Genomic DNA, 70,052 nt, shown 5'->3' with positions numbered 1-70,052 from the left:
GGCTCAAAAGTTTTGAAACTTTTCACTTTGGCCCTCCACACTCAAAAGTACACTTGCTGTGGCGATGGATTATATCGTCGCGAATGCACTGATTTTTTCACGTACAGCACCACTTGCGATCGCTGTGGCGATGGGTTTATCGACATGGCGAGCGCTAATTTACGTCAGCATGTACCTTAGACTACATTGTCGTAGCGATGAGTTATATCGCTACATCGAGCGCTGATATTCAATTAGCGATCACGCTAAGGACATTGCCGTGGGGATGGGTTATATCGCCGTGCCGAGCATTGTTTTTCAATCAGCAAGTACTCCACAATGATCGTCAGGACGATGGTTATATCACCGCAGCGAGCGTGCACAGTCTATAACATCGTTCAACCAAACAAACAAAACTGCTTTTGCAATCAATCTAATCATCAGATCTCAACAAAAATCCAGATCTCAATATACCAATCTTGCAGATCATTAGCAAATTAAATTAATCAAGATATTGATTACCAGAATGTGCTCTCAAGGCAGATTTTTACAGATTTAACAAAGCACATTATCTATCAATACATGTTATCAACCATACATTAAATTGTAAAATCTGGTGCCCTAGACTCTGATACCACTGTTAGGAAACAATATAACTAGGCAGCGGAAAACAAAACTTTTAAAGATAGATCGTTCCCATTAAAACAAGATCGGGGCACAAATTATACAGTTTTATGTTAATAAAAAATCTATAGTAATATGAACGATTAGATTAAAGTTTAGAGTTTATAGGCCATTTGGAGGCTCCTTCAAAATTGTCTCTGAATCTTTCTCTACCTCCAAGAACATGATCGAACCAGCAATCCACACGAAGATAACCAAGAGTTGAGAGATTTGCTAGATCCTCTTTAGCTTCAAGAATCAAAGAAACTTTGATTCAATAAAGCAAGGGTGGCATGATTTGGGAGAAGGCTATGTTTTTCTTTCAATGAAGAATGTTGAATACTTTTTGTATTTCTCTCTTCCATTACTTTTGAAAATCACAAAAACCTTGCACTTATATAGTGCACATGAAACCCTATTCCATAAGGAATAGCCTTCGCTCCAACCCAAATAGCCCCTATATCCAACACTCCCAATCATGATATTTTTATTTATATTATTATTTTTCCAATTAAACTCAATTAAATATTTACAATAATATATTAACATTTATATAATAATAATCCATTTAATATATGTGTACATATATTTATATAATCTCACTATTTAATTTAATATATCAAATTAAATATAGGCACAATCTCAACAAATTTAATTGACTGTGAGATTACCAAAATACCCTTTTGCCCTAAAGATGAAAATTCCCCTTGCACAACTGATTCTTAAATTATCTTCTATGTGTGTGACTCATAGGCTCCTCATCATACCGGCAGTGTGTAGTATTGATTAACACAATTAATTATCTCACTACACATAGACCAAGATTGCCCCTAGCAAGGCATCATGGTCACCCGATAAATTTGGATTCAGTGAAGCAGCCCTCAATATATGGTTACCATGCAATCAAATCCTTATCATCATCTATTATATCATCGAGACTGAGTACAGAAATTGTTTCAACCTAATTACTCTTGATAATATGTATTCAGTTATTAGACCAATGACCGTAACAATAAATTAGATTGAGCAACAACTCAATCCCACTGTGGCCACAGTTTTAGTGTCATTGTCATTTACTGAGTTGCGCCGTGAGATAACTTCTCCGTACCTAGAGTGATGAATCCTTTGTCGATCCACCATAGTCTTGATACACTCCTTGATGCAACCAATCGCTACCCGTATTGACGGCTCTAAATAGAACAGTCTAAGGATCACATGCACCACCATTCGTTAGAGGATTTATTCCACAAATATTGGGGTTACCATATATATCGAATCCTCTGGTGGGTCAGTCCAATGAACTTGCCTACAGCAAGCACCCATGTGTTGCACTAGGTTGTCAGCCAACAACCTTGACAAGTGAAATCTGTCATTGCCTTTCGACAGGATCGTTTAATACTATGATAGTCTTACCGTATTATCTGTGCCCTTGGTCAGAATAATACTGAGGCTATGAATGTTTCTAGAATGGCCACCATATGTGCTCATAGGGTTCTCACTATCAAGATTTGAAATACTTGATACCCTCGTCACAGTTCTACCATTCTAAGGACATATATTAATACATATAGATATGATTGACATGATATAGAATAAATTGTTTTTTATTAATCAATGAACATTATTACAGAGAGTCAATTCTACAATAATTGATTGGCTCTAAGGAACCTACTTTAACATATGTGGCTTCATATCAATTTGACCATGCAGCAACTGCATTTATGATTCCATCAAGGACACTTATCTTTTCTGGTTTCAAGACATGATCTTCTATCATTTTCAAAAGTAGGCAATTGAAGCACTGAATTGAAATCCTAATAGTATTAAAACATTAATTGAAATCCTAATACTGTACTACTAAAACATGAATTATGAAGAAATTATGTTACCACACCTCTATTAAGTTATAACCTCCTCATAGTAATAAAATTAATTGATCCCACCATTATGACTATATAAAGGTTTTACTGTATATTTATTTATTTATTTAGTCGGGTCGGGTCGGGTCGGGGACATGACCACCTTCGTCCTCAAGTCCAAGGAATGCCATTGGCTCGAGCTTGTCTTGACCCCTGATTGATTCGAGGAATCTCTGCCTGTTCTAGCCGGGGCGGGGCGGGGCGGGTCCCCATGGGGTAGGGAAAATGTCCATCCCTAATTAGGGGATACTATTTTGAAAATCAATACTATCAATGTATCATCTCACATCGCCTATGGAACAAATTTGGGATTTAATTTATAAGATTTGGATTCTATCCATGTCACATCTCACATCGCTGAACATAAATCTAGAATTTAGTCTATAAAATCCAGAATTCAATTTATGAAAAAGTGAAAGTCACTTATGTGAAAATGCATATTCGTATTAAGTTCATTATGTGTTTGCATTATTGACTTTGCTTTAAATCAATGCGGGAGCTAATTTGGTATTGGTAGCAAGTAAAATCAACCTTTTGATTATTTCATTATAATAATTATAGCAATATCCTTGACTAGAATTTCACATCCTTTTATTGATGTTCCTGCTTAATTAAGTTAATCATCATTCAAACCATTTTCAAGAGGGCAACTAAAAATGGTCAAAATGTTCTCTAGTTTCAGTGCTTTAAATGAGTACAAAACAAATATTAGAGGTTACTTTATGTGATGCAATTTCTTTTAAATTATACATTTTGTTCTCAAGACTTGAAGGGAAAGTATTCATAATTGTTCAACAATATAAGCATAGCCACAGCTCAGCAGAGCATTTATACTAAACAACTTAACGTTTTCACCAGAGAAAATCATGGTGGAAGGTCAATTATAAGGTAAGAAAAGTCAAAACTCTCAATAGCATGTTACAAGTGGTTTTATGTATTTATGTCATAAATGATGAGAAGAGTTCATAATATTGTTGGATTCAAAAGGGCTTCAAAATGTGTAATTGGCCAAATTTGTTCGAAACCATATCATTCAGCCAATTACATATTGTAATATATATCGGGATTTGACTGAATCCAATGGATTCAACCATATTCGACCAACAAAGGTTTTGTGCAAACGGCTGAATGGTATGGTATCGAACATATTTGGCCAATTCTATTATTTGAAACTAAAATGGCCGAATCTATCTGAAACCATGCCATTCGGCCATTTGGACAAAACCTTTCCTTGTCGAGTACGGTTGAACCCAAATTTGTGTCATTTTATAAAATTTCTCATGTAAATATTGTTATACATTTTTGTTAACCAAAAAACAAAAAATTCTGATAATTGTTAATTTAATTATACTTACTTATATAAGTTGAAAAGCCTTTTTTTTTTTTTTTTTTTTTTAACCTTATTCACAAATTTTATCTTGACTTTCTACTATTTATTAAATTTCTTTCTAAAATAATCTTCTAAAACACATTAATTTCATATTTTCAATTAATTTGGCATTGTTTTCGAATAAATAAAGAATACAATTGCTTTTTTACATTTTATTATTCCATCTCCAGCATCATCTATTTTCACTTACGGCAATCACAACTTCTCTCAATTATCAATAAAGATGGCACGTAATTTTCGATACAACAATACAAATTATGCGTTTTATTTTAACAATTCATTTTTTTATCTTCCATCTTTTATCTTATGTCAAATTTTTTATTATTATTATTATTTTATAATAAAGATATCCGGACTTGTATATCTATTTATCACACTTTTTGTTTGAAAACAATTCTTTCAAGAAATCCATTTGAATATAAAAATTTAATTAATAATTTTACATCTAGAAAAAATAAGAATTTAATTTTAAGTATAATAGTTTCAAAAAAAGGATTAGTAATCTCTTTTTTGTTTTTGTTTTTTGTTTTTTGAGAAAAAAAATTTTTAAATTCTCTCTTTATGCCTGAAATGTTCTATATATTCTATCTTTGTGAAAGCATTGGGCCTAATTGGGAAAGATTTCAAGAAATGGGCTACGAGATTGGACCCAAATGATTCAGAAAGAAGGCCCGAAATTGATTAAATTTTACTCTATGAAGTCTGGCTGTTGCTTATTTTAAAACAAGCAATTCATGTAATGTATGAAAGTGAGTGTTTATTGTAATAAGGCGTATATCGCCATGATTCGTGACTTTTACTTTTATCATAGATGTGATAAGCCCATAAAAATGAATTAAAGTTTTATGATAATTATACATCAAAGTCAATTCTCTCTTTTATATGATGTGACAAATAATATGTCAAGTGAGAGAATGTAAGTGATATATTAGTTGCCACTTAATTAAAGTGGATGTAACTTGAGGTAACTATCTCGGTAACCACTTGGGATCTTAGGTGGTGATTACAAATTAGGGGTGGGTTTCCCCAATTGAAAGTTTGAAAAAAACATCCAAAAAATTCTAAAGTGAATTGAGTATTTTGAAGTTAATAACTCGAACAATAATGACAAGAATTACACCAGGTCTGAACGGGGGTATGTAAATATGTATTCTGTTTTTTACGGAATAATAGAGGATAATTTGTAAATTTAGTTTTTACTTACATTTGGTATCAGAGATAAAATTATATTTGAAAACTATGCAGATAAAAAGAAATTTTAAATTAGACAAAGTTTGTTATTGTTTTCGTTTTTATTTCTTTATGATTTATACTCTATTTTATTTTAAATAAATGTATAATACTTGTTCACTTATTATTTTTATTTTTTTAGATGCCATTAAATTTTACTAACAGAAAACAATTTTTTTATTTTAAATTATAAAATAAAAAAAAAATCAAATAATGATATTAAATGCCACCTACAAAGGAGAAAAAATTGCCTCCAAAAATGAAGTTACGGCCACGTGTATTGAGGAATAAATTAATAAGGAAAGAATTAAAAAGGCTTAGGGCGGCAAACAACGGCTATAAATTCACCTATTTATTCCACTATAGGTTTATTAGTTGGCAATTTGTTGGTTCAATTCATCGTACCAAACGAAGCTATTTATTTAATTTTCTTTTTGCTGTTTGTAATTATTGTCTACAACGGCGCACCATATATATACTCCAACACATGACAAGTGCATATAAATATAATTAATCAATTTTCGAAAACTAAACTATTGCTTTCATGTAACGTAATGGGATAAGAAACTTAAGTATATGTATTATATTTTTATAATATATGATTATCGTATGGATAATTATATTTAGGGTCTCTAAGATTTAAGCACTGTTGCGTGGAAGTCCAAAGACCCACGGGTTGTTAACTTCTTTATCAGAAGGAGCAATGACGGTATATGAAAATATGCATCAATTTATTTTGTGCTATTAACTACGACATTTGTTGAAGATGCAAGCATTATCCAAAATTATTAGGCTTAAAGCATTAATTTGTATAAGTGGGTTTTAAAGTCTATCATCAAATCCATATATTTATCTTAGATATACGGTGCTATCAAGCTATAATATAATAGTATTAGAGCATTTCAAATAAAGAGTATATTTCATATAAATAAAAAGTATTTTTATTTATTTTTAAATATAAAGAACAAAAATTTTATTTAAATCCAATAGACTCTTTAAATTTTAAGAGAAATAATATGTTTTTTCAAGAAAGAAACTTAATAAAAAAGATAAATCATAAATAAAATGTATAAAAACTTGCAATTTATTATTTAAAATTATGATAGAAAGTGAAATTTGACTTTCTAAATGTGGATAGCCAACCTCACTTTTTAATTTATATTTAAAGAATAAAGAGTTTATTGGACTCTTGTTTCTATGAATAAACTCTTTATAATAAATAGTTTAAATCATATAAAGAATTTTTTGGAGATGCTCTCAGAGGAAACTTTCAATGGAATGATGAAATATATAGAGATAGAGATAATAAAAACACTCTATTAGACAATAATGACAGTAACCGGAAAAAAAAAAAAAAAAAAAGCTGAAGAAACAAATAGAGTTAAACCACTCGTGGATGCCAGAGAGAGGTGATAAAGACTTTTGTGTATATTACTTAAGAGGCATTTAGTTTGATTCCTCTCAATTGTTGATAGGAGTGGTTATTAGAGGATTTACCTGATCGTTAACTTCAGAGTCTAAGGGATTAGTCGAGGTACATGCAAGCAGACCTGAACACCCTTGGTCACCAAAGGAAACAAAACAAAAAAGGCAAATAGAAATAGAATCTCTATAAAACCCATTGATAATAGATTAAGGTCGACCCTTGATCAAAGAAAACTTTTCATAGGTGATGAGGCAAGTGTATATCACACAAACTGACTGAATGACCCATTACAGGAAAGTTTTTATTCTTTTTCTTTTAAAGAGATTAAAGTGTTACATTCTAATTTTAGTGGACTCAAATTTGATCAAACCTACACCTTAGGAACATTGATTAGAATTATCTTGATTAATATAAGTAAAATCATGACACCATATTCTTGAAGCAAGAGTTGAGAGGGAGAGGCATGTGCAGTGGGCATGCATCGAATGAAAAGCCCACTACTTTTGGCAGCTCGGCTACACTTCCCAAGCAAATTAAAGTGAAATAAAACCCATTTCAATAAACCTAAAAGACCGTTAGCCTATCTCTTTTACCACCACTTTCACTTTGTCTTCTTCTGGCTTGAATCATTTGTTTATATGTCTCAAGGAGAGAATGAACCATTTCATTTGGTCATATGCCCATCTTTGTCTCCCCTTTTACCTCCATCTCCATTGGCTCCACTCATTAATTATTCTTCTTCTCTCTTTCTTAGTTTTTAAGTGTTTTGCTCTCATTTAAAGCAAACTTAATTAGATTTATAAAAACACCCATGTGGGTCTTTCATGACTAATAAATAGGGTAAGTAGTCTTGTCAAATTATTATGTGGATATAAACACAAACAATGGATTTAATTCAAGAAATTGGAAGTTGGGTTGAATTAAAGATTAGACAAGTGTCAAACAGAAAGAATTTAGTTGAAATTATAGAGGCAAGATCTAACAACAAAACATGGTAATATATACACATGTACATGCTCTTTCAATTTTAAGTGAAACTGAAGATAATGTTGTGCGCCTGTTAGGAGAAATGGGTTTTCATTTTTCTTTTCTTTTTAGATAATTGCGAATTTTGACTCTTGTTTCAGCCCCGTTTAAGGCGTTGAGTGTATTTAGAATTAAGGCGAAGATAATGTAAGGTTTGACCTAAGGAATAGGAGGTCCAATAAAATTTAAAAATAACACTTAGGTACTTATTAACCAACAAGTGTGTTTTTGTGAAAGTCAAAAATACCTAATTTGTTTTCCAGTATGTTCGATCTCATCGTATCATATTATGTTTTGCCACATTTGAGAATCACCGTAACACCTGCTTAGTGGAAGTCATATGTATTAATACTTATGTCTTCTAATAATTAACATAATCGTTTTAAATATTTAACAGAATTTTCATATAACATCTTTTTCTTTTCAGAATTCTATTGGTTTTTAATATTATTTACATAAGATAAGATTGTGGGTATGTTAGACTCTTACAAAAAAAATTAAAATAGTTGGTAATTAACAAAGACCTAAATATTACTCTCAAATTACACTGGATTTAACATTAGTTACACTAAATATCAGGGATCGAATTGAGTTTAGGTGGCGGATTTAGCATTATGCCTTCCCTGCTAGAAGACAGAGATGCCAACTCCATCATATGTAAATGTGGATGTTAACATCATCACTATCAATCTTTTTAATATCCCCAAATGAAAATGACACTGCCGCTGTTTCTTCATCATTTTATATAAATAATTTTCTGTGTCGGATATTGTCATCAAACACAAACAGAACTCAAATATGAGCGGCAAAGGGCAAACTTTTATATATATACATATATGTGTGTGTGTGTGTGTGTGTGTGTGTGGATGGAAGAGTAATTGGCATTGGTAGTCTTCAAAGTGGTCCAAACTGGTAAGGGTGCTAAACCCCAGAAGCAGAGGAATCAGAATCCCCCATCTCTCTTCTTCATCATTGATTCAGCAATTCCGATATCCGTTTAGCCCAATCACCTCTTTTTCACCTTATAATATTTCTCTTCGCATATGGGTGCCACCATTTCTTTTTTATATTAATTTATCTTCACGATCTTTTTAATATTCATGGCTACTTGCCTTTCATTTCATTTAGGGAGAATGTGAAATGGGGTTTTTTTCTTTTTTTAAGGCTAGGCAATAGAAAATGAAGGAATGTGTGCAGAAGAAGAGGTTCGGTTTGAGAACATGGGAGTTTCAGATTGGAAACTGTGTCACCAAATTCATGTAATCAGGACATGGGAGTTGGGAATTTTGGACCCACTTTGATAAAAATTAAACTTGGCTTATCATAGTCATCCTGATTATCCAAGATCAGAAGGCTGTGAAAAGCTATAGAAGAGGTCAGGAGATCCGAAAGGCATGTGGGTTAAAACTAAAAATAAAAATAAAAGGATAAAGGGGTAATGTAGAATGCACACACAAGAAAAGAAAAGAAAAGATATGGCTAAGGTTAAGTAGGCTCACATGGCGAAACCCAGAAAGCTAAAGACAAACCACATGGGTGGTGGCAGCTTGATGGGGCTGAGGGTGAGGCTGAAGCTGAGCCCCAGTTTTCAAGATTGGAATTGAAACCCCACCTATCATATGACATAACCCCACGTCGTACCATTTGCAATTATACTGCGCGACTCTTAAGCCCGCCCTCTGTTTGGCTGCCAATGCCATCATACTTGTTCCCAATCCGGGTTGTCTTTCCAATCTCTCCTGCAGATTAGTATCTGTCATTATCCTATATATGTATATATTACCTTTCCCTTCATAATTAAGTGAAAAAAAAAAAAAAGTTGTACTGACTTACAAACCCATTAGAATAATCAGGTTTGTAGTTTGTTCCTATCAAATTTTAGTTTTGAGTTCGGTGTGGGCTTCAGTATGACCAAAAATCACTATTTCCCGTTTGTTTGAGTGCGTCAAAGGCCCTTATCCTTATATATAGAATTGCAGCTACAACATGAAAGAAAGAGACAGACTCCGCTAAAGTTATAAGATGAACCTACGGGATGAATTGATATGATAATTTTGAAATATCATAAGGCGAACCTATTAATGTTGTAGTTTTAGATATTGCACAGTAGAGATGATGCATGGCTAGCTAACTAATGGCACATGGCATGCACCCAACGGGCTCAGAAACGAGGGCCACTGCTGCCAAATACGAAAGTCACCATCGAAATTTTAAAGCTCGATCGCTCTGGAATCTCTGGCATTATTGAAAGAAACTAAAAGAAAAAAGTGGAGGGAGCAGCCACAAGTAGAGTCTGTTTCTTACTAGGCAGATTTGTTCTCAATTATTTTAAGTGACACTTGACCTTAAATCAAGTAGTAATTACCATTGGAATGTATAATTAACTTTGCTTCTCCCAACGAACCCATGAAGATTGATTATATACTAATAAAAATACCACTTGGGTCTTCAAATTGAGACTGATAAGCTTCAAATTTCGAGTTCTATTAGGGTTAATTAATTAGATATATGATTTACAAGAACGGAATTTTATGTTATAGGTTGGATTAGGTGTAGTTTTGTTAGATTCATTAATTGTGGAGACCAAGATATAATAGTTTCTTTTGCGTAAACAAGCAAAGGTTACCGTTGCTTCAGCGAATAAAATCCCAATTAAGGAAGCAGAAACCCCAAAAAGATATTGCGCAGGAAAAATGAATTGCATTTTCATAGCTTCAGCTTTGTCCCTGATGAATAAGAAAATTGATTAAATTTCCTTAAAAGGCAAGTTAAGTGTTAAGATCACGCAGCCAAACCTTCTTAATTAACCCCTCCTCCCAGTTTTGCCCACTGTTTGAGGGAGTAAACGATTTTTCTCCTTCCAAATAAAGGTTTAATAATACTTATCGCTCGCGTATTTTTAAAATATCATTTAATTATTTAAATATATATTTCATTTCCGATTTCAACATCGTTACAACCTCACACCACCATCATTCTTTTATCTTATCATCACTCACCAAAACCCTTGTCGGTCCAACTATCATCGACGATCAAGTGATTAGGGTTTACATAATTGTCTCTCTCAGGTTAAATTTTGATCAACCTTAACTATCAAAATCCAATCTTTCACCATTAAAAGATTCCCCTCTCCAGAAACCCTAACACCTAGATAGAGTTTGCTTTCCATTTGTCATCGGAATACAAATTTAAGTAATAAAATGGAAAAGTCGTTAGCTCTTATTTGAGGTAGAACCAATCATAATCTCATTTTCTAATGAGGGGTGATCAATAAAATGAATAAATCTATCCATTTTCTAAAATCTCTTGTCACGATCATCGGATAGATGAAATTTTATTGGATCATTCGAAACCACATCACATCACCAATGTGATGAAATAGGATGAATTGAGTCTTGAATATATTAACTATTGTATTTGTATATGTACATGAATCTTTGAGATGAGTAACTGATTCGATGATTCTTCGTGTATAAATTAACACTGATATTCCAGAGCTTCCACCCTGTAAAAAGATTGAACAGTAATACACAACAGTTCCTTTTCTTTCTTTTTGTGTTTGGTTCATGCGTGAAGGAAATTAACAAAAGAAACAAGATAACAACAGGGATATTGCAACACATTGATTCTCCAAAACTGTCGTCATGTCATGTCATGTCATGGCTGTAACTCTAAACGAACGCTACGTGGGCAAACGGTGGAAGCGGTGGCTGGTTGCTAAGTTCCAATTCCCAAACTTCCGTCGCGTAGTTTAGGTGAGCCGGTGGGTGGGACTTGGGAGAGATGAAGATGAACTCAACTCAGTTTATGGAATGCCAAGTGTCTGCAAAAGCTGAGAAATTTTCCCATACTCACAGGCTNGGTAGAACCAATCATAATCTCTTTTTCTAATGAGTGGTGATTGATAAAATGAATAAATCTATCCATTTTCTAAAATCTCTTGTCACGATCATCGGATAGATGAAATTTTATTGGACCATTCGAAACCACATCACATCACCAATGTGATGAAATAGGATGAATTGAGTCTTGAATATATTAACTATTGTATTTGTATATGTACATGAATCTTTGAGATGAGTAACTGATTCGATGATTCTTCGTGTATAAATTAACACTGATATTCCAGAGCTTCCACCCTGTAAAAAGATTGAACAGTAATACACAACAGTTCCTTTTCTTTCTTTTTGTGTTTGGTTCATGCATGAAGGAAATTAACAAAAGAAACAAGACAACAACAGGGATATTGCAACACATTGATTCTCCAAAACTGTTGTCATGTCATGGCTGTAACTCTAAACGAACGCTACGTGGGCAAACGGTGGAAGCGGTGGCTGGTTGCTAAGTTCCAATTCCCAAACTTCCGTCGCGTAGTTTAGGTGAGCCGGTGGGTGGGACTTGGGAGAGATGAAGATGAACTCAACTCAGTTTATGGAATGCCAAGTGTCTGCAAAAGCTGAGAAATTTTCCCATACTCACAGGCTAAAACTTTTAATTATAAAATAAAATAAAATCACAAACTATATTTATTATTTGCTCGTGATTTGTGTAATTTCAGATCGGCTTTAAATTTTAAATTGGCTCATATTGCACTCAGTGATTGGCCTAAAAGCACACACAGTCGGTGTATATCTGAGATCATAGGCTGTCAACGGTCAAAAAGAGCGTGTGTCATTGATCATCATTGAGCGCACGAGATGGGAAGATGGAGGAGGAGAGGGGTAGTTTAGAGAGAAATGGTCAAACTTGGTCAACATTCAAACTTGCGAAATTCAAGAAAGTCAGTTTTGGACACGTGGATAGCATTGCCTACGGAAGCTCCTTAAAAAAATGAGCCTCATGCAAAATTCTCAAGCCCACTCTTGCAGGAGGACCCAATAGGCCCGACCCGAAACTGATTCAGGACTTTTTTTGGAATTTTGAAAAAAATAAAGGGTAATTCTTGTCTTTTTACCTGGCACCCTTAGCCTTAACTTCGGCTACCCTTTAAAAGATAAGAAAAGCGGGAGTCGCAGGTAGGGGAGAAGTTGCAGAGAGAGTGAGTAATAAAGAGAAAGAGAAAGTGAAAGAAAGGAATGTAGAAATGGAGGTTGAACAGTGAAGAAGAAAGACATATTTTTTAAGAGAAAAAACGAGAGAGAGTTGAGAGAGGAGGTTAAGTGTGATAAATAATCTGAGAAAAAAATGACGACGGGGATTGTTCAAGAGCAAAATCTTGAGAAACAGATTGAGAAGCAAATGGGTTGCATGGCCGGTTTCCTTCAGATCTTTGATCGCCACCAGCTTCTCACCGGCAAACGAATCTACTCCACCAAGCGCCTTCCTCCAACTCCGGTCAGTTTTAGTATTATTTTCCTGTTCTGTATGTTCTGTTTGGTTGTCTTTTTTTTTTTTACTGATTTTTTTTTGGTGGTGGATTGTTTATTTCAGGCCATTGATTCGACGGTTGAATCAGAGAGTACTGTCGAGTCGTCTCCGGCGGTGTCAAGAGAATTGGAGAAGCCACAGAATCAGCATCATCATCAAGGAAGATCAATGCCTTCACCGGACCGGTTCAAGCAATCTCCGGTATCGGAGCTGCGGTCTCCGGCGCCGGAGCCTACGACTCTGGTGGAGATGCAAAGCAAATTGACGCTTCCTCTTCCAGTTTTCGAATTCAAGGAAGGTACAAGGTCGTCATGGAAGTTCTGCAAAGAAGCTCCTCGCCTTTCTCTCGATAGCAGAGCCGTTGTCGACGCTAAAGGAAGTCTCAAACCTAGAGAGATCCGTTCAAACGCGGCGATTTTATCATCAAATCGTTGCGAGAACAATGAAGAAGGAGGTGCCGATGACAGCGAGAAGCAGCGGCGGTCTACAAGTGTAATCGCGAGACTCATGGGACTAGAACCGTTGCCTAATTCGGATCCTGAACCGGCCAAAAAAGCTGAGCTAAGAAGATCCGCTTCAGAATCTAGAGTATCCAAAGACTTCCATCAATACCGGTTCATTGATGGAGTCAATTTTCAGTTAAAACAGTCGCAACCGCAGGCCGTGAGCTCGCAGAGCAACAATTCGAGCAATGGAGTCAGACAAAATGGTAATGTAGGTAGAGAAGAGCGCGCAATGAATGGAAGACAAGTAGATCCAAAGCAGTTCACCGTACGAAATGTAAGAGGCGAGCCAGCCAAAGCACCGCAGAGAGGGGGAGGTATAGGACAAAGAAAGAGTTTCTTTGACTCTGCGGATTTCTTTCCTGAGCCAAAACAGACTGTTTCCATTTATGGGGAGATTGAGAAGAGGCTTAAAATGAGAGGAATCGACGAGCCTTCAAAGGATCTCGAAACGCTAAAACAAATCCTTGAAGCATTGCAACTGAAAGGCCTTTTACACCCCAAGAAACCCTCCACCGCTCAAACGAATCTCAGAAACTTCGTCTACGATGAATCTCCCATCGTCGTCATGAAGCCGGGGGCTAATCAGCAAGGGCGAGTCGGCAAGGACTTGTCTCCTTCGAGTTTTAGATCGAGAACAACCGGACCTCGCCGGAATTTAAATTTTTCTGGCGAGATGTCCCCGGCGGTGAGCCCGCGGCGTGACAGACTGGAGTTTGAACGGAATGTACGGAACCAGAGCCAGAGCCAGAGCAGAGGACGTAATTCGATTTCTCCGACTAGGAGTGAAACTGGAGTCAAAAGTCCCAGCCGGAGAAGACCGTTGAGTGTTGAGACTCAGAGGAAATCCAACAATGAGTCCATGGAGCAGGGAAGAGGTTCTCCGAAGATTAACATGAGGAGGACTGTGTCGGATCAGACCCCTAACCGATCACCCAGAATGGCGAAACCAACGGCGGAGATTCGTCAGAAAGACCATAAAGTTTTTGCTCCAGCTGAGGATGACATATCCACCATTTCCGAGTGCAGTATTAGCACTTCATCTCAAACCGATACGGAGGTAAACCCATTAAAATTACTCTTAATTGAAGTTGATTAACTTTAATTATCCAGTTTTTTGAGTTAGTTTTGATTTTGACTGCCATTGTGATTACAGAGATCGAAAGCCGAGGAATACAAGGAAGGGAGGAGTTTGTTAGAGAGATGTGATAAACTGCTAAACAGCATAGCAGAGATAACGGCGTCTGAGTTGCAACCGAGTCCCGTTTCGGTGCTTGACTCGTCGTTTTACAAGGAGGAGTCGTCTCCTTCCCCCGTCATGAAACGGAGCATTGATTTCAAAGGTACGCTCTGTTTAATTTCTGCTCAGTTTAGATTCTGAATTGCAGATTAATTTATGGTGACGTCTCAATGAGTAATGATCCTTTTGTTAGGCCTGGTTTTAGCCTATAATAGCCATTTAAAAGCTATTAAAATAGCGTGACATTTTCAGGGGAAATAGTGAATTCTTCTGACGACTGGTACTGTGCGTTTGATGTTCTGGAAATTGTAAAATGTCACGTGAAACTGATAATTTATGGTTGGATGAATTGAAGAAGAATGAGGATGGAAAATGTCATGTTATTTTTCAGTCAAAATTAACTGCATTGAACTGCAACTGTGATGGATAAGAGTCTTAAATGGAAAATTGATCTGAACCCTCATTTCACTCTCTCTGCAAAATTTCCTGATGCCAAAAAAATCAAACCCTAGTACTTTGTTTAGTAGCTTAGCTGAAGGAGAATAACTTCGCTGAACCTGACTGGACTGACAGATGCCGTCGTCTGCCAGCCATTACTAGTTAATAGTAGCATTTGGTTTAAAGAGGCCCACCACGTTAACAAATCAGAGAGAGATTACTTTGGCTTTTTTTGATGATAAATTTGCCTTCTGTGTCAGCATATTAGACTTCTTATTCTGCATATGGGCATGTTGTTGTTTTAACTTTCAATCAGTGGTGTTGTTGGGATCTACATTATTGTTTAGTTAATGCTTATTTCTATTCTGACTTATTTTAAATAATAACAGAGTTGCAGATTGAATCGGAGGATGATTTATGGAACCCGGTGATCTCATCTGTTGAATCGAAATCTGAGGACGATTGTGATTTCATTTACATTTCCGATATCCTTTGTGCATCGAATTACCTTCCCGAGGATTCGGTGTTTTTGTTACTCGAGAAGCAGCAACATCTTAAGGGAAAGGACACCTCCAAGGTCTCAACGCTCCAAAGAAAGCTTATTTTTGATACTATCAACGAGATAATCTATAGAAAGAGACAACTACCTCCAAGGAAAGTTATCTCTTATACTAACTCCAATTCTGGGCATTCATTGTTGCAACAAATCTGGTCTGAATTTCAGAAAATCCGAGAGAGGGACTCTTCCGAGGACTTGTTTAATGTCATTTGTGGTGTGCTGAGAAAAGACCTCGCCGGAGATGCAATCAATGGGGATTGCCCGATTGAGATGTCAGAGGCTGTCCTCGATATCGAAAGATTAATCTTTAAAGATTTGATTGGTGAAACCATCAGAGATCTTGCTGCATTTTCCGGGAATTGCAATCCACCACCGGTGCCCCGTAAAAAGTTAATATTCTGAAAGTGAGGGAACAAAAAGAGGCTTAAGCTTTCTGTTCTATTAGTAATATTTTTTTCTTTTTTCCACCTAATTAAGTTTGACACCTTTTTTTTAAGAGATTTGGGAGATATTTGATCTTGATTTACCTGAAATCCAGGCATATCTAACGTTTCACTTTTGGAAGATGTAAAAAGGTGCAAAAAAATGTTGAAGACCACAATTGAAAAATGTTGTCAAAGTAGTGTGAATGTGTGAGCTTTTAAGCATAAAAAGTGACAAAAGGACATTGTTTTTAGCATTAAAGCAAAAGTTAAAACAAGGAATTTGTCTCTAAGTGATGAAAAAAATCTCAGAAAATAACGGTGCTGATTGCTGGAGGATTGAATAATCTTTTTTGCCTAGCTGGTGGTGGGTGGTCATAATTAAGCCATTGTTGACTCTAAATGTGATGGTCCATTTCTGCCGACGTTCAACACATTTAATTAAGTTGCAATTGATTGATTAAAAAAGAAGAGAACTACATTAAAAAAAACATTGGAAAAATTATTTAACTCAATAGTGGTCCATAATATTTCTTCACTAATACATTTTAATGCACTTTCCCTTTGCTTTAATGCTAGAAGCAAGATCTCAAGAGGTAGGCCAAACTAACCCTCCACCAATTATTAAGGGACAGTTGACTTGCTTTTCTTGCCATATCAACATGGCTTCTCTTTAAAACTAGCAATATGCAGAATACACAAAATTGAGGGCGCTTTTTTTTTTTTTTTTTTTTTTTTTTTTGGGTGTGATTGGGGTTTTCAGGGCAGTTTTTGCCCATCTCAACTAATTTTTCTGGATCCTGAAATTGATAGTCAGATAAACTCCCTCCGTGACCACTCTTATTAGTTATCAGGTGGATCTAAATACACTCAAAAGTCTTAATTGACTACTAGGCTAACCAGTGGTGTTTTTTTTTTTTTTTTTTTTCATTTACTTACATTAATATCTTGTTCTTCAAATTATTGTATCATGGTCCCTCATTCATTCATTCGTTGTCTTCTCGGGGAAGTGTTTGGAAGAAAGAGTGCAATATAAACAGTACTAATACTTTTGGAATATTAATTCACTTAAATGTATCCACTATTTTCGTGGGGGCAATTTCCCATTCATTGCCAGAGCTTCTTGTTGCATTGTCAACTGATGTAAGAGCAATTCTCTGAGCTATTCATAACTTAAATGCTCCCCACCACCTACCCATACGCAACAAAACCATCCTAAGATCAATAAAATTCAACTGCTTTTTCTCAATGTAATTTTATTTGGGGAGTTTATGACATTGCCACTCCTAAGGTTTGGCACAAAATCCTTTTCCCCTTGGTCTCCTAATGCTACCATCCTCGAATGCAATGTTTTAAAACCAGACCCAGCGGTTGACCCGGTCAGCCGACCAAATCATGGGTTAACCGGTTTAACCAATGGTTTAACAAGTTTGAAATCTAGAAAATGCACCCTTGATAAATATCATCAGACCCTATAGGTTTGAAATCTAGCAAACACAACCCCTGGTCAAATGAAAATCGGCGATCGACTGGGAGAGCGACGACAACACACCAGGGAGGGTAGACTGGGTGATGGGGAGGACGAATCGGTAGCTGGCAAGTTGAGGCATTGTTGGAAAATGGCAAATCGATGGTGGAAGTCAAATGGTCGCGGTGGCTTTTTTTGGTGAGATGACGGTGGATCTTCGTGAACAGCAGCAAGGGAGCTTGGGAGAAAGTAGATCGGTGGCTAAGGAGGCTGATTGATGTGGGGAAATGGAAGAAAAATTGTTGGACGACAAAACATCATGTGGCGACAGGAGATGAAGCGTCACAGCCCCAAAGAAAGTCAAAAGGTGGTTTCTGACGACAAGGGAAGGTTGAAGGTCACTGCAAAAGGGGAGGTCATTGCTGATTTGCATTTGGCCAGAGGGTGTATTTGCTGGATTTCAAACCTTTAGGGATTGATGCGTATTAATCAAGGGTGTGTTCGCTAGATTTCAAACTTGAAACAGTTGAAAGGGTAACCTGACCCGGAGAAGGCCCCGGGTCCCAGTCCAATTGGTTAAACCGGCTGAGCCGGTCCAAGTTTTAAAACAATGCTCAAATGGCGTTTTTGTTAGTTAAATTTAATAAAACATACGCCTTTTTGGGTCAAATAGTTAGAAGATTTAACAAAACAGTTAACAATTTTGAATAAACGACAAACATATAAATGATCATTTGTTTAACCAAAACTGTCAACCGTTTATTTAAAATATCTTTTCTCCCCTTTGTATCATTATATTTGACTAACAAAATCTTTATTTAAAGGTGTTAACATTAGTTTTCTGAAATTGTAAGGGGAAAATGTTTTTTGCCAAACCTTAGAATGGCAATGTAATTAATTCTATTGTCCAGCTTATGCACCTCCTACAGCTGGTCCGGACACTCCGGTTATCAAAAAAATATTAATACTATTTCTGTGAGTAACATATGTTAACAAGAAGCTGATAGGTTAATATTTTGTCCAGCCAAATTAACTAGTTATAAATTTTTGTTTTACGCCATTTGATGTTAAATATGCCTCGACTGTTGATCATCCCACATCTTCCGGAAGCCATTTGTGAATAGAGGGGGTGGGGTTGTCAAAATTTAAAAGTTCAGAGGTGGGCCTGAGCCTGAAGAATCTCTCCTTTCATTTCACTTTCCCATTATAGGCATTCTGGCCCATTTAACCACATGGTTGGGCCCTCTTTTCACTTCNACCAAAACTGTCAACCGTTTATTTAAAATATCTTTTCTCCCCTTTGTATCATTATATTTGACTAACAAAATCTTTATTTAAAGGTGTTAACATTAGTTTTCTGAAATTGTAAGGGGAAAATGTTTTTTGCCAAACCTTAGAATGGCAATGTAATTAATTCTATTGTCCAGCTTATGCACCTCCTACAGCTGGTCCGGACACTCCGGTTATCAAAAAAATATTAATACTATTTCTGTGAGTAACATATGTTAACAAGAAGCTGATAGTATTAAATTTTGTCCAGCCAAATTAACTAGTTATAAATTTTTGTTTTACGCCATTTGATGTTAAATATGCCTTGACTGTTGATCATCCCACATCTTCCGGAAGCCATTTGTGAATAGTGGGGGTGGGGTTGTCAAAATTTAAAAGTTCAGAGGTGGGCCTGAGCCTGAAGAATCTCTCCTTTCATTTCACTTTCCCATTATAGGCATTCTGGCCCATTTAACCACATGGTTGGGCCCTCTTTTCACTTCCTTTTCCAGCCTCCTTTTTTGAAAGCGCAACTCTCAAATGTTGTCATCCATGTTCATGCAATAAGAAGTTCTCATGACTCCTTTTTTGTGCATTATGCTTCTTGTCATAGGTCATACGCTTTTAAGTGTAACTCTGTAATTTATTATGCAATATATAGAGTTCTTAATGTTTTTTGTTACAGGTCAAAACGCTTCTTTTGAATGCAATATATAAAGTTTTTTATATTTCTTGTTAAGTGTCGAGTGTCATTCAAGAAACGACATCATCAATATATAATCTTAGCCTAAAATTATAGAATTCTTTATGTGTCTTATCACAAGTCGGATGCTTACAAACTATATGCATTGGACTAGTTTGTTAGTTGATGTTATCTACTCACCCTTATAAGCCCCAAAATTTAACCAATATCCAACCCATTCTTATTGCATATGGGATTGTACGAGTGTTAACAAAAATTTTGAAAGAAAGAAATTGATGGGTCCTTTGCTATCTGAGAAGGGCACATGATTATGAATGGATACATGAAAGAGATGGAGATGGAGATAGAGATGGAGCACTGGCATGAGCACATGATGTTGCCGTGGAGTTTTGTTTGAATAAAGAAGAGGTGAAATTATTTGTTGGGGGTATTGAATAGAGAAATTCATGCGATATTAAGAAAGTATTTTCTCCTGTCAAATCCTTGTCTGGGTTAGCTTCTTGTCACCATCATTGGGGCCTTCCGTTTATTAACAATGTTGACTTCCCCTTTCATTGTAATGTGGCTTCTTTCTTTATTTATTTATCAATCAACCATTTTCGGGATAATGCTCCTTCCAAATAAAACTACTTTTATATAACTTTTTTCATACAAGATAACATTTCGTGATTGGTCAGTTTTTATTTGGGTAGACAGAATCCATTATAAACTGATCAATCATAAGTTATCACATCAAGATTATATGAAAAAGTTGTAAACGTAATGCTGATCATGGTCCTTTATGTATTTTTCTTTTGATAATTATGATTTTTTTTTTTTAAATCATGGACAGATAATTTATTGGGCCAGCTGAAGCCTGTTTAACTCAAGATTTTCTCCAATGGAACGAGTCCAAGTCAAAGAGTATTTGGGCTTCTTCTTCTCATCAAATTTTCTTCATTTGCCCAACTGCCTCACTCTCAAAAGTGCAGGTGTTCAACACATTTTCTATCACATCTTACATTGCTGCAGAATTTGAATTTAGTGTATTAATCAAGGTTAGTTCCTCTTAATCAAGTAGAAAAAACTTTACGTGAATGACGCTTGTTTGAAGCCTAGAATCAAATTCCGCAACACAGGCTGTTGCATCTATATGTTAGCCTTTTGTTTTCATTTTCCCAACTGTCCAGGATTGCTGGTGTATACCCGAGCAATGCTATGTTTACAATTGAATCATACAACTACGTTTAGGGTAACTGAGTCATACAAACAGACATAAAACAAAAGATAGAGTAATCATTTTACATAAATTTTATACAGTTTTTGTCTATAGGTGAATGACACTTGCTTGAAACCTAGAAGAAGCAATTTTCGCAATCTAGATAGGATGCTACATGTATGTCAACAGAAGTCTTCATTTTTCCAACTATCCAATCTGAGGACCATATGTGTTTAAACTTTTTCTTACCACATCTCACATCATTAGTGCCTATCTAAGTGGATGTGTTTATTAGCTTTGAGTTTCCCTTAATCAAGTATATGCACTTTTACATTAATGCATGATGCTTGCTTGAAGCCTAGAAAGAAGTTCCGCAACCGAGGCTATTACATTATATGTCTTCTTCTTCTTCTTTTTATTCTTTTATTTTAATCTTAGATATGCTTCTTTGAATTGAGATCCAAACACGGTCTTAATAGAAATGAGTATTGATTAAAATTGGTGTCCTGTCTGAGAATAAGGCTTCAAAAAGTGATAATGGAGAGAACCCACTTTGAGGTGAATATTTTAAAGTGGTTTAGATCATCACTCTCTCAATCAAACAGAGAAGACAGCTAGAAGAAGAATCATGGCTGGGCTTGCGTTGCTTGATTATTTGTCCACAATCAAATTTGTGGGAGACAACACTTGGTCCACCTTGCTCTCCTTAAACCCTACAATTAATCCTCAGTCAAAACCTCAGTGCATTTCTCCTCATTGGCTCTCCATTTAGTCCACAACTCAATCATACATTTCCAAGAATCCCTTTGATCTTTTACTCATTTTCTCTAAAAACTTACTATTTTCAAAACAATACTAGATTCTGTCATTTTCATTAGGGTTATTTTCCCAACCTCTCATTTTATATATACATATAACTATGAATATGATAGTTTTGATTTTATCATATACTTGTTGATTAGTCTAGTTGTCACCATGATTATTAATCACTCCCATTTATGCTCACTGCTTTGATGACACCACAACAATCTTTTATCTATGCATATCACTGACTTTCGTCTCTTCTGCAGATATTTATATTTATATTTATTTAAAATATAAATCTTAAAAACTACTGCGAACCCCCAGAAAATATTAAAAGAGTAGAAAAATTCTGTCGAAACTCTTTCGTATTGAAAACTTTTAATGCTTATGAATACTTATGAGAGTCGGATGAAAGCTTTCACATTTTTTTACCAAAAGAATTCTCAAAGTTTCAAAACTGTATTTTTAATATCCCTTTTACTTAACTCCGTTATATTGTCGTTAGGATTGAAAAGGTAAAATAGTAACTTCAGTCTTATAAGAAAGTTTTACAAAAATATCATTTTTTATCTATAAAATATTACTGAATTTTCTCCATCTCTATTGTGAATATTTGTATAAATGGTATTGAAAAATAATTTATTAGCGCCAGAAAAATATCAAAAGACAAAAATTAATTCAAATTATTACATATTGAAACCTGTCCAATTTTGTTTTGTTAATGTTTATGGATACTTATAAATAGAAGTTCAAATCTAATCAAATGTTAACTTTTGAGAATTTCATGTATAATTAATTGGAGTTCATATGTAAACAAATATGAATTTCCGAGAATTTCATACATCATTAATATTATTTCAACTTTACATAGGGTATTATATTCCTCTTATAGAATCCTAAACTGTGGAAAAGTAAAGAATGGCGCTTCTGAGAATCTTTGTTTCAAGATTTTGTAGTTTTTTTTTTTTTTAAATAAAATAAAATTATTGTATCCAAAAGAAGGGAGAATAAGAATCTGGGCATTATTTAACAGGGCTAATGAACCTTCTCCAATAAACTCTTCTTGTTTCAATCTTCATCTGCATTAAGTTAAGCACTTGACACTGTGCTTTTGCTTTTCTTTGCCTGCAATTTATAAAAGATAATGAACTGTTAAATGAACTTGTAATTTAATGTTACATGTTTATGATCGATGAAATACTATGACAATAGTAATATTGCGTTCATTTATGTTCAGGATTGTTATATCGAAGAAACTAAATGCAGAGAAAATGAAATTCAAATGATTACATAATTTGTAGCATGGTTGTTTGAATGCAGGATCATCGGATGCAGCAGGAGGATCCTGACCAAATATCATTTCACAGCTCATATCATCAAAATCTGCAGTCAAATTCACAAGGTCAACTCATAAATTAATGAGATTAATTTAATAATCATCTTAATTTTAATTATCATGGTTATTTAGAATTCTGATCATCGAAGACTTTGAACAAATGATTGGCACGTGGGACTGTAACCATCGCTCAACTTGGAAGATTTAATTAAACGAAGGGTGTTCAAATATGTTTGTGAGCTGATGGTTTTAATCATACTAAGGGGCAGCTTTTTGAAGATGATTGGCTTCATGGCGAATATTAAAGCAATTTCATTTTCTGCAGCAACGTGGGGTGGAATGATAAAGGTTTAGAGTTTCAAATACACAAGTCTTTGTGTTCATTCTTATGCTATAATTCTTACTTGAGATTAGATGGGTCTACTTGCAGTTCCTGCTCCCTAAATGGGTTGTCCATGGGGCCTTCTTTGACATCATGAGCATTGCCTCCACATTCTACTCCTAGTGCAACTACTATTTCTCTTTCAAGTATGATTCTGTAACCCTCTAATTAAGAGGATAATTCATTCTGTCCATCAAACACAACTTTGATACCCTTTTCATGTATTTATAATTTTGTTAGTCGCCTTGCATGTGAGTCAGGATTTTCAAGTTATGTAGACGTTTTTTAGGTGAAAGATGATTGTGTGCAGCCCACATGCAAATCTATACTGGTCTCAAACCCAAGTGAATAATTTGTACTTGGTTAAACTCAGGATTTGACAATTCAGGCATCAAGTTCTGGGTATGCTTTAGTTCATTGTTTCCAAAACAGTTTTGTTCTGTCAAAATTTTAGTCTACACCGTCAGAAACCATGTTTAGGGTTTAGATGACGGTAACACATTGTTTATAACTGTGAATAAGCGAGGTTTGATGGTGAGAATAAATGAACTTACTGGGAACCATGTTGACTGGCATCCCAAAGGAGTCTTTGATAAATGTTTGAGTTGGCATCTTGCAAAGATTGGTGCACATCCCTACACAATTAGCCTCCTCTAGAAACCTGGAAATTAATAAAATGGAAAGAAATAAAATTTAAAAAATCTGGATGGGATCGATGATCTAAGAATGACATGATAATGAGGAATTAATGATTGATTATGATGAATTTGTAATGTGTCATGATAGCAATGAAGAAGAACAGACTCTGGCAACAGCAAAATCATTGGAGCAGATTTATTTCAGCCATAAAAGTGTTTCTTAAGTTGGTTTTTGTGGGTCCTTTTTTTTCTTGGGTTAATTTGGCAACCTAAATTCAAAATAATGAAATTAAAGGAAGATTCATATTTCCCATTCTCACCTGCACTTTTTAATGTGAACCACATTCTTTTCTGTGCCTCCATTCACCTCTGATTCTTTCACCTTTAATTTACCATGAAATTGAAGCCATTAGATACTTTCTAATAGTTAATGAGCTATTCAATTATATTTAAATGGATTTGAAAAAATTTACCTGGCAGGGTCCTACTAGCCAAGCGAAAAACACAGTGGTGAAGACGGCAAAAAACTCTCTTGAGAATTTTGTTTGTGGGATCAACGTTCGCATCTGCTCTTCATCATCACAACAACAAAACAATTATCACTACAAAAAAAATAAAAAATAAAAAAAGAATTGAAAATTCAAGGAAGAAGAGTGAATGTCTCAGGAATGAAGAGAAATATCATTTGCAGTGCAGTAGAGATAAACATGGAGCTTAAGTGATGCATGCACGACGGAATTCACAACTAGAAAAACAGCCTTTCTCCGCAGATAAAAACAGTCAAGAACGACTTTCAATCCCAGAAAACAGATTATGGAATTATGTTAACAAGAGAAAGAAAAAAATGAAAAATGAACTTGCCAGTTGGAGGAGTGCGCTTGGAATGGCTTTTTCAAGAGCTTGAATGACGAGTTCACGTTGCTGGGAAGGATTGAAGTTTCGCGCAACTGTTGTAGCTGCCTCCACCAAGCTCTCATAACCAGCCTTCTGGTTTCTTTTTCCTGCATATTCATTCAATCTTCATATATATAGAATCATGAAATCAACTAAAGATGAACGATCAAACGAATGAACGAAACAATAAACCTGTTGCATCTTGAACACATCGAGATAAATGGTTAATCGCCATTTGTTCAAACCAGTTATCATTATAAACTGCCTTCTCAATAACTTCACCGACTGGTTTTAAATTAATCTTATCATGGTGATGATGATGATGACGATCGGTCGGTGGTGGCCTTGTGAGCACGGCAACAATAATTCTTCGAGAACATTTTGTCTTTTGATTATGAGCCAGAGTTGTGATCAGGCTTCTACTCAGTTTGGCTTCCATGTTTGAATACTTAAATTCTCAAATTTAGAGAAAGAATAATAATCTAAGTTTGAGTTGTGGAGATGGAGATGTAAACAAAACAAAAGGGTATATAATTATATGAAGAGCATTTCCATGGCGATGATGCTGAAGAAATTTTGGAATCTTGCACTCTTCAACATCCCTTCTGTGAACTTAAAAAGATGCTCTTTTATATATATATATATATAAAAGAACCTCTATATAGTGATATTTATATAGGGTTAATCTCCATGTAATCATAAAAAATTATAATCTCAACTTGGATTAATTATAAATAAGAATAAATTTTATATTGTAATAAGTTATAATTTTTTAAGGTTCATCATAAGGAACTTGTCTTTACATAGTAATAATTATATGAATATTGTAAAAAATATATGTTATGTTACATCAAATGTTTAAGATAAAATAAAATATTTATCTAAAATTGTTTGGGATAATGATTTATGTTTTAAATTGTTAACACATCTTTTTATCTTGCAAGTATGTAATAAGTCGTCAGCATAGACACCTTCTTGTTGAAGCCAAAACATTTCTAGTTTTTCAAGCATGTTTAGAGCTTCTTAGCTCGAAACTTTTGGTATTTACGTACTATCATCCTCAGGATTATCTCCTTACTCTTCTTGTTTAATTCCAGTAATGAATTCTTCTTCAGTTAAAGTATACACGACTTGTTGTTAATTTGAATGATTGGTGAAGACATTAATATCCATTTGATTACAGTGAAGTTGTCGAATCTGATCACTCAATTTTGTAATGACTCTTTGATATCCATTTTCGTTACTATTCTAATGCTACTAAAACAATAAATTGAAATCCTAATACTACTAAAACATGAATTATAAAATAAGAAATCAAAACAATAATTCTTGTAATTACATTACTATTAAATTATAATCTCTTCATAGTAATAAATTTAGTTGGTCTTTAGTATTATAATTATAGAGAGAATTTTACTATACCGGGGAATTAGATTGAGATTGAGATACAGGTGGAGTTGATTTTGGCCATCTGCTGTCTGAATGCATTAAATAAGAAATCTCACGTTTTATGTAATTTTATTTTAAGTTGGGTTGTGAAAGATGGGTTTATAATTAAAATGAAGTTGATAAGAACAAGAAAGATAGATTGAGAAAATGTTTCTTCGAAAGTAGTATATTTTATTAGGTTAGGTGCTTTGTTTCCATCACATTAAGTTTATTGTAGTGAGCCGGCCCGTTTCTACACGGAATCAGAACTGGTGAAACAAAGAATACGTTGAGATCGAAATAGGGTTTCATAAAATGAAGAAAAATATGTGCACAAACAGTAGAGCTGAACAATTTAAGAGAAGAGCCTAATTTGGCAGAAGGGAAAATAAAATATCTTCTTTCCAGCAGCTTTATTTGGTAATATGATTATCACGAAAATTAAATAGAATTAGTTTTTAAATTATATAAATTTTGACTGGCCACTAATGGGGCTTCAGCCACCCTAAACAAAGTGAAAATTGTCAAATCAAATCATCTGTTGATAAAAGATTCTTATTTCTTTTATTAAAAAAAAAAAAATAGAAATAAATCCAATCACATTCGAACCTAATAGATTAAAGCTAGTTTTTGCATCCTCGATATCAAAAACACCACATGGGGAATCCTTGAAACTTCTCATTTCTGCATTGCAAAACCAACTTAATATTTCATAATAATAATATTGAAGGGCGTTTAGTCAAAGAAAAGTTATATTAATAAAAAGATATATTATTTTTAAAATTATTAAAAATATTATATTAAATATGATTAATTAGATTAAAATAAATTAATGAATTTGTTATATTGGTATATTTAGTTGAGAAAAAAATTAATAAATATGTTATATAGATTACTAAATTATCTTATTTTTAATATTATTATTTGAATTATTTCGTTTAACCGTAACATTAAAGATTTTGTTAAAACACACCAATCACAATAAAAAATTTAAAATTAACCAAAACACTCTTAATCACCCACGACAATTGTCAACCATTGACTGTAATCAACAATCTTCAAAACGACATACGACCGATTAAATCTAGTCAACTGTGCGTCATTCCGACGATATTAGCCAATGATGGTGGCCAAATCTAACTATAGTCTTGGGTAATTTAGTTAATGTATAAAAGTAATAATATTTTAAAAATCTTGTATATAAGAATAAAATAATCTATAAATATCCTTGTAAATTGTTTTCAAAACAACATTACTATCTAAAAATCTTATTAATCAAGAGTAAAATTGTATCAAAATTAAAATTATTTAATAATCTTAAAATAATTAAAAAAATTATGATATTCAAATTATTGTCTATACACTAATTAATATTGGTAATTTGGTATTAAAAAATTATCCAAATTTTTATTACTTAAAAATTAAACATGATAATATCCATGATTTTAAAACCCAACTAGTTCAACCAATGGAACTGGCTAAAAACCGATGATCAAACCAGGTCAATTTGACCAAAAAACTAAAATTTTCAAATAACCTAGTTTAAACCACAATTGAACCAAATTTTTTGTTACAAATCACCAATCCAACTTGTTCGACCCAACGATTGAACCGTTTTTTTATTTTTTTTTGTCACATTGATATTAGAATGATATTATCACGCTCACATTAACATAATAACATCATAATTTAACTAGCCAACCCGTTGACTTAATATCAACAATATAAAATAATATTACTAAAATAACAAAAAATTACCCAACCAAACACATCCTGAATTGCATGTGGCACTCAATGATAAGCTAGACATCTAGTTGATTGCTTCGCATTGAATATACCCATTTGAACATGCAATCCCACATCCCATTGTTACAATAAAAAACTCAATTATGCAAAATTAGGAAAACTTGAGCCGAAAAATATAAACCGAACAAAACCAGGCCGAGAAAGCAAAGCTGCACAAGACATTTGAAAACAATACCTTAAGAAAGTTCACATAGCATAAATGATGGCTTCTTTCAGCCTCCATGTATCATGTTGAGAAGCGAAAAATGCAGAAAAACAATGACAAGCAGAATGGATTAAGATAACGAGAAAAACTAAAGTTAGGGCAATCAAACAAACAACAGTACACCTAGCCTGAACAAACATATTAGTTCCAGAGGACAAACCTAAACGTTAATCCGTATTTACTAAGATATTTTAGACAACACTACTAATAATAACACAAACCCATGTCTAACTTTTAACCTAAACTACAAACAGAAACACATAATAAAACAAAAGGGTTCTTCAGTGATAAGCCATCCAGAGTCAGAGAAAAAACTCATTCTTTGGCAGTTTTGTTGATGAGTGACTTGTGAATGTGAGGGATCACACCACCACCAGCAATGGTTCCCTTGATGAGTGTGTCAAGCTCCTCATCCCCTCTAATGGCAAGCTGCAAATGCCTTGGAGTAATTCTCTTCACCTTCAGATCCTTGCTCGCATTTCCAGCCAGCTCAAGAACCTCAGCAGTCAGATACTCAAGGATTGAAGCTAAGTAAACAGCAGCTGTTGCCCCAACTCGACCGTTTGCAGAGATCCTTGATTTGAGGTGGCGGTGAATCCGACCCACAGGAAACTGAAATTTATATTAACATTTAAATTGCTACTACCCTTCTTCCCAAAATTAAAATAACAATGAAACTATTAATCAAAGAGGAAAGGCATAAATGTATAAACTCTCCTAAAAATTTCAGCACCGCTGAGAAATTTGGTCAACAAAAATGGACGACCTGCCTAATCTTGGACCTTGGCCTACTCAAAATTTTCTTGCTTTAGTTTGACTACCAATTTTCTTACTACCAAATTGCTCACAGATCCGTACAAAAACACACCTTTTCCTATGTATAAAGCATCAGAAACAGTTTCAATTTCAAAACACATCTACTGTTGCTTCACAATCCAATTTCTGCAAAAGAAAATTTATGAAAGGGAACCTCTTGGGACAAAACTATACCCATTTACAAGTAACCCACGTAAACCCTTTTTGAACAAATTGACTAAAATATGTCTACAGATTACTTCAAACAAGTACATTTCACATAGCTACAAGCATCTCGCAAGTAAATATAAGCTCATACAAAGCAGGATTTTAGGAGTCATTCAGCTTCTTCTTCTTTTTTTAGTTCCTTTTACCATTTAGACTGAATTGAGCAGCAAATTAGCTAAACAAAACACAAAATTGCGAGTGAGTGAAGCTGGCTTAACCTGGATACCAGCACGGGATGACCGAGAAATCGGCCTTTTCTTGTCCTTCTCCTTGTCCTTGTTAGCCGCCGTGGTCTTCGCGGCCAAAAGCCCCTTCCCACCTTTTCCCGCCATCTTTCACCTGTTCAAATTTCAAAACACTCATTAAAACTAAACAAAATCATAAAAAATTAACTGAACCAATATTTTTAAGAAATCACAAAATCGAAAACATTTTTGAAAAATAACTAAAGAAATTGGAATAATTGGCAACACAAAGATCCAGATCTGATATAAGTCTTGAAAGAAAAAATGAACTAAAACGCAAGAGAACACGAGATCAAGATCTCAATTCAATCTAAGCCTACATGAAACCTGAACTGAAAATCTGAAAATTGAAGAAAGAACGAAGATAGAAAGGTGGATGAAGAAAGAGACCTGAGAATTTGGAGAGCGAAGAAGAAGAAAGAAGAATGAGAAGCGAGGGAGAATGAAAATAATAAATAGGATTTTGAAAGGGATCTGAGATTTTATGTTCAGTTGTTAGGTTTGGAGATTTAAAAGCGGGGAAATCCGGAGGGCGGTTTAATTTAGGTGGGAAATTCCAAAGTTTTGAAAATTCAAAATTTCCAAACTTTACTATTATGTCCTTTCCTTTTGTTTTAATGCCCATGAGACCTGACAGATTGGCTGGCTCTAGTTGAAGCTGTGATCTGTCGACACGTGAACCAATAAAATCTTCTTTGAATGGATAAGTTAAATGGTTTCTTTTTACTTAATTTATTTATTTTTTAGGCTTTAATTGAACCCACAAATGGAACTTAACAATCTCTAACAGACAAACGAAATTAAATCGAATTGTGGAATATATATAGAAGCTGTCGGGCGTAGCCAGGAATAATGTATAGGGGTCAAAGTTAAAAAAATAATATAATTTTAAATTAATACAAATATAAATTTTATATTTATAAAATTCTTGTTAATTAGTACATTTATAATTGTCTTCGACGGGATTTCATCTTTTGAAAGTATTGTATAATAACTTCATCATCAATACTATCAAATACATCTTTTTCTATATATACAACTAAGTTATCATTCAACTATTGATCACTCATTCTATTTCGCAAACGATTCTTCACAAAATTCATTGTTGAAAATACTCTCTCTACATTAGCAGTGGCAACGGGTAGAATCAATGTTAATTTCATCAACAAATAAACTAATGGAAACACTTCATCCTTCTTAGTTTCGACCATCATTTTTGTCAGATTTCTAATCCCTTTCAATCCCATAAATTTAACATTAGAGTGCATATCCAAAATATAAACATCAAGTTGAGAATCAAGTGTCATGAGTTCTAAGTCAGAAAAATCATCAGGATAAAGTTCGGCAAGGCGTATCAATTTCTGTTTATCAAAAGCAACAAATGATTTATTTGGACATAAACATGCTAAACAAATAAGCAATTCAGTGTTTACCTCATTGAAACGATTATTCAACTCTTACAACTGCATATCTAGGACATTATAAAATAATTAAATGTGGTAATGACGCACGTTTGTGATACCTTGAACCTTACGTTGTAATCGCCCTTGAATAAAAAACTTGTCATCCATATTAGGAACATCAATGTCATGATTGGCACAAAAAGAATAAACTTTGCTTAATAAAGTCTCCCATCCATTATCCCTCATCAATTGTAAAGCTTGCTTACATGCTTCAACCAAATTCATAGCATTTATAATATCTTGATCTTTTCTTTGTAGTGCTTAAGAAAGTTCATTTGTAAAGCCAATTATATCTTTCATAAAAAATAGACTAAACACAAAGTCAAATGATTACATCAATTTAAATATGTTTTTTGCATGAAATATTTGCTCAGAGTTTGACCCATCTTTTGCCGCAATTTCAAGAACATCGATAATGGATGAGAACATCAAGATTATGTTCATTAACATACCATAATGCGAACCCCAATGCGTATCACGTTGCAGATTAGTCTCTTGATTAACACATTTTCCACTTGAAAGTTCACCATTAGAAGGAGCTTCAATAACTTTACAAGTTTGCTTATCTCTAAGAAAATCGCAACGCTTTGACGAAGCACCAACAATATTAACCACAATCGCCATGATATTAAAAAGATCATTAACATCATCATGGTTCTTTGCCAAAGCCACAAGAGCCAACTGGAGTTGATGGACAAAACAATGAATATAATAAGCACATCTATTCTCTTTCAAAACCAATGTCTTCAAACCATTAAATTCTCCTTGCATATTACTAGCTCCATCATAACCTTGTCCTCGTAGTCTAGAAAAACTCAACCCATGCCTTGAAAAGAAATTATCTAGTGTTGCCTTGAGTGAGAGAGTTGTGGTACTAGTAACGTGTTCAACACCTAGAAAACGCTCCACAACAAGTCCATTCTTGTTAACATAACGTAAGACAATAGCCATATGTTCCTTCCTAGAGATATCACAAGATTCATCAATCATTATAGCGAATAATGAATCTCCTAAATCTCTAATGATAGCACTTACGGTTTCATTTGAAGTAGCACTTACAATGTCTTTTTGAATCTCAGGTGATGTCAATTTGAGATTATTAGGAGCATTCTTGAAAGCAACAGCATTGTAATCTTCATTATGATTAGCAAGAAATTGTAGAAGCTCGAGAAAATTCTCTTGGTTGCTTGAATTATAGGATTCATCATGACCACGAAATGCAAGTCCTTGCCTTAGAAGAAAACGAATACAGTCAACTGTAGCATTTAAACGAGTTCGATACTCTGTTCATGCTTGAGAAGAATGTCGATCAAAAAATGTTTGAATATGTTGGTCTTGATTCAATAATGTTTCACACATTCTTCTAGCTTGGTTATGAGCACTATTAGAACCTCCAACATGAATATTCAATTCTTCTTTCTTTTTCCAATTTGAAAACCCTTAACCAACAAAGCGATCACCACCCCTTTATCACCATGGTTTAAAAAGATAGCAATAAAGACAAAACGTAGCATCTTTGGCTATACTGTATTCCAACCATTGTTCAAATTAACTAAACCAAGAAATAACAAAATGTCTTGAAAATCCACGAAAATACCTAGAAGGAAACTCATGGCCGTTAGGTTGACAAGGACCACTTTCCAAATATATTCTTCGAATTTGATCTTGAATATTAGGATCATAATCTGAAATTCGGGGTCTTAAGCCTGGATCCGAAGGAAGATCTTGCAAATCAACATCCACATTTTTACTTGAATCATCAATATTTTCCTCTTGTTCAAATGATGAGATTATTGTTGACTTTCTTTCGAAATATCTCTTTATACTATTTCAAAACAATAATATATTATTACTTGATATAAAAAAATGCAACAAAATAAGCTATATACTCAATAAAACCAAACAATAACAATAATCTATGTATACAATAATAATTATCAAGATAAGTGAAATTACAACTATTACAAACATTTATAAAGCTAATAAGTTAAAGTATATAACAATACATACACATCACACATCACAGCTCACAAGTATATCTCTTTCTTTTTCTAATTTGTAAGTACTTTAACAAAAATTAAATTAAAGTAATAGAAATTGAATTGAAATAGATCTTAATGCAATATTTTTTTTAAATATATCTTATATTATATACATTGGCTAAATTTCAATTGATATGTGTAAAAAATCTATTCAAATAACGAAACATTTGTGCAATTAAATCCACTTTTTCATAACACTTGTAAAACAATTAAAATTAACTCCCATTTGAATCAAACATTTTTTTATAACAAATATAAAAATGGGTAAAATAATGTGGTCCTAAGAATGATGAACCCATCTTCTCTATTAAAAAAACAACACAAAATTGCCATTGGCCAACTCCAAAATCCATTTGAATCAAACACTTTTATATATCAAAGATAAGAATGGGTAAAACAATATGGTCCCAAGAACTCATATTCTCCATATAAAAAAAAAAACACAAATTCGGCTATAATGGTAAAATAGTGTAGTCCTAAAGCCAACTCCAAAATTCATTTGAATTAAACACTTTTATATAACAAAGATCAAAATTAGTAAAACAATGTGGTCACAAGAACTCACCTTTTCCATATAAAAAACAAAAAAAGGGCAATATGGAATGGGTAAAACAATGTGGTCCCAATGCCAACTCCAAAATAAGTTTAAAAACCATATTCTTACTTCCTCTAACTTCAATATATCATTACAAATAAATAAAAAATGGATGCAATTTGTGGTCCCAGTGACAATTTCATCTTCCTAATTCCTAATCTATAATTTAATCTTAAACTTTTAAAATAAAATAATACAAACATAAAATGTATTACCTGAAAAATTGAAGAAAAAAGGGACTTGTTGGCTTGATAGGAGGAGAAAATTACACTTGTGTGGATAAAGCCTTAAAGGAAAAGAATTGACTTTATAGGTTATTGAAGAGGAAGAAGATGTCTGAGGGAAGGAGAATGATGGGTTTACTTTTAGCAGGAGAACGAAGGGTTTACTTTTAGTTTCATAGCCCCAAAAATAAAAAAGTGTAATTTATTGGGCATAAATATATAATGCAGCTAGGGGTGTAAACGAGCCGAGCTCGGCTCGATAAGGCTCGGTTTGACTCGACTCGACTCGAACTCGATTCGTTAACCGAGTCGAGTTCGAACACAGTGAAGCTCAGCTCGTGGGCTCACGAGCCTGGCTCGGCTCGTTGGCTCGTGAGCCTGGTCCGACTCTATTAAGCACTGTACACTTTACAAGGTGTTTTGGTGATTTTTTAAACTACTAGGTATTAAACTGATATTTTATAGTGAAAAAAGTTTTAAAAAATGACAGTCCCCCCCCCCCCAAAGTGCAAATTTGAAATAACACGATATTACAAAGCAGAGCGTCAATTTCAGTTCATGGCTTCCTGCCCTAAATCCCAAATCGGAATCAAAGACCCCCAAATCCCAAATCGGAATCAAAGACCCCCAAATCCCAAATCACGAACCAGACACTCTGAAATCGGTAATCTCTATCGCAATCTTCGATCTCGGCAACCGGAAAAGGAGGCCCAACACTCTGAAACTTCCAGGTTTGTTTGTTTTATGCTTTAGAGAAGTGAAAATGATGTACCGCAAATTTCGTTACCAGTTTTTCTGCGTCATTACAAAATTTTATTGTACATCCAAGACAGCCCTAAGAAAACATTTACCAGAGTGGATGCTTACCTCTAGGGATGCTATTGTTCAAACTGAATACATATTTGTGTTGTCTCTTCTTCTGCCGTGTGGGATTTTTAGAAACTGTAATTGCTAAAGTACATTGAGTTATGAAATTGCTAATGTTGTGCTCATCTACTACTTTTTGTTGGTAATATGCCTTCTACCAATTATTCCTCTATTATTCCAATCATTGGCTTTAAAAACAATAGGGATTTTCGGCTTAAATAGAGCACTAGAAGTTCATGGATTAGTTAAATTCTTTATTTAATCTATTTTTAATTTGGTTCCCAATGAACCTTACAAAACAACGTCTTCCTATGGATGCTAGCTTTTTTATTTTAGATTTTATGAATCTTTGCATTCTCCAAACTGTAGTTTTTTATACTTAGCTTTACTTATGTGTCTGTAGAAAGGTGATTGGTCTAGATCAAATCCTTGTAGTAAATTGAGTTATGAAATTTGACGTTTCTTAAACTGACATTGAGTTACATCTGAGCCATAGTTTTTACTACAGTTACCGTGTATCTTATTTTTCAACTAGAAAAAGGTGTAGATGGCTTGTTTGATAGCTTTGCAAGGTTAGATTCACGTATATCAACTTATCAAGTGTTGGACAGACTGCTGCTAAAATAAGAGATCATTTACAGGTAGGTTTGTTTTATGGATTACTCTATGCTTGTGATCCTGCTCATGCTAGTCTTGTTGTATTTGTATAACTATATCATCAGATGTCTACAAAATGCATATTGCTAAGCACTCAGTTTCTCCACTTTTGATGGATTCAGAAAGTTGACATACCACCACACAATAAAGAAAGTTTTAAAAATTCAGTTTCCTGCATTTATTTCAGCACTGGAATCTCTCAAAATATGGTTGTTACACCTTATGTTGGAATTTGTTTTGATCATCCCTTGAGATTTTTCAATCAATGTTGAATATTTGAAGTGCACACATATACTAAATTAATCAAAATATAGAAACTCTGTGCTTGGCAATATGCATATTGAATTACAGTATCACTGGAGAATATTTTAAAATGAATAAACCTTAAGTTGTTGGTGCAGTGAATTAGGGTAAGGTTAGTATCTCATCTGTATAGCAGTTTATTACATTGGTTTATATTTTGTTGTTGGTAAAGCTTGAGTTGAGTGAAACAGGTAAGGCTTCAGTGGGTTTAACTTGGCTTTTTGGCTGATTTCCAATTTGCTTAATTAGCTAGCAATTTGAGATTGAAACATGGGAACAAATGGATAGAAAGAACATTTGGATCACTGTTATACCTCATATTCTTTACTTGATAATAAAGTATTATAATATGTTTTATACTGATTCAGTTGTTTATGTCCAACAAAAGATTTGCTTGAATTGTGTTGGTCACTATCTATGTACAAATTGAAAGATGTCTCTCCTTCACCTGCACACGATAGTGCACCAAAATGGATAGAAAGAACATTTGAATTATGTTTTGGGTATTTTTGGTGGCTGTTGTTTTTGTACAACTAGAGCAGTTGATCTATTTTCCAGAAGTCCTGCATTTTTTTGCTGCTGGTCTTTTTGTATAGATCTTTTTGAGGCTAGTTAGGTGGTTGTTATGGATCGTAAATCCGTGCCTTTCCTCTTGTTTTGATTGGTGGACTGTATATGTACTCCTAGGAATGTTATTTGTATATATTCAGAACTGTTTTTTGATTTTATAAGGTAATAGACATTTTGTAATATTCGAAACTGTCATGGTTAATTCAACATTAGATGTAAATATGAAATGTTGTACGCAGGCAAATTGCTGTAAAAAAGGGGAACTTGGCTCGATCAAACCTGGATAAATGGTGGTTTGATCGAGCCTCATTGAGCTCAAGCTCGATAAGGGCTCGCGAGCCTTATCGAGCTCGAGCTTGATAACGAGAGCTCGATAAGGCTCGCGAGCCGCTCGAGCTCGACACTGTTGTAAACGAGCCAAGCTCGATAAGCCAAAAGCTCGACTCAGCTCGGCTCGTTTACACCCCTAAATGCAGCTTTTTGGTATTTTAATTTTATATAGGGGTAAATTTGTAAAAACATAGCAAAATTTTTTAAAAGTCAAGGACTTCCCCTCCCTCTGCCTCTGGAAGGTGTTGATGCTTGATTTTGATACCAACAACTCGCATGCGTGAAATGCTAAGTGGACTCAGAAGTCACACGTGATATGAGAATATTAGGTTAAATAAGGGGTGAGAGGCAATGTTTAAAGTGGTTCGGATGCTCTGGAGCGAATCCTACGTCCACTGCTATTGTATTAATAAAAGAGTGATCAGGTTGCGTTCAGCGAGCTGAGTTACAGTTTAGAGAGAGAGCTATTTCAGCGTAAAATTAACTAATTCAGCTAATCCCTCAAATGAGAGAAAAATCTTCTATTTATAGTGGGAAAACTCAAGGTAATGATTATGAAAGTTGTAAGTGGGTAGGTGTCATGCAAATCCTTTCTTTTTGTCCCATTGATCACCTACTCGAGAGATTTCCTCGATTAAAGTAGGACTTTGACATGTGGGCGATCTCTAGTCGCTTGCTGGCTTGGCACCCACCAACTACACTGACAGGAGTTATGCCAATTGCCCTAGGCGCGACGTGGCCGCATCTAGACTGCGCAGAACCCTTCTGAACTTTGACCATCCTTTACTGATGAAACTCCACGTCAGCCCTATCTTTTTAGGCATAACAGAAGGAAAATGACATTCATAACAAAATGTATTGCTTTTAACACAAATTGAATAAATAAATATTCAATGTAATAGAAAAATACAATAAAATAAAAGTAATTCAAAAGATTTTAATAACAATATGTACAGAAGAAATTCTGAGAATTGGATTGGGCTAGAAAGTTCTTAAAATGGACCCAGTGGGCCTTGATGGGCCAAGTTAATGAAAATGGGCTTTAAATTTTCCAAGCCCATTTGTGCTGTCAACAAAAGACACCTGTCACTGTCAAAACACCTATCTCTTCATTTCANTGTTAACATGTGGTAAGGAAAAATAATTAAAAAAATGGTACCCGGTTGCGTTTTATCTCTGGCAGCTGGCGGGTTTATTTAAATGTGTTCTAAATAGTTAAGTTCCAACAAATATGAGAAACGTACGTGATGCTAACATTTCAACTACTGCATGATATATTATCAGACAAGGATTTAAAGCATTCATTATATATTATGAGTCTTATGTATTAACGTGGGCACCAAAACCCTTCACACAAATTTAAACTTACTGCCTGCACTGCTCCTTGTTGAAAAAACCACTATATCCCTTTAATTAGCTTCTTGCTTTGCAGCCTTTTACCATGTTTAAAACAAGCGGCGGTTTTTTAGCACACGTTAGCAATGACTAATTTATTCCGAGAAAGTAAATTTGAAGTTAATTAAAAAGTTGTCAAACCAATAGAAGATAGTTTGTAGTGTACCTAATGAAGGTTAGTGATCTTGTGATTTGTAATGTTATGAAATTAATGAGCAGACTTTGCTTTCAGGTTTGGTTTGGTACGTAGTTTTAGTAGCGTGGAAACTTCGATATGCCTGATCCATATGTTATCGTATATAGCAACAATAATGGAGGAAATTAAAAAGGTGAAAACTTTTAAGTATGGTTTATGACTAGCCTATAACCATTCTCATCATTTTCTATATCTACCTAGTCCAATTGTTCTGGAAATTTGGAAATATGTGGTGGTGGTTAATCTAACACGGATTAAACTGAATTGAATTGCTGTACTAGAGGGAAATGTACTGCAAATCGGTCATTCATGTTTATGCAGTACGAAGATTTACTACAAAATGTTAATTTAGTACAAATGCATGGTGAGGGGGCCTTCTAGAAAGGCCAAAGTACAGATGCTATAACTATCATGAAATACCCCTTCTCAGCGTTTCTTGTACTGTAATTTTGTTCATGGAGTCCAATGTGAGAAAGCCAGCCAGCACAAGTCAACTCATCCCCATTGGATCTGCATAATAAGGTAACTAATAAATATTATATCCTAGCTGAGTGAAGCCATTTGCTTCCACGCTATCCACCTCTAAGGTCTAAACCAGAGAATATGACCCTTGTATAAGAATAACAAAACTAATTTCCACTTTATAAATTGGCAAGAAATATGTTAATTATTACTGTGGGATAGACGTTTCTTATATTCAAGTCAAAGAACCTTTATATTTATTTAAGCTAGGTAATCATGATTAGGTCCTTGTGGTCTACAAGGACTTCATTTTCATGCTATTACAATTATCATATGATTGAAACCTGAAATTAAAAAACTCTAAATTTTGGATCATGTTAGTTAAGAAATAATCGAGTTTTTAACGGCTGTAAGTAATATGTATTTCAATACACGGGAATGAGAGTGAATATAAACAGGTTTACATTTTCTTAAGGGGCAAAATAAAATGGTTCTCAACAAAATTTTTGCATTACCCCGACTTCTCTTAAAAGAAAAATAAAAAAGGCTCAAACATCATGTTCCGTTTCATCTACTTTTAAAATCTTGATTTTATTTTTCTACTTGGGAGTGTCTCGTCAAAATAAAGCAATATCTATATGTAGCAAACATGGAATATCCTTTACATGACCTAATTGGTTTTAAGTATGCAGATTAATTTAATTATAAAGATTTATCCATTCAATTTTTAGTAACCCTTTTTAGTTTTCGTTACATACTGTTTTTGTTTTACTAAGCATCAAGACACTAATTTTATGTTAAAATTATAAGAATTATGAAGTAAAAATGGAAAAATTTTGAATTTTAATGATCTGTGTACTCCCAAAAAAAAAAAAAAAAAAAAAAAAAAAAAAAAAAAAAAAAAGTTAATTTGTTAAGAAAATGTAGAAAAAGCATTCCAGTATTAATTTACTAAAAAACTTTACTTTATAAGAATAGATCGAGTCAAATTTATAAAACAAAATAAGGAATTTGAAATTTCAGCATTTTAAATAAGTTCAAAATTTGAGTTTTTCCATAAATTATAGAATAACTTATTTAAAACCCTATAAGCATTTTTTAAATGCAATCAAATAACCAAAAAATATTTCGTAAGTGCTAAGAGCTTTAAAAAAGTACATTTATTGTATGCGAAGTAATCCCATCTTATATACAGAGTTTTGGAAGGTTAATGTACAACAAACATGATTTTAGTGATTTCAAGAAGCATATATATATACAGTTGATCTGCATATGTCGGTAGTAATTCTTATAAATATATGAGACATGTTTCTTGCCAAACTGCAGTTTCAACTAAGTCCTAAGGAAGACAAAACAGAAGTGGTAGACACGAACATAACAACAGCCTACACGAATAATATTGTTTAATGGTGTTCCTGTCACATAAACAGCTGTGCAGTTTTTTTCCAAAAAAATAAGCAGATTGATGATATCAAATGTTGTAATTCCATATTATGCAAAAAAAAATGGAACATTCAGTAATATAAGCTATTGGTCAGAGAAGAAGGTTGCAGTTGTTGCTGGATATATGTGATTCGTGTTCCATTTAGGTAGGCAATATTGGCATGATTTTTCAATGCAAATGAACTGTTACCACTAACCCATAGAAAATTCACGTGAATTACCCACCAATAACCTTTCATGCTTTAATATTTCATCAAATATTCTAGTCTTTGCTTGTTGGCATTGATGCTCCTACATAGCGAATTCTACATCTTGTTTTTTCATACATACATCACTAGATGTAGGCAGATCAACTAAAATTAAAAATTAAAGGCGAGAATTTTGACCATAAGAGTTCTATAAAGTAGTAAAATAAATCCGGTTGTAACTAATGCCATATAAATGACATAATGTATTAGATGTAATTTCCTATATATAAACTTAATTTAACCCTGTTCTTACCATACATACAAGTCAGTAATTCAGCAACCAAAAGCGAAAACAAGAATATTCTGCGGGTTACAAGGACTGTGAATTCCAAGAAATGTAAAGAATGCATTGGCTGAGGAATCGCCCACGCTATAACATGTCTATTCTTTATTAGCAGTAGCAGGTCGCATCACCCACCTTCCCAACATCCCCCATATATAAATTCTTATATGATCCATTCATTCTTTAATTTCTCCCTAAATTATTCCCAGCAACTAAGCAAATTACTCACGGCATTTAATCATTGCCGTAGTTCCTAGCAACAAACACAGCCAGCATAGCGCATATATATATATAGTATTTACAGTGCGACCTACAGAGACTTATAGTTTATATTCACTGAAATATTATTTCATACACTTTATTAAATAAGCAAAATCTCAACTACTCTAAGCACGACTGCGCACAAGCGTTCAAATAGTGTGTAGAGATCGGTTGAGAGGTGTTTGTCTTGTTTTGTTTTTTTTTTTTCTTTATCTCCTAGCTGGAGTTCCATTTTCATGTTTATGCACCAAGAGAGAACCGAAATAAAAAAGGGTACCTGAAAATGCGATCTGTATCGTCGTTTGGAAGAAGCAGTCCACACTCGCATTATAGCCGTACGTTTGAATTACCGGATGACTACGAAGAACTGTACTCTCGACAGGACAGCGACTATGGCGTTGGCGGAGCAATGTTGCCTATTTTTCTCAACGATTTGAGAAGGAATAACCAACAACAAGAGGATTTAGTTGAAGTAACGTTAGAGCTGGAGGAGGACGCCATTGTTTTGTGCAGTGTAACTCCGACTGCACCGCAGTCAAATCATACCGGAGACAGCTCTGACGTGCCATCCGGAATTCTCGGCAGGAGCCTTTCGGCATCCTCCCGACTTCGGCGAAAATTCAGTTGGTTAACATCAGGATCGTTACGCACATCATCATCCGATATCGTGGACCGTAAGATATCGGCGCGTGATGCGCGGAGAATCAAGGCAAAACTTGAACGAACGAGATCGAGTGCACAGAGAGGACTTAAAGGACTGCGATTTATAAGCAAAACAACAGGTGTGTCTGACGCGGAGGAGCTCTGGAAAAAAGTTGCTTCGAGGTTCGAGTCGCTGGCTAAGGAGGGCTTGCTTGCGAGAGAAGATTTCGGTGAATGTATTGGTTAGTTTATGAGTAGTTACTGTTAAAACGAAACGTTATTATTTACAAATTTACGTTCTTTTTTTTTTTTTTTAAATAATTAATGTTGATATTATGAGTTTGATAGGAATGGTGGACTCAAAGGAGTTTGCAGTGGGAATATTTGACGCGTTGACGAGACGGCGAGGTCTAAGGGTGCACAAAATAACGAAAGAGGAGCTTCACGAATTCTGGTTGCAGATTTCGGACCAGAGCTTTGACGCTCGTCTTCAGATTTTCTTTGACATGTATGTGAATGTGACTTTCTTCATCACCTTTTGATTGGATAGGATCACCGTGTTCTGATGTTTCGATTTTTCAGGGCCGATAGCAATGACGATGGAAGAATCACAAGAGACGAAGTTCGGGAGGTAAGTAATTATATTTTAATGATAAAGATACTCAACTATTATTCTGATTAGTGTGATGTTAGCAAATTGTTATCTTAATTACAGCTAATTATGCTCAGTGCATCAACCAACAAATTGTCTAAGCTAAAAGAACAAGCAGAAGAATACGCTTCATTGATCATGGAAGAATTAGATCCTGAAAATCTTGGTTATATTGAGGTAATCCTTTTCATCATATGTATTTTATATTTTTACAAAAACATGTAAATGTAGTACGTAAATTTTTAAAATCATTACTTCAACCTTGACTCCAACCAACACTTGTTTATTAGTGGATTATCTTATCATTTTTTTATTATATGGTTTTGTGAGTTTTATTGGTTGATCTGTCGCACATGTTAAAGCATTGTACAATAGATAGGATTGGAATTTTTTTAACTGATAAAGATTCCCTCCTCATTAACCGTCCAAATATTACATCTCGATTTGATACATCATTATTTTAATGATGTATACGAATTATGTGATTATATCATTTGTAATTGATAGTTAATGAAAGAAATTTATTAAGGGATCAGCACATAAATCACAACATCATCAAAACCGCACTTCTGAGCTGAAAACCTGAGACCATTTATTAAAATTTATTTTGGTTTTGGCCTTATCAGTTGTGGCAGCTGGAGACGCTACTCCTACAAAGAGACACCTACATGAACTACAGCAGGCCTCTCAGTTCAGCAAGTGTTAACTGGAGTCAGAACTTAACTTCGTTTAGACCCAAAAGCGTGATCCGCAGAGCGAGCAGTAAATGCCAGTCTCTATTTATAGAGAACTGGCAAAGAGGTTGGATTTTGTTGTTGTGGGTTATAGTAATGGCTTCACTCTTCGCTTGGAAATTCATCCAATACAAAAACAGGGCAGCATTTCATGTCATGGGCTATTGTTTGGCCACGGCCAAAGGTGCTGCAGAGACTCTCAAACTCAACATGGCTCTAATACTATTACCAGTTTGTCGAAACACCCTCACTTGGCTTCGTTCCACTATAGCCAGGTCATCTGTTCCCTTTGATGACAACATTAATTTTCACAAGGTGGGCTATATTGCCATGAATACAAACTTCACGTCTCTTACTCATTTTGCATATTAGACCTGACGTTTTTCTTATATATCGACTTTGACAGACGATAGCAGGTGCCATAGTCATTGGAGTCCTAATCCATGTCGGCCCTCATTTAGCATGTGACTTTCCCCGAATTGTGAACTCATCTCCAGAAAAATTTGCCCTCATATCTCATGACTTCCACAACGAAAAGCCCACATACACAGACCTTGTGACTGGTGTTGAAGGTGCGACTGGGATTTGTATGGTCATTTTATTGGCCATTGTGTTCACGCTTGCAACACATAAATTCAGGAAAAATGGGGTGAGGCTACCCCCACCTTTCAACAGATTAACAGGCTTTAATGCATTTTGGTATTCTCATCACCTTACTTGCTTGATCTACATTTTGCTATACGTCCACGGAACTCTCTTATTCTTGTCCCACAAGTGGTATCAAAAAACGGTAAGAACCTTAAAAGCAAAAATACAGTTGTGAATATGACGGAGGAAAGCTGATACTGGATTCTTTTGTTTGTCAATTTTCCAGACATGGATGTACATCTCTGTTCCTTTGTTGCTCTATATAGCAGAGCGGCATCTGCGGACACGTAGATCAAGATATTATTCAGTAAAAATACCCGAGGTAATTTGATTTATTTCTTAAACTCTTGTGCATGTTGATGGTAAGGCAAATCATTTACTTAATTTCTTATGCGTGTGATTGACTTGTGTGAAAAAAAGTAAGGCCTTTCTTCACAACTTAATTTCTTATGCAGGTTTCATTTTTACCAGGAGATGTCTTCAGCATAGTCATGTCCAAGCCAAATGGATTTAAGTACAAAAGTGGGCAGTACATATTTCTCCAGTGCCCAGCTATCTCCTCATTTGAATGGTCAGAGAAATTGTTGGAGATATTTAGCTTTTTCTTTTGACCTCTCCATCATATAAAATACCAAGACAAGCGATATCATTAAATGTTTCAGGCTTCATGTTTCTATGCACTGAAATGGTCCTTATTTATCCTCTCCAGGCACCCTTTTTCTATAACCTCAGCACCAGGAGATGAGTACCTCAGTGTTCACATCCGGATAGTGGGAGACTGGACGCAAGAGTTGAAGCGAGTTTTCACAGACGGCAATGATTCAGCATGTGTTATTGGTCGAGCCAAATTCGGTCAACTTGGGCACGTGGATCACGACGGGTAGGCACCCGACCCAACTATATAGAAATCAACTTATCTTTTTCAAATACGTATGAAAATATTAAAGTAACATAATACATTGATGCAGCCAACCAAAATTGTTTGTCGATGGCCCATATGGTGCTCCGGCACAGGACTACAGAAATTACGATGTCTTGCTCCTTGTAGGGCTAGGAATTGGAGCTACTCCTTTTATAAGCATCCTTAGAGATCTTCTCAATAATACCAGAGAGGACCAATTGGTACTGTTCACTCTGTAGCTATTACAATTCGATAAAATTGATTAATAGCTTAACTCTAGTGATTGCTCATCAACATTCTTATGGCGTAGGATTTAAATGGGGATACCAGCAGATCAGACGACAGCTGGAACAGCATTGCGTCTTCAAATACGTCTACAGGTTCAAGTTTGACAAAGAAGAAATCTCAAAAGACTAGAAGTGCTCATTTCTATTGGGTTACTAGGGAACCCGGATCGTTTGAATGGTTTAAAGGAGTCATGGATCAAATTTCAGAAATGGATCACAAAGTAATGAAAAGGAAAAATAAGAACTTTTGATTAAATATGCATCATGTTTTATAATATGATGTTGTAACTTGTTTCTGGTTACTTTGAAACAGGGCCAGATTGAGCTGCACAACTACCTTACAAGTGTTTATGAAGAGGGGGATGCAAGGTCAACCTTGATCACCATGGTTCAAGCTCTCACCCATGCCAAGCATGGTATTGACATCTTATCTGGAACGAGAGTATGATCTGCCACATCCTCTAACCTATGTAGCCATACTTTTAAATATTCTTCTAACCTCCCCATCAAGCTACTATATATTGTGGTTCAGGGACTCTTTATGTTTCTAAGCAGTAACCTTCACTTGCAGGTAAGGACACACTTTGCGAGGCCCAATTGGAGAGAAGTGTTCACTAAAATAGCATCAAAGCATCCCTGTGCTACAATAGGTAAAGATGATTTGAGTTAAAAAGGAGAGAGAGAAGTAGAGTTGTAGGTTCAATGAATACATGTTCAAGGCAGTTTAACAAATTCTAGGCAGGAAGCATCTAAGAATTGTCAAATATAGAAATTGTTTTAACAGGACAAGGAATTGTTAAATTGCAGGAGTTTTCTACTGTGGGATGCCAGTGTTGGCCAAGGAGTTGAAGAAACTATCACAGGAGATGAGTCGCAAGACGTCCACGCGCTTCCAGTTCCACAAGGAGTATTTCTGACATCATTTAAATGTAAAACTCCAATTTTTACTTGTGTAATGAATCAAATGAGAAATGTATTTGTGTATTCCTGAATGTAGCTCAGCCAGGTGTGTATATATATTTATATACAATTGCTATAGTAATGTTGTTCAACACACAAGATCATTTTTTTCATTAAACAATACAGAACAAGTTACCGGTTTTGGTTTGGTTTGGGTTGACCGATAATATCCAGATAATTTATACGACTTCCATGTGTAGGTGAGTTGATAGAAGAGAACAGCTGTTGCAATATTCTGTTTTTTCAAGAGTTTAACGTCAGACAACATGAGCTAATTGAGACTAGGACAGCAAGTTGTTTATCTTTTATTTCAGACGAAACCATTAGCCAGACACTTGTCGTGGTTTTGGCAGCTGTAAAACCATTTCTTCTCACTTTTCTGGACAAAAAACAATGGTGGAACATAGTCGTCTCTTTTAACAAGCTAGAGGGTGGCCGGCCCGACTTGTCGTCTAGTTTGATTTGATAGGCTTCTGAAGATTTATCATTCAATTAAAAAAAAAAAAATTAATGTCGTCATGCTTCAACAACTTCAGCTCGCCAACAGTTTGTCCTCTTCATCAGGCTTGAGAATTGTCATTCACTCGCATACAGTGTGCATTAAAGAACTCTTGTCATTAATTTCATATAACCATATGTTAAAACTCCACATTTTATCATTCTTTAATCTACACCTTCCTTCAAACAAACTGAAATCTTATAGCCTTGTTGATTGACTTCATTTTCCTAATCAAAGAATAAAACTTAATAAACCATGAGATCACATAAAGTTTGTCCTAGGTGCTGCTTTGAATTGTTTCATTTACTAATACAATGCAACAAATCAAAATCATTACGCTTAAAACGTTGATAATAAATTAAAAAAGAACCCTTTTAAGAGGTCTAAAAGTGGTAAATCTGTTGGTTATTTTAAGATGTATTAATGACAATTGGTTAAACTTTTCTTTTCTCTTTTTATTTTTTTAAATGATTCTGCACTTAAAAATGATATCATACAATAAAATGCAGTAAGATGTGTAAAAGTAGAAATGTCATTCCCCTTAAACTGCTTTAATTGCACAGACTTTTATATAGAAACAAAATTTGGCCTTGTTCTTCATTATAAAGCATATAATAGCAATCCTATCAACAAATTAATGAAATGTCCAATGATAGTTGTATCAAAGTGATGTATCTGTCATTGATAAGACTTAAATTGGCATGAGATGCGATAATATGTATCAAGGAAGCAAGCTACCTGCTGGGAAATTCTTCAAGTACATGTCAGAAATGTTAAAGGTAACACTGATGAAATTGTCTGACTGGCATCAATCATCTTTTAACCTTTTCAAAATTTTTGAAGCCCAACGCCTAACACGTCGCTTGAGTGTGTAACCAACAAAAATTCCAGCAACAAAGAAAAATGCGCAAAGCTTTGAACAGGTCCACAGCGATACCACTTGTCTGCAATTGGACATCAGATAATAAGCTAAAATCGAGAACACGGACAAAGGTACAAAAGAAGAGGAAAACATAGAGTAACAACAAATTTCTCTTTTTTTCTTTTCCTTCTTTTTCCTTGAGGAGAAACAACAAATTTAATAATAGAAATATATTAGTAGAGCATACAGATACAGCAATATATTCCCATTGAAACAATCAGAGCCATCATTCCTGCTACCCAGTTTTAGAGTCCTTTAAAGTGCTTAGTTCCTGAATTTATCACCCATATCCAAATGCTTGACAAACTAACTGAAGTTGTTTGCAGCAAGCAACTTTGCCCAATCAGCATAAATGTAACATTCAAACTAACAATACTTTAACTCACACCTTCCCAAATACTACCTCAAGAAGCACTATTGCTAAAGCATACATGAAATTTAAAAATAATAAAGAAACAAAAGAAATCTGGAAATCACATTTAGAAGCTCTTTGGCTGTGGACACTAACTCACAAGTCTACTTTATAGAATTTCAAAAATCTAAAGATCCTCTATGTACATCACACAATCAAACAGTTATACAGAGACATCTATATAACAGAAGTGACATTCATTTTTCCAATCTCCTCCAGTCAAGAACGTTTTTCCAGTTAAAAGTAGAAAACAGAAATTCTGACACAACTATGACCACATGCCCTCATCCAGTAATTCAGTCCTAGTAATACTGTAGACCAGTGAAGAGAGAGCCTAGCCATATGGTCATATAAATTTGACCATCACTTCCCATTAAGCCAACACCAGCAGCAGCATCTGCTAAGCTAGCTATGAAAGACAATATGATCAAGTGAAAATAAAGGAAAAATATTATATCAATTTTAAACACATAAATATACATTGAAATGAGACAAGATGTCACAGACATTCTATAAATTACATTGACACCATGCATGAATGATAACCCTAGGTGTTGGGACAGTGTACAACAGAGAACATCACTTGAAAACCAATAAAACAGTCCTGTAATGCTTCCCACAATATGTCTAAACCACAGTAATAATCCAAAAAAAATAAATAAATAAATAAAAATTAACGAGTAAATCCTAAGAAAAGTGGATAAAAATGCCACTTAAAAGTAAGCTCAGCAACTAACTTACACGAAAGATAAACATAAGGAAGATTCTATGGTGCTTCTCAATACAATTTACCAATTCATCTACAGATTATTTTATGTGGATTACATTAATGGCACCACCACCACCACCATTTTTTTTTTATTTTAGAGCTCTGAAAGTTTCCCTACCCGCTTATTGAACTCAAATTCAAAAACTAGAACTCTGTTGAACCCTACAATTTCCAAGAAGCAGGTAGGTGAGCACCTAAGACCTTGAAAGAACTGTAGGCCTGGCTATTCAACTAATTCTTCAAGTTCCACGGCAGACATAAATTTAAATTTGCTAAACTCAAAAACCTAACCCATCCACTGAGTAGATCATATCTATATCGAAAACCCAACTCATTTAACCCACAATCTCCGCATCATTTTTAACCAAATATCTTAATCATCCACTTAAGTTCTTAAAAAACAAAACTTTATGCATGTAATGAAACTGAAACAATAATTCACTCCCAAACACGATCTTAACAAGAAAAAGTAAGTAAGTACCTGGGAGCCCTGGAGACCAAAAGACGAGACTGATCAGAAGAAGATAAAGCTGCAGATAGTTCTCCACCACGCTCACTACCACTGGAATTGTACGGGCTCTCGGATAACGAAGAAGAGACTGATTTAGCCTCTTTTGAAACTGTACGGACAAACTTCTGCAATCCTTCCATTTGTTTTTCAAACATATAGGGATTTTAATTTGAAACCACAAAAGTTTATTTAACAAAAATCTACCATTAGGGGAGAAAACTATTGAAATATGGTTAGGGTTCTGGGTTTAAATTTTATCTTTGGGTATTATTCACTATTCAGAGCACAAATAAGGCGGTAGAAGGACAAAAAAGCCCCTCTTCGTACCTTCATTTTGCCCTCGTCTCTCTTTTGAGAGCTGGGCAAAAAGCCCGGGCCAACCAGTCCCGGTAGGACCGGTCCTAAGACCGGCCCAGGCCTTAGAAAGGGGTGACCGACCCAGGCCGGTCCTAGGACCTGTCCAGGGCCCAGGCCTAGGACCGGTCCAGGCTTGGGTTTAGTTAATTTAGAATGCCCTTTATCAAATAATCAAAACCCTGTTATAATATATGAACTAAAAAATTATAACCATTCATTTATATTTATTTACTAATTAATTAAAAAATTTACAAATCACCTTCTAATAAATAACAAAAACCCTCTTACATAATTATCTATAAAAAACTAGGGTGCTAAATATATATTTATCATACTTAGGCATGGGATTGATTTGAGCCCTCACAAAAGTGACTAGCCTAGGACCGGTCCCAACCAATTTGGGCGCGATCTTGAGAGCTCGGGCTGAGACTGCTTGGGCCCAACTTTGCCCACGTTTACTCTTTTATTTTTCAGAGTTCTTAAATTTGAATACGTTAAACATCGTGCCTAGCCTTAGCTGTAAACAAATCTCATTATTTGTATGTATTATAAAAAAATCGAAGACCTGTAAATTTAGACTTAACTCAGCTCTATTTTGTTTGAAACTTTAAATTATAAACATTGATAATTAAAAAAAAAAAAATGGTTTATGTGGCTAATTTGGCTTAAAAGAAAAAAAGAAAGAAAAATAATTAGAGATCTTCTATATGTAAAATTAAGAAGAAACAAAAAAAAAAGAGAGAATAATAATTTTATAGGAGTGATTTTGATTACAATTGGAATTTGCTTGAAGTAGGCAGGTGCATATGCTGGGGTCAGCAATTGTCCACGCAAAAACCAATCTATCCCCAACCTCTTGAGCCTCCCAATAAGCAGCACCGTCGCCTCTCTTCCTTATCTTCCTCAAACTAAACAAACAAATGTACTTTCTAAACTAATTCAGTTTCATCAAACAAATTTCAACCCACTTCTCTTTCTCTCTGATGGCTTCCCTCACCATCTCAAACCTCTCTCTCCCATCTTCACTCCCCATCCAAACTCCTCGCACCCCATCTCCATCCTCCCTTTCCATTCTCTCAAAATCATCACATTCTCAATTTTATGGACTCAATCTCTCTTATTCTTCCACTGTGCCCATCCCATCTTCCACTTCACACAAGACTTCCATTTTTGCTAAGGTACATTGCTCCACCACTTGTACAAATTTTGTCTACTTTCTTAGTTTTGTATTTTGAATGTGAATGTTGCCTTTTTGTAATAGGTTAACAAAGGTCAGGCGCCACCAGCATTCACATTGAAAGATCAGGATGGAAAGAATGTGAGCCTCTCCAAATTTAAGGGGAAGCCTGTGGTTGTCTATTTTTACCCTGCTGATGAGACCCCCGGCTGCACCAAACAGGTTTTGAAAGAAAAAGAAAAAATTAGTTTACCTGTTAATTTCTTTGCATCTTTTTATACTGCTTTTGGTTTTTGATTTATAGGCAATGTAGATAGGGTGTTATGACATGAATTGAATATATGTAATCTTTTCTTTGCCACTCTGCTTGTTCTGGGTTTCTAATTTCCATCAAGTAATTACGAGCATTTATATAATTTCTTTACTTAATCGCTCTGATAAATATTTTGGACCTATTATATCGTGCTCTTATCAATCATTCAGTATTGTTTTCTTTATCTTGATAACCATGTAAATGGTAATATATGTCTTTGTATAAATGAAAACCTGCAATAACTCTTTACAGCCATTGTTACTTTTTAGAATAGTTTTGCTCAGCGTTTGTAATAGCAGTAGTAGAGTATCTGATTTCTATATATACAGAGCAATTAGATTGTTGTGAACTCTGAATATTGTTTATGTAAAGACATGCATTGGACTAAATCATCAACCCCAAGTGACATCTCAATGTAGTATAGAAGCTAAAACAAAGTGATCCTTTTGCAGGCATGTGCTTTCAGGGATTCATATGAGAAATTTAAGAAAGCCGGAGCTCAGGTTGTTGGGATAAGTGGTGATGATCCATCATCACACAAGGTGAGAAAGTAAATTTTATATGGAACAGCTTCAGGATTGAAGGAGTTTCATTCTTTTTCTCGGCTCTGATAAAACCCACATTACATTATAAAATTTCAACTTGTTTAAATATTCTTCCCATTTTGGCTGATTTCTATATAAAGCCATTCATTGAGCCTACCAACTGAGCTAAGTTTTGATGGTAGGCTCAAATGAACTTCTTTGGTGAAACGTCCTAAAATCCTTAATATCCCTGTAGTTTAATAAGTTAATTTCCTATACAAATTAGTAAACCAGACCCAGTAATTTAATGTAACTCTTTCCTCTTTAGTTAATTAAGTGAACCAATTACGTTATTGAATAGCTCTATTTATTCTAACTCTTACCACACTTTTGAATTTAGGCAAGTCGTCTCACATATTCATGGGTGGAGTGCAATTAGGGTTAACATTAGCTACATTTGATTAAGTGGAGCCTTTTTTTCTTCATACTATTATTTTCCACTGATAAGATATATAAGAAATCCTTTGTTACAAAGATTTTGGATCAAACTTCCATCATTAAGTACGATTGCAGATAATAAATAGAGTTTTTTTTATAGGTCATCAGTCACATTGGATATATTGGACAGAAGGTTCAAAAATTGGCCATCTATACATGGTCAGAGTGCCTCATGCAATAACATTTTAGAAATCTAAAAATGTCATATTGAAGGTCCACATAACTAGCTAGCTATATTCTGAAATTTTACAGGACATCCTTGCCACATATGTACATCTCTCACAAATTCTTTTCTTTTGTTTTCCCATTTGCCAAAAAAATGTAATAAGAAAACAAAGCAAGAGGAATGAATCTTGGACCTATCTCGTATTCATCTATGATCAACTCTGTTTCACTTTCGTTTATAATTTGTAAAATTTTCAATCATGCTTGAAGCTGACCAGTATTTGCATGTATGTAGGCATTTGCAAAGAAATACAGACTTCCTTTTACATTGCTGAGTGACGAGGGCAACAAGGTGCGAAAAGACTGGGGAGTGCCTGCAGATCTGTTTGGAACATTGCCTGGGAGACAGACTTACGTTCTTGACAAGAATGGGGTCGTTCAGCTCATCTACAACAACCAGTTCCAACCTGAAAAGCACATTGATGAGACCTTGAAGCTTCTTCAAAGCCTTTGAAACTCTAAATTTGGAATAGTGTCTTGTTTTTCTTCTTGTTACCCTTGTATATTTTTCTCTTGGAGTTATGCAAGTATTTATTCATGTATGATTTAAAATTCTCTGTAATTACCTTAGCTGTAAAAAAAGGGGTTCGACCGCAATTTCGCAAGGAAATCAAACTTCTTCGACATTTATGAGAAATTAAAACGTTTTGTTTCTGATGAACAGGATTTACGTGTGCTGCACATGGCTACTTCATTTTATGACTTTCTGAAAGTAAATGTGAAAAAATTTCAGCTGAACAGGTAATGCAAACAGAGATACATAGACTTTATTCAGAAAAGGGTTGAATTTTGCTACACATATCTGGATCTGTATTTGCTAATAAAAAAGTAAAGAAATTAAAACTTCAAGCATATCTCCCTTTTCTTTTAATATTTTGATGAGCTAAATTATTTATTATTATTATTATTATTATTATTATAGCTCTATTTTTCCAGCTCATAGTCCTGACTGCCATAAGGGCTAAATGCTTCTAATAACCAATTCCTTTTCCTCCAAGTGTTCCATCCCATCTCTTGACATATTTCGTCACCGTGATTGATGCTGAAAGTAGAGATACAATGCCTCTTGTAGAACCTGGTGGACTGCCTCATGACTTCCATCTCTTTTGCTATTTGTTCAAGCATCTGCTCCACACTGGGGAGCTTGAATTTGTTGTCAATTAGTCGAGCCAACCATATGCTCCGTAGCTCAGCAGTGTGAAGGTTTGAAAGGCTTTCAACGTAACCCCCAAAAGCCATGTTTGGTATCAATGGATGGATAGTGCCCCTGCCAGAAGGAGATTGAGCTCACATTAATTACTTTCCAGTTTGAGATTTATTAGTATAAGATTTAGCAATACTTTTGAAAGAAGATGTTTAACGGAGAGTGAGTTACCTGTATAAGGGTATAATGCCTGAAGGATATTCTAACAAGCTACAAAAAGGCTCTGGTAAAATAGCTTTAAGCTTTTTCTTCCCATCGTAACCAGTGGCAAAAATCACAACATCGGCCTCCAATTTAGTGTTGTCATCAAACTCAATGCCACCCTCCCAGAACCACCATTTTGATGTTCTTTTGAACACAATCTTTCCCTTATCAGCCTCAGAGAAGAAATTCTGAGGCATGATAGCCATCTGGCAAGAAGCATAGTCTTCCTCAAATGAGTGATCTGGTTTTAGTCCATATTTGAGCAAAGGAAGCCTCCAAAGCACATAGGACTCAATGAACTTAGATACTCCACGCCTCTGTCAAGAATAATAATATGTTAATAAGTCTAGCATTTTAGAACTTGATCAGTGTACAGTGAAAAAAAAAAAAAAAAGAAAAATATTAGAGAATGCCATAAACTTACAACAGGAGATAATAGGAGGCCAAGGAGAGTCCTGAGAAAGGTTTGGCTTGGTGCTCTGTGCAAAAACTGAGAAAATCTTGTGGAATAGAAGAGGAAGAAGGGCAAACCCCAAACCCAGTAATGGGGGACTGGCCAGTGTGGGGTCCTTACCAACATAGTGCATGGTTTTCCTTCTGCCCCTGAAACAGATTCAGACATAAAATCCCCAAATAATTAATTTTATAGGCAAATTAGTGAGTCTAACTATTAACCTGAATCTCCCCATCTCTCTTCAAACAAATGATTAATTCACTTGACCCGTAAATTAAGATTAAAGGAAACTTAATTTAATGTATTAATGATGAAAGGAAATTAATTGAAATAAAAGGAAACTTAAATTATATTGTAAGACCCGATGGTTTTGTTTGACTAATTGATAGTTCATACTATTATTTTCCTAAGAATAGCCAAAAAAGGAAGGTAGCTGATAGAATTTGAAAAGTTGAATCAAACATGTTTCATGTCTAAAAGTCAAAACATAGATTTTGAAATTCTAATTCGTGTGACTTAGAATGTTGAAAATGAACATGAACATGTGCACTGAAAAAGTCAAAACAGTACCAGATATTTTCATTGTTACTAGTTTGACACTTGACCACGCAATTCCTTGTTAATTTTTCTTGCTTTTTGTGTGACTTTTCATGCAAATTCCAACCTTACAACGTGGAACTTTATATAATTTATAAATATATAGCTGGACTAAGATTTGCTTCACAGTAATATATATCGTTTTGCCACAAGCCACACGTGTTCCAGTAATAAACAAACTAGAGTTGGTAAAATTCTACCCTTCCATGAATTAGGTATTTTATTCAGGGATAATTATAACAATAACAGAGTGTTTGATGAAGACATGAAGCTGAAATGCAAGGAGGAAGAAGAGATAGATAATAGAATTAATTGGAGAAGTTACTAACTGTCATCCATAAATTACCAACCTTGCTTACAATCTATGGATTGCAAACAACTATTTATCGAGAGATCCCTACAGCTTTTTCAAAGTACCAAAAGAATTAAATATAAATCATGCTTTATTATTATATTATGTTCTAAATTGAATACAGCCTAATAGCTAACACAAAAGCCTATATTTTAGTGTAGAGAGGCTTAAACAGTATATGGTTACCTATATAAAACTATGGATAAACTCAATGATATCAATAAAATGTTAAGTTATACCCATACACAAAGACAAAGTATACAAGTAAACCGCTTGTTGGAGTTTAGAAAGTAGAATTGCTGTAAGCCGGAAACAAGACCATGAGAAAAGAGAGGTGAAAAAGTTTAATAATCGATTAATGAATGATTATGATCGCCATTTAACATTTTAATTTGTTCAATAAGATATCAAAGTGGATGGAAATTAATGGTTAACACAATTATTGCCTTTTTAGCTCAATATTCATTGTCAATATCTGTCAAACAGAAAAATTACTTTTCGAAATTAACGTATAGTAGGTATGCCTTTTTTTTTTTTTTTTTAAACCATTGGGGGAGGGGATAACAAATAAAGGTGATGAAACTTCATTTAAAAGTCTTCTGTTAACAGTATATCATTGTGGTAATACAACCACTCATACATGGACTTTTAAAGTCAATAATTTTGATGCAATTAACAAGATGGTATATGAAATATATGTATAAAATTACCTTGATTTGCTTCAGCGCATTCCATAGCTAAATCAATAGCGGATTTCTTGTAGCCAACAACAACCACCCTTTTGCCCTTGAGCAGCTGAGTAGCACCTTCCTTGTCAAGCTTACAGTAATCAAGGCAATGCAAGACCTCCCCCTCAAATGTCTCAGGCCCTTTGTTCCGAGGGAAAGCTGGAATTCTCGGTATGTCACCGTACCTCCCCGTACATACAACCACAAACTCGAATCCATACCACTGAAATCAAACCATCACATTCGTCAGTGCTACTTACTCTTCTATTCTTACAAACCAAAGTAATAACATCCATGCATGCATATACACACCCATCTATGGAGCTACACATACATATATTTATATGCTCGTCAAATTTTGGAGGATAATACTCGAAATTAAAATATTTTGAGAAAAGAGATTTTCTTTAAAAAACAAAACCATGTTGAAAGGCTTTAAAAGAGTATTATAAATATATTTAGAAAGCTAATAACGACCTGAATGGAATCAGAATTGTTAGTTTGCACTGCAACTTCCCAAACAGGATGACCTGGCAAGGGGGTCTCATATTCTCGTGGTTTTTCACCAAAATCAGTGGTTTGTGTGTCGGCAATGAACCGGACACCCACAACTTTCGAATTGAACCTCACACACTTTAAAAAATCAAAGTGTTTTGCATAAGATTCCAGGTAATCCAATATCTCAATATAAGAAGGAAAACCAGGATCATCTCTGTTAGGCCATGGAAAATCAGCGAACTCGTAATCACAACGAGCCGACTGGAGCTTAGTAGATTTGTAAGAACAGCCTTTCCACACTCCTCCAATAGAATCCGAGGCCTCAAATACTATCGGATTATGGTGACGCAGATGTTTAGCGGCTGCTAAACCACTCACACCATTAATGACAATTGGTTAACCTTTTCTTTCTCTTTTATTTTTTAAATGATTCTGCACTTAAAATGATATCATACATAAAATGCAGTAAGATGTGTAAAAGTAGAAATGCCATTCCCCTTAAACTGCTTTAATTGCACAACTTTTATATAGAAACAAAATTTGGCCTTTTCTTCGCTATAAAGCATATAATAGCATCCTACAACAAAGTAATGAAATGTCCATGATAGTTGTATCAAAGTGATGTATCTGTCATTGATAAGACTTAAATTGGCATGAGATGCGATCATATGTATCAAGAAGCAAGCTACCTGCTGGGAAATCTTCAAGTACATGTCAGAAATGTTAAAGGTAACACTGATGCAATTGTCTGACTGGCATCAATCATCTTTTAACCTCTTCAAAATTTTGAAGCCCAACGCCTAACACGTCGCTTGAGTGTGTAACCAACAAAAATTCCAGCAACAAAGAAAAATGCGCAAAGCTTTGAACAGGTCCACAGCGTACCACTTGTCTGCAATTGGACATCAGATGATAAGCTAAAATCGAGAACACGGACAAAGGTACAAAAGAAGAGGAAAACATAGAGTACAAATTTTCACTTTTTCTTTCCTTCTTTTTTCCTGAGAGAAAACAAATTTAATAATAGAAATATATATAGTAGACAGATAGATAGCAATATATTCCATTGAAACAACAGAGCCATCATCCTGCTACCAGTTTTAGATCTTTATTTAAATGGCTTAGTTCCTGAATTTATCACCCATACCAATGCTTACAAACTAACGAAGTGTTTGCAGCAAGCAACTTTGCCCAATCAGCATAAATGTACAATCAAACTAACAATACTTTAACTCACACCTTCCCAAATACTACTCAAGAAGCACTATTGCTAAAGCATACTGAAATTTAAAATAATAAAGAAACAAAAGAAATCTGGAAATCACATTTAGAAGCTCTTTGGCTGTGGACACTAACTCCACAAGTCTACTTTATAGAATTTCAAAAATCTAAGATCCTCTATGTACATCACACAATCAAACAGTTATACAGAGACATCTATATAACAGAAGTGACATTCTTTTTCATCTCCTCGTCACGAACTTTTTCCAGTTAAAAGTAGAAAACAGAATCTGACACAACATGACCACATGCCCCATCCAGTAATTCAGTCCTAGTAATACTGTAGACCAGTGAAGAGAGAGCCTAGCCATATGGTCATATAAATTTGCCACACTTCCCATTAAGCCAACACCAGCAGCAGCATTGCTAAGCTAGCTATGAAGACAATATGATCAAGTGAAAATAAAGGAAAATATTATATCAATTTTAAAACAAAAATATACATTGAAATGAGACAAGATGTCACAGACATTCTATAAATTACATTGACACCATGCATGAATGATAACCTAGGTGTGGGACAGTGTACAACAGAGAACATCACTTGAAAACCAATAAAACAGTCCTGTAATGCTTCCCACAATATGTCTAAACCACAGTAATAATCCAAAAAAAAAAAAAAAAATAAAAATTAACGAGTAAATCCTAAGAAAAGTGGATAAAAATGCCACTTAAAAGTAAGCTCAGCAACTAACTTACACGAAAGATAACATAAGGAAGATTCTATGGGTTCTCAATACAATTTACAAATCATCTACAGATTATTTTATGTGGATTACATAATGGCACCACCACACCACCATCTTTTTTTATTTTAGAGCTCTGAAAGTTTCCCTACCCGCTTATTGAACCAATTCAAAAACTGAACTCTGTGAACCCTACAATTTCCAAGAAGCAGGTAGGTGAGCAACTAAGACCTTGAAAGAACTGTAGGCCTGGCTATTCCAATAATTCTTCAAGTTCCACGGCAGACATAAATTTAAATTGCTAAACTCAAAACCTAACCCATCCACTGAGTAGATCATATCTATATCGAAAACCCAACTCATTAAACACAATTCCGCATCATTTTAACCAAATATCTTAATCATCCACTTAAGTTCTTAAAAAACAAAACTTATGCATGTAATGAAATGAAACATAATTCACTCCAAACACGATCTTAACAAGAAAAAGTAAGTAAGTACTGGGAGCCCTGGAGACCAAAAACGAGACTGATCAGAAGAAGATAAAGCTGCAGATAGTTCTCCACCACGTCACTACCACTGGAATTGTACGGGCTCTCGGATAACGAAGAAGAGACTGATTTAGCCTCTTTTGAAACTGTACGGACAAACTTCTGCAATCCTTCCATTTGTTTTTCAAACATATAGGGATTTTAATTTGAAACCAAAAGTTTATTTAACAAAAATTACCATTAGAGGAGAGAACTATTGAAATATATGGTTAGGGTTCTGGGTTAAATTTATCTTTGGGTATTATTCACTATTGAGCACAAATAAGGCGGTAGAAGGACAAAAAAGCCCCTCTTTGTACTTCATTTCTGTCTCTTGAGAGCTGGGCAAAAACCCGGGCCAAACGTCCTGTAGGACCGTCCTAGACCGGCCCAGGCCTTAGAAAGGAGTGTCGGAACCTCCAGGGCCCAGGCCTGGACCGGTCAGCAGTTGGGTTGGTTAATTTAGATACCCTTTATAAATAATCAAAACCCTCTTATAATATATGACATAAAATTTATAACCATTCATTTATATTTATTTACTAATTAATTAAAAAATTTACCAATCACCTCTTAATAAAACAAAAAACCCTCTTACATAATTATCTATAAAAAATAGGTGCTAAATAATATTTATCAACTTAGGCTACGACGATATGAGCCCTCACAAAAGTGACTAGCCCAGAGAGTCAACAAATTTGGCCGATCTTGAGAGCTCGGGCTGAGACTGCTTGGGCCCAACTTTGCCCACGTTTACTCTTTTATTTTTCAAGTTCTAAATTTGAATACGTTAAACATCGTGCCTAGCCTTACTGTAAACAAATCTCATTTTTGTATGTATTATAAAAAAATCAAGACCTGTAAATTTAGACTAACCAGCTCTATTTGTTTGAAACTTTAAATTATAAACATTGATATAAAAAAAAAAAAAAGGTTTGTGGCTAATTTGGCTTAGAAAAAAAGAAGAAAAATAATTAGAGATCTTTATAGTAAAATTAAGAAGAAACAAAAAAAAAAGAGAGAATAATAATTTTATAGAGTGATTTTGATTACAATTGGAATTGCTTGAAGTAGGCAGGTGCAATGCTGGGGTAGCATTGTCCACGCAAAAACCAATCTATCCCCAACTCTTGAGCCTCCCAATAAGCAGCACCGTCGCCTCTCTTCCTATCTTCCTCAAACTAAACAAACAAATGTACTTTCTAAACTAATTCAGTTATCAAAAAATTTCAACCCACTTCTCTTTCTCTCTGATGGCTTCCCTACCATCTCAAACCTCTCTCCATCTTCACTCCCCATCCAAACTCCTCGCACCCATCTCCTCCTCCTTCCATTCTCTCAAAATCACACATTCCAATTTTATGGACTCAATCTCTCTATTTCTTCCACTTGCCCATTATCTTCCACTTACACAAGACTTCATTTTTGCTAAGGTACATTGCTCCACCACTTTACAAATTTTGTCTACTTTCTTAGTTTTGTATTTTGAATGTGAATGTTGCCTTTTTGTAATGGTTAACAAAGGTCAGGCGCCACCAGCATTCACATTGAAAGATCAGGATGGAAAGAATGTGAGCCTCTCCAAATTTAAGGGGAAGCCTGTGGTGTCTATTTTACCTGCTGATGAGACCCCCGGCTGCACCAAACAGGTTTTGAAAGAAAAAGAAAAAATTAGTTTACCTGTTAATTTTATTTGATCTTTTATACTGCTTTTGGTTTTTGATTTATAGGCAATGGTAGATAGGGTGTTATGATGAATTGAATTTAGTAATCTTTTCTCTGCCACTCTGCTTGTTTGGGTTTCTAATTTTATCAAGTAATTATGAGCATTATATAATTTCTTTACTTAAAGCTCTGATAATATTTGGACCATTATATCGGCTCTTATCAATCATTCAGTATTGTTCTTTATTGATAACCATGTAAATGGTAATATATGTCTTGTATAATGAAAACCTCAATAACTCTTTACAGCCATTGTTAATTTAGAATAGTTTTGCTCAGCGTTTGTAATAGCAGTAGTAGAGTATCTGATTTCTATATATACAGAGAATTAGATTGTTGTGAACTCTGAATATTGTTTATGTAAAGACATGCATTGGACTAAATCATCAACCCAGTGACATCAATGTAGTATAGAAGCAAAACAAAGTGATCCTTTTGCAGGCATGTGCTTTCAGGGATTCATAGAGAAATTTAAGAAGCAGGAGCTCAGGTGGGATAAGTGGTGATGATCCATCATCACACAAGGTGAGAAAGTAAATTTTATATGGAACAGCTTCAGGATTGAAGGAGTTTCATTCTTTTTCTCGGCTCTGATAAAACCCACATTACATTATAAAATTTCAACTTGTTAAATATTCTTCCCATTTTGGCGATTCTATATAAAGCATTCATTGAGCCTACAACTGAGCAAGTTTTGATGGTAGGCTCAAATGAACTTCTTTGGTGAAACGTCCTAAAATCTTAATATCGTAGTTAATAAGTAATTTCCTATACAAATTATAAACCAGACCAGTAATTTAAGTAACTCTTTCCTCTTTAGTTAATTAAGTGAACCAATTACGTTATTGAATAGCTCTATTTATTCTAACTCTACCACACTTTTGAATTTAGGCAAGGTCTCACATATTCATAGGTGGAGTGCAATTAGGGTTAACATTAGCTATTTGATTGAGTGGAGCTTTTTTTCTTCATACTATTATTTTCCACTGATAAGATATATAAGAAACGCTTTGTTACAAAGATTGGATCAAACTTCCATCATTAAGTACGATTGCAGATAATAAATAGAGTTTTTTTTAGGTCATCAGTCACATTGGATATATTGGACAGAAGGTTCAAAAATTGGCCATTATACATGGTCAGAGTGCCTCATGCAATACATTTTAGAAATCTAAATGTCATATGAAGGTCACATAAACTAGCTAATATTCTGAAATTTTACAGGACATCCTTGCACATATGTACATCTCTCACAAATTCTTTTCTTTGTTTTCCCATTTGCAAAAAATGTAATAAGAAACAAAAGCAAGAGGAATGAATCTTTGACCTCTCTCGATTCATCTATGATAAACTCTGTTTCACTTCGTTATAATTTGTAAAATTTCAATCATGCTTGAAGCTGACCAGTATTTGCATGTATGTAGGCATTTGCAAAGAAATACAGACTTCCTTTACATTGCTGAGTGACGAGGGCAACAAGGTGCGAAAAGACTGGGGAGTGCCTGCAGATCTGTTTGGAACATTGCCTGGGAGACAGACTTACGTTCTTTGACAAGAAGGGGTCGTCAGCTCATCTACAACAACCAGTTCCAACCTGAAAAGCAAATGAGAGACCTTGAAGCTTCTCAAAGCCTTTGAAACTCTAAATTTGGAATAGTGTCTTGTTTTTCTTCTTGTTACCCTTGTACATTTTTCTCTTGGAGTTATGCAAGTATTTATTCATGTGATTTAAAATTCTCTGTAATTACCTTAGCTGTAAAAAAAGGGGTTCGACCGCAATTTCGCAAGGAAATCAAACTTCTTCGACTTATGAGAAATTAAAACGTTTGTTTCTGATGAACAGGATTTACGTGTGGACATGGCTACTTCATTTTATGACTTTCTGAAAGAAAGTGAAAAAATTTCAGCTGAACAGGTAAGCAAACAGAGATACATAGACTTTATTCAGAAAAGGTTGAATTTTGCTCACACATATCTGGATCTGATTTGCCAATAAAAAAAGTAAAGAAATTAAAATTCAAGTATATCTCCCTTTTCTTTAATATTTTGTGAGCTAAATATTATTATTATTATTATAGCTCTATTTTTCAGCTCATAGTCCTGACTGCCATAAGGGCTAAATGCTTCTAATAACCAATTCCTTTTCCTCCAAGTGTTCCATCCCATCTCTTGACATATTGTCACCGTGATTGATGCTGAAAGTAGATACAATGCCTCTTGTAGAACCTGGTGGACTGCCTCATGACTTCCATCTCTTGCTATTTGTTCAAGCATCTGCTCCACACTGGGGAGCTTGAATTTGTTGTCAATTAGTCGAGCCAACCATATGCTCCGTAGCCAGCAGTGTGAAGGTTTGAAAGGCTTTCAACGTAACCCCAAAAGCCATGTTTGGTATCAATGGATGGATAGTGCCCCTGCCAGAAGGAGATTGAGCTCATTAATTACTTTCCAGTTTGAGATTTATTAGTATAAGATTATTAATACTTTTGAAAGAAGATGTTTAACGAGAGTGAGTTACCTGTATAAGGGTATAATGCCTGAAGGAATTCTAACAAGCTACAAAAAGGCTCTGGTAAAATAGCTTTAAGCTTTTTCCCATGTAACCAGTGGCAAAAATCACAACATCGGCCTCCAATTTAGTGTTGTCATCAAACTCAATGCCACCCTCCAGAAACCCATTTGATGTTCTTTGACACACATCTTCCTATCAGCCTCAGAGAAGAAATTCTGAGGCCGATAGCCATTGGCAAGAAGCATAGTCTTCCTCAAATGAGTGATCTGGTTTTAGTCCATATTGAGCAAAGGAAGCCTCCAAAGCACATAGGCTCAATGAACTTAGATACTCCACGCCTCTGTCAAGAATAAAATATGTTAATAAGTCTAGCATTTTAGAACTGATCAGTGTACAGTGAAAAAAGAAGAAAAATATTAGAGAATGCCATAAACTTACAAAAGGAGATAATAGGAGGCAAAGAGAGTCTGAGAAAGGTTTGGCTTGGTGCTCTGTGGAAACTGAGAAAATCTTGGTGGAATAGAATTGTTGGAGATATTTAGCTTTTTCTTTTGACCTCTCCATCATATAAAATGTCAAGACAAGCGATATCATTAAATGTTTCAGGCTTCATGTTTCTATGCACTGAAATGGTCCTTATTTATCCTCTCCAGGCACCCTTTTTCTATAACCTCAGCACCCGGAGATGAGTACCTCAGTGTTCACATCCGGATAGTGGGAGACTGGACGCAAGAGTTGAAGCGAGTTTTCACAGACGGCAATGATTCAGCATGTGTTATTGGTCGAGCCAAATTCGGTCAACTTGGGCACGTGGATCACGACGGGTAGGCACCCGACCCAACTATATAGAAATCAACTTATCTTTTTCAAATACGTATGAAAATATTAAAGTAACATAATACATTGATGCAGCCAACCAAAATTGTTTGTCGACGGCCCATATGGTGCTCCGGCACAGGACTATAGAAATTACGATGTCTTGCTCCTTGTAGGGCTAGGAATTGGAGCTACTCCTTTTATAAGCATCCTTAGAGATCTTCTCAATAATACCAGAGAGGACCAATTGGTACTGTTCACTCTGTAGCTATTACAATTCGATAAAATTGATTAATAGCTTAACTCTAGTGATTGCTCATCAACATTCTTATGGCGTAGGATTTAAATGGGGATACCAGCAGATCAGACGACAGCTGGAACAGCATTGCGTCTTCAAATACGTCTACAGGTTCAAGTTTGACAAAGAAGAAATCTCAAAAGACTAGAAGTGCTCATTTCTATTGGGTTACTAGGGAACCCGGATCGTTTGAATGGTTTAAAGGAGTCATGGATCAAATTTCAGAAATGGATCACAAAGTAATGAAAAGGAAAAATAAGAACTTTTGATTAAATATGCATCATGTTTTATAATATGATGTTGTAACTTGTTTCTGGTTACTTTGAAACAGGGCCAGATTGAGCTGCACAACTACCTTACAAGTGTTTATGAAGAGGGGGATGCAAGGTCAACCTTGATCACCATGGTTCAAGCTCTCACCCATGCCAAGCATGGTATTGACATCTTATCTGGAACGAGAGTATGATCTGCCACATCCTCTAACCTATGTAGCCATACTTTTAAATATTCTTCTAACCTCCCCATCAAGCTACTATATATTGTGGTTCAGGGACTCTTTATGTTTCTAAGCAGTAACCTTCACTTGCAGGTAAGGACACACTTTGCGAGGCCCAATTGGAGAGAAGTGTTCACTAAAATAGCATCAAAGCATCCCTGTGCTACAATAGGTAAAGATGATTTGAGTTAAAAAGGAGAGAGAGAAGTAGAGTTGTAGGTTCAATGAATACATGTTCAAGGCAGTTTAACAAATTCTAGGCAGGAAGCATCTAAGAATTGTCAAATATAGAAATTGTTTTAACAGGACAAGGAATTGTTAAATTGCAGGAGTTTTCTACTGTGGGATGCCAGTGTTGGCCAAGGAGTTGAAGAAACTATCACAGGAGATGAGTCGCAAGACGTCCACGCGCTTCCAGTTCCACAAGGAGTATTTCTGACATCATTTAAATGTAAAACTCCAATTTTTACTTGTGTAATGAATCAAATGAGAAATGTATTTGTGTATTCCTGAATGTAGCTCAGCCAGGTGTGTATATATATTTATATACAATTGCTATAGTAATGTTGTTCAACACACAAGATCATTTTTTTCATTAAACAATACAGAACAAGTTACCGGTTTTGGTTTGGTTTGGGTTGACCGATAATATCCAGATAATTTATACGACTTCCATGTGTAGGTGAGTTGATAGAAGAGAACAGCTGTTGCAATATTCTGTTTTTTCAAGAGTTTAACGTCAGACAACATGAGCTAATTGAGACTAGGACAGCAAGTTGTTTATCTTTTATTTCAGACGAAACCATTAGCCAGACACTTGTCGTGGTTTTGGCAGCTGTAAAACCATTTCTTCTCACTTTTCTGGACAAAAAACAATGGTGGAACATAGTCGTCTCTTTTAACAAGCTAGAGGGTGGCCGGCCCGACTTGTCGTCTAGTTTGATTTGATAGGCTTCTGAAGATTTATCATTCAATTAAAAAAAAAAAAATTAATGTCGTCATGCTTCAACAACTTCAGCTCGCCAACAGTTTGTCCTCTTCATCAGGCTTGAGAATTGTCATTCACTCGCATACAGTGTGCATTAAAGAACTCTTGTCATTAATTTCATATAACCATATGTTAAAACTCCACATTTTATCATTCTTTAATCTACACCTTCCTTCAAACAAACTGAAATCTTATAGCCTTGTTGATTGACTTCATTTTCCTAATCAAAGAATAAAACTTAATAAACCATGAGATCACATAAAGTTTGTCCTAGGTGCTGCTTTGAATTGTTTCATTTACTAATACAATGCAACAAATCAAAATCATTACGCTTAAAACGTTGATAATAAATTAAAAAAGAACCCTTTTAAGAGGTCTAAAAGTGGTAAATCTGTTGGTTATTTTAAGATGTATTAATGACAATTGGTTAAACTTTTCTTTTCTCTTTTTATTTTTTTAAATGATTCTGCACTTAAAAATGATATCATACAATAAAATGCAGTAAGATGTGTAAAAGTAGAAATGTCATTCCCCTTAAACTGCTTTAATTGCACAGACTTTTATATAGAAACAAAATTTGGCCTTGTTCTTCATTATAAAGCATATAATAGCAATCCTATCAACAAATTAATGAAATGTCCAATGATAGTTGTATCAAAGTGATGTATCTGTCATTGATAAGACTTAAATTGGCATGAGATGCGATAATATGTATCAAGGAAGCAAGCTACCTGCTGGGAAATTCTTCAAGTACATGTCAGAAATGTTAAAGGTAACACTGATGAAATTGTCTGACTGGCATCAATCATCTTTTAACCTTTTCAAAATTTTTGAAGCCCAACGCCTAACACGTCGCTTGAGTGTGTAACCAACAAAAATTCCAGCAACAAAGAAAAATGTGCAAAGCTTTGAACAGGTCCACAGCGATACCACTTGTCTGCAATTGGACATCAGATAATAAGCTAAAATCGAGAACACGGACAAAGGTACAAAAGAAGAGGAAAACATAGAGTAACAACAAATTTCTCTTTTTTTCTTTTCCTTCTTTTTCCTTGAGGAGAAACAACAAATTTAATAATAGAAATATATTAGTAGAGCATACAGATACAGCAATATATTCCCATTGAAACAATCAGAGCCATCATTCCTGCTACCCAGTTTTAGAGTCCTTTAAAGTGCTTAGTTCCTGAATTTATCACCCATATCCAAATGCTTTACAAACTAACTGAAGTTGTTTGCAGCAAGCACCTTTGCCCAATCAGCATAAATGTAACATTCAAATTAACAATACTTTAACTCACACCTTCCCAAATACTACCTCAAGAAGCACTATTGCTAAAGCATACGTGAAATTTAAAAATAATAAAGAAACAAAAGAAATCTGGAAATCACATTTAGAAGCTCTTTGGCTGTGGACACTAACCCACAAGTCTACTTTATAGAATTTCAAAAATCTAGAGATCCTCTATATACATCACACAATCAAACAGTTATAAAGAGACATCTATATAACAGAAGTGACATTCCTTTTTTCCATTCTCCTCCAGTCGAACATTTTTCCAGTTAAAAGTATCAAGTAGAAAACAGAAATTCTGACACAACCATGACCACATGCCCCCATCCAGTAATTCAGTCCTAGTAATACTGTAGACCAGTGAAGAGAGAGCCTAGCCATATGGTCATATAAATTTGACCATCACTTCCCATTAAGCCAACACCAGCAGCAGCATCTGCTAAGCTAGCTATGAAAGACAATATGATCAAGTGAAAATAAAGGAAAAATATTATATCAATTTTAAACACACAAATATACATTGAAATGAGACAGGATGTCACAGACATTCTATAAATTACATTGACACCATGCATGAATGATAACCCTAGGTGTTGGGATAGTGTACAACAGAGAACATCACTTGAAAACCAATAAAACAGTCCTGTAATGCTTCCCACAATATGTCTAAACCACAGTAATAATCCNAAAACTTCGACGTTTCAACATCTCTTCATCCCAAACAAAATATTCAATTTCTTCCACTCCAGAACCCCAAAAAATTCAGAACTTCAAAAATCAAAAACCATCTCAGAAACGAAACACGACCCACTTAACAAAAACAAGATGCAACAACTAGAACGGCAAGAAAATCGAAAATTCACAGAAACAAAGAGAGATCAACATACACAAGCAAAACAAGAAAAAGAGAAGAACCTGGTGAATGAAAACCCAAGAATTAATTTTGATTGCGGATTGGATTTCGATGTGGATTTGAAGAGGAAGAGAAGAGAAGAGAAGATGGAGATCCAAAAGAGTAAAAAAGAACGAACCCTAAAACCAGCAGATACAACAGCGATTGTACTTACGGGAGGGATGAAGTCAGGATTTGAAGAGGAAAATAAGAGAATTGAAAGATGAAGATACGTGGAGAAGAGATGAAGTCAGGTTCCGCATTTCAGAAATTCGGGCAACAGCGATTAAGATGAAGACGCGTGGAGAAAACATATGAAATTTGGGTTGTGCGTTTGGGAAATTTGGGGAAAAAGCTAGGGCAAAGAAGCGCGGAGAAGAGATATGATATGACAAAAATGCTTGCATTATATAGGTTAGGGTATTTTGTAAATAACTTAAAAAAGTAAGGGCTCTAATTAGTTATTTAATTTTGAAATATAATTCCATTTTACAAATAAGTCAATTTCTAACTAAAATTTTAGTCAGTAAAGAATTAGTGTTAGTCGCCTATAATTTAGGTATGGCGGTAACAAATAATTTGGGAGGAATATAAATTTTTTTACTTAAATTGACAACTAAATCAAATTTAGTTGCTGTATATACTTTGGGGCCCTTGTAATTACTGTCCAAATATGGGATATTTTGGTAATTTCATTTTTCTATAACTAATCATAATAGTTACTAATAAATCCCTAATTATTCGCAACTAATTTAGCAACTAAGGGGTAGTTGCAAAAAATTGTTTTTTTAATCAAAAAATGTAGATGCAAAATATAATATTTTAGATGCAAATTATCAAATTTTGGAGGGAAAAATCACCTGGAAAAAATTGTAACTAAATTTATTAGTCATTAAAGCAATCGGTTATGTGACTAACAAAATAGTCGCAAAAAATTAACTTTAGATGCCAAATGTTGGAATATGTGGGCCCCAAAATTTTAATCCTCTTTGTTCGACTAATATCAATTTAGTTGGTAAATGTAGCTTTTTTGCAACTAATTCTGGTTAGTTGCTAAAAAATTTGTTGCAAAATGTCAGCTTTCTGGTAGTTATCAGTTACCTATTAGAGTTTTAATAATATAAGGAAAAGAAAGCACTAAAGCTTAACTGTTATTCGATGAATAAGTTGAATAAAAAAATAAATTAAAATATGATTGTATCATAACCCTTGTTCAAAATATACTTTTTTATTTAAGATGTGTTGAGTTGAAGACATGAAATGATGCGGTTTTGGCCATAAGTGGTGTGACGTCATTTTGGGAGCTGCTAAATTGAATCTTGGCTGTTGATCAACTGCAGATCCAATGGCTAAAAATCAACAATATGGTCAACACTATATAAAGGAGCAAATTGGGAAATGGCAACAGGTTCTCTTCTTCGTGAATTTTAGAACAATTGCTGAAGGGTTTTACTCTTGTCACATTCAATCTGTGTAATCTTGGTGAGTGAGTGTTTGGTTTTTCATTCAAGTGAGAGGGGTTTTACTCTCAAGTTAATAGGGAATCTGATTGTGTTCTCTAGGTAGGATTACAGGAAAGGTTGAGTTGTATTCTTGAGTGATTGATCTTTGATATGTGGTGTAAACTCTTGATTTTAATTGATTAGTACAACGAGCTCTTTTGATTCCGGAGCTCAACGTGGACGTAGCTTACCCAATCTTGGATAGTTGAACCATAGTAAATTTGTGTGTATTGTTGTGGTTGTTTTATCTTGATTGTGTGTTAAAGATTAGGAAGATTTTCATAACAGTGGTATCAGAGCCTTGGGGATAGGATCTTGCGTGATTTCTGAGTGTCAAATTTGTTCAATTGAAAGTTTAGGGAAACCTAGGGTTTGTGAACAATTTGGGGCTTTTGTGTCTAGACATTTCTTTAGCACTCAAGGGTTCCCAAATTGTAAAATCGAAGGTGAAATTCGTTGATTTGATCTGTTCTTGGAAGTCTAGGGTTTCGTTGGGGTTATTAAGTCAGAAATCAGAATTGAACCTTTAGGATTAAAATCAGAGTGAATCTTGAAGTTTCGGTATACAAACACGAGTCTACAACTACTAGAATAGAGATTACCCAATACGATGGGAAAATTGACTCAGTAGTTGGAAGAAAGATGAAGGCACTGCTTTCCCACAATAAGGTGGCTCTGGGCTGGAGAAGAACGCCGAGAAGTGGCTAAAATAGCTGAAGAAAAAGGTAGAGATTGATGAAGAGGCATACAACCTAATCATCATGAACCGTGCGACAATGTCCGTGGAAGGTAGATGGCCTAGAGACTCCTCTGGCCTTGTGGGGTAAACTCGAATCACTTTATGCTTTGCAATCTGCACTAATCTTGCATTTTTAAAGGGTGCATATTTTCATATAAGATGGATAGTTCAAGTCTAGAGAAGACAAACTAGATGAGTTCTTAAAAATGACCTTAATACTTAAGGGTCTGCTTGGGAGTTTATTTTTCATTGGTTTGGGGGGTTTTTTAATTAGACTGGTTTTGAGGTGTTTAAAAACCATTACTTGCCAGATTTTTTATAGATT

General features: G+C 34.8%; 9 protein-coding genes and 1 pseudogene across 10 annotated transcripts; 5 read left to right on the top strand and 5 right to left on the bottom strand.

The window, feature by feature from the left end:
* The first annotated feature begins 12,665 nt into the window (after positions 1-12,665).
* LOC116145870 (protein LONGIFOLIA 1) lies at positions 12,666-16,304 on the top strand. The gene is made up of 4 exons (XM_031431308.1): positions 12,666-12,967; positions 13,064-14,563; positions 14,660-14,846; positions 15,571-16,304. Exons 1-4 carry the CDS (start codon positions 12,818-12,820, stop codon positions 16,140-16,142), a joined length of 2,409 nt encoding a protein of 802 aa, XP_031287168.1. The 5' UTR covers positions 12,666-12,817; the 3' UTR covers positions 16,143-16,304.
* Positions 16,305-22,490: 6,186 nt separating this feature from the next.
* On the bottom strand, positions 22,491-25,445 carry LOC116145871 (beta-carotene isomerase D27, chloroplastic). Its single transcript, XM_031431309.1, has 7 exons — positions 25,047-25,445; positions 24,822-24,961; positions 24,434-24,526; positions 24,281-24,342; positions 23,877-23,983; positions 22,895-22,987; positions 22,491-22,729 (listed from the first exon to the last, which is right to left on the bottom strand). The coding sequence occupies exons 1-7, from the start codon at positions 25,291-25,293 to the stop codon at positions 22,689-22,691; spliced, it is 783 nt and encodes a 260-aa protein (XP_031287169.1). The 5' UTR covers positions 25,294-25,445; the 3' UTR covers positions 22,491-22,688.
* Positions 25,446-28,369: 2,924 nt separating this feature from the next.
* Positions 28,370-30,047, bottom strand: LOC116145846 (histone H2A variant 1). The gene is made up of 3 exons (XM_031431275.1): positions 29,952-30,047; positions 29,535-29,655; positions 28,370-28,905 (listed from the first exon to the last, which is right to left on the bottom strand). Exons 2-3 carry the CDS (start codon positions 29,646-29,648, stop codon positions 28,609-28,611), a joined length of 411 nt encoding a protein of 136 aa, XP_031287135.1. The 5' UTR covers positions 29,649-29,655; positions 29,952-30,047; the 3' UTR covers positions 28,370-28,608.
* A 1,307-nt stretch (positions 30,048-31,354) lies between these two features.
* Positions 31,355-32,564, bottom strand: LOC116145828 (zinc finger MYM-type protein 1-like). Its single transcript, XM_031431261.1, has 2 exons — positions 32,551-32,564; positions 31,355-32,255 (listed from the first exon to the last, which is right to left on the bottom strand). The coding sequence occupies exons 1-2, from the start codon at positions 32,562-32,564 to the stop codon at positions 31,355-31,357; spliced, it is 915 nt and encodes a 304-aa protein (XP_031287121.1).
* Positions 32,565-41,183: 8,619 nt separating this feature from the next.
* Positions 41,184-46,003, top strand: LOC116145862 (respiratory burst oxidase homolog protein E). Of its 2 annotated transcripts, XM_031431302.1 has the most exons (15): positions 41,307-41,784; positions 41,891-42,050; positions 42,125-42,173; positions 42,258-42,371; positions 42,821-42,905; positions 42,981-43,243; positions 43,335-43,718; positions 43,803-43,898; positions 44,032-44,147; positions 44,286-44,456; positions 44,545-44,698; positions 44,788-44,985; positions 45,078-45,206; positions 45,336-45,414; positions 45,572-46,003. In XM_031431302.1, exons 1-15 carry the CDS (start codon positions 41,310-41,312, stop codon positions 45,679-45,681), a joined length of 2,583 nt encoding a protein of 860 aa, XP_031287162.1. In that variant the 5' UTR covers positions 41,307-41,309; the 3' UTR covers positions 45,682-46,003. The 2 variants fall into 2 exon arrangements, with proteins under 2 accessions (XP_031287161.1, XP_031287162.1); XM_031431301.1 differs by having other exon boundaries at positions 41,184-41,784; positions 42,821-43,243.
* Positions 46,004-46,737: 734 nt separating this feature from the next.
* Positions 46,738-49,102, bottom strand: LOC116145865. Its single transcript, XM_031431303.1, has 2 exons — positions 48,808-49,102; positions 46,738-47,167 (listed from the first exon to the last, which is right to left on the bottom strand). The coding sequence occupies exons 1-2, from the start codon at positions 48,990-48,992 to the stop codon at positions 47,032-47,034; spliced, it is 321 nt and encodes a 106-aa protein (XP_031287163.1). The 5' UTR covers positions 48,993-49,102; the 3' UTR covers positions 46,738-47,031.
* Positions 49,103-50,062: 960 nt separating this feature from the next.
* LOC116145823 (peroxiredoxin Q, chloroplastic-like) lies at positions 50,063-52,568 on the top strand. The gene is made up of 4 exons (XM_031431256.1): positions 50,063-50,372; positions 50,456-50,593; positions 51,137-51,226; positions 52,167-52,568. The coding sequence occupies exons 1-4, from the start codon at positions 50,178-50,180 to the stop codon at positions 52,383-52,385; spliced, it is 642 nt and encodes a 213-aa protein (XP_031287116.1). The 5' UTR covers positions 50,063-50,177; the 3' UTR covers positions 52,386-52,568.
* Positions 52,569-52,602: 34 nt separating this feature from the next.
* Positions 52,603-58,603, bottom strand: LOC116145827 (probable flavin-containing monooxygenase 1). The gene is made up of 7 exons (XM_031431260.1): positions 58,437-58,603; positions 56,743-56,860; positions 55,948-56,361; positions 55,453-55,693; positions 53,764-53,942; positions 53,307-53,656; positions 52,603-53,198 (listed from the first exon to the last, which is right to left on the bottom strand). The coding sequence occupies exons 1-7, from the start codon at positions 58,601-58,603 to the stop codon at positions 52,856-52,858; spliced, it is 1,812 nt and encodes a 603-aa protein (XP_031287120.1). The 3' UTR covers positions 52,603-52,855.
* A 1,223-nt stretch (positions 58,604-59,826) lies between these two features.
* On the top strand, positions 59,827-61,828 carry LOC116145826 (annotated as a pseudogene).
* Positions 61,829-63,750: 1,922 nt separating this feature from the next.
* Positions 63,751-65,073, top strand: LOC116145856 (respiratory burst oxidase homolog protein E-like). The gene is made up of 3 exons (XM_031431290.1): positions 63,751-64,055; positions 64,148-64,276; positions 64,406-65,073. The coding sequence occupies exons 1-3, from the start codon at positions 64,026-64,028 to the stop codon at positions 64,502-64,504; spliced, it is 258 nt and encodes an 85-aa protein (XP_031287150.1). The 5' UTR covers positions 63,751-64,025; the 3' UTR covers positions 64,505-65,073.
* Positions 65,074-70,052: the final 4,979 nt, after the last annotated feature.

The sequence above is a fragment of the Pistacia vera genome, unplaced genomic scaffold, assembly GCF_008641045.1.
Source record: "Pistacia vera cultivar Batoury unplaced genomic scaffold, PisVer_v2 Contig468, whole genome shotgun sequence".
NCBI lineage: Eukaryota > Viridiplantae > Streptophyta > Magnoliopsida > Sapindales > Anacardiaceae > Pistacia > Pistacia vera.
The sequence above is the reverse complement of the archived record's forward strand: the minus strand, read 5'-3'. Positions and strand labels throughout refer to the sequence as shown.

What these genes read in the sequence shown, in the direction of transcription:
- LOC116145865 (XM_031431303.1), bottom strand. Translation starts at nt 48,992, where the DNA reads ATGTTTGAAAAACAAATGGAAGGATTGCAGAAGTTTGTCCGTACAGTT. An exon ending in TTGGTCTCCAGGGCTCCCAG is followed by an intron (nt 47,168 to 48,807) that starts GTACTTACTTAC and finishes GTCCAATTGCAG; the next exon opens with ACAAGTGGTATCGCTGTGGA.
- LOC116145827 (XM_031431260.1), bottom strand. Translation starts at nt 58,603, where the DNA reads ATGGAAGGATTGCAGAAGTTTGTCCGTACAGTTTCAAAAGAGGCTAAA. An exon ending in GGCTTCAAAATTTTGAAGAG is followed by an intron (nt 56,362 to 56,742) that starts GTTAAAAGATGA and finishes AAAGGTTAACCA; the next exon opens with ATTGTCATTAATGGTGTGAG. An exon ending in GGCATTATACCCTTATACAG is followed by an intron (nt 53,199 to 53,306) that starts GTAACTCACTCT and finishes TCCTTCTGGCAG; the next exon opens with GGGCACTATCCATCCATTGA.
- LOC116145862 (XM_031431301.1), top strand. Translation starts at nt 41,184, where the DNA reads ATGCGATCTGTATCGTCGTTTGGAAGAAGCAGTCCACACTCGCATTAT. An exon ending in AAAATCTTGGTTATATTGAG is followed by an intron (nt 42,372 to 42,820) that starts GTAATCCTTTTC and finishes TGGCCTTATCAG; the next exon opens with TTGTGGCAGCTGGAGACGCT. An exon ending in ATACCAGAGAGGACCAATTG is followed by an intron (nt 44,699 to 44,787) that starts GTACTGTTCACT and finishes CTTATGGCGTAG; the next exon opens with GATTTAAATGGGGATACCAG.
- LOC116145856 (XM_031431290.1), top strand. Translation starts at nt 64,026, where the DNA reads ATGGATCAAATTTCAGAAATGGATCACAAA. An exon ending in TTTCAGAAATGGATCACAAA is followed by an intron (nt 64,056 to 64,147) that starts GTAATGAAAAGG and finishes ACTTTGAAACAG; the next exon opens with GGCCAGATTGAGCTGCACAA. An exon ending in ACATCTTATCTGGAACGAGA is followed by an intron (nt 64,277 to 64,405) that starts GTATGATCTGCC and finishes CTTCACTTGCAG; the next exon opens with GTAAGGACACACTTTGCGAG.
- LOC116145871 (XM_031431309.1), bottom strand. Translation starts at nt 25,293, where the DNA reads ATGGAAGCCAAACTGAGTAGAAGCCTGATCACAACTCTGGCTCATAAT. An exon ending in CAAGCGCACTCCTCCAACTG is followed by an intron (nt 24,527 to 24,821) that starts GCAAGTTCATTT and finishes GATGAAGAGCAG; the next exon opens with ATGCGAACGTTGATCCCACA. An exon ending in GGCTAGTAGGACCCTGCCAG is followed by an intron (nt 24,343 to 24,433) that starts GTAAATTTTTTC and finishes GGTAAATTAAAG; the next exon opens with GTGAAAGAATCAGAGGTGAA.
- LOC116145846 (XM_031431275.1), bottom strand. Translation starts at nt 29,648, where the DNA reads ATGGCGGGAAAAGGTGGGAAGGGGCTTTTGGCCGCGAAGACCACGGCG. An exon ending in CATCCCGTGCTGGTATCCAG is followed by an intron (nt 28,906 to 29,534) that starts GTTAAGCCAGCT and finishes TATAAATTTCAG; the next exon opens with TTTCCTGTGGGTCGGATTCA.
- LOC116145870 (XM_031431308.1), top strand. Translation starts at nt 12,818, where the DNA reads ATGACGACGGGGATTGTTCAAGAGCAAAATCTTGAGAAACAGATTGAG. An exon ending in AGCGCCTTCCTCCAACTCCG is followed by an intron (nt 12,968 to 13,063) that starts GTCAGTTTTAGT and finishes TGTTTATTTCAG; the next exon opens with GCCATTGATTCGACGGTTGA. An exon ending in ACGGAGCATTGATTTCAAAG is followed by an intron (nt 14,847 to 15,570) that starts GTACGCTCTGTT and finishes AAATAATAACAG; the next exon opens with AGTTGCAGATTGAATCGGAG.
- LOC116145823 (XM_031431256.1), top strand. Translation starts at nt 50,178, where the DNA reads ATGGCTTCCCTCACCATCTCAAACCTCTCTCTCCCATCTTCACTCCCC. An exon ending in CCCCCGGCTGCACCAAACAG is followed by an intron (nt 50,594 to 51,136) that starts GTTTTGAAAGAA and finishes ATCCTTTTGCAG; the next exon opens with GCATGTGCTTTCAGGGATTC. An exon ending in ATGATCCATCATCACACAAG is followed by an intron (nt 51,227 to 52,166) that starts GTGAGAAAGTAA and finishes GCATGTATGTAG; the next exon opens with GCATTTGCAAAGAAATACAG.